Genomic DNA, 72089 nt, shown 5'->3' on the forward strand with positions numbered 1-72089 from the left:
AAGTTCCTAAACCAGTTAATGTCCAACCTTCAACAAACAATATCAGGAAACCCCTCAGAAATCGAAAAACTCATGCTTCCTGACTTTGTATACTTAAATGAGGCTGAAGACAACATAGGTGATGAAGATGACCCTATTTAATTTAATCAAGCAATCTCTAGTGCTTGATCAGTTTTATGGCACACAACAATGGAAGAAGAATTAGAGTCCATGAAAAAGAATAGTGTATGGACTCATGTACCAAGAAGCACATAAGTAACAAAGGTGGTGGGGTTTAAGTGGGTGTACAAAACAAAGAGGGATGCACAAGGTCAATTTGATAAGCATAAGGTAAGACTAGTTGCCAAGGGCTTTAGTTAGAGATAGGGTATTAGAGCACTTCCAGTGTTGCTAGGCTCCCCTAGGCTAGAGGCAACCAATCCTCTAAAATGAACAATAATTGCCTCTAGTAAACAGTAAATGCCCAAGTGCATCTCCACCCCTAAACTGAATAGGCAAGACAATTCGTAATAAAATATTAGTATTTTTATTTTATAAAATAATAAAAAATAATTTTATTTTCATTATAAAACAATTTATTGTATTTTTAATTAACTTTTTTTTATTATAATTTATTGTATTTTTAATTAATTTGTATTAGTATTTTATAATTTTTATTAATGGCTGACATCATCATGATGTCAGCCTTGTGTCATATCCCTTTGGTTCTGGGTTTGTGGATTTATGCCTGGTGGAGAACCTGAGCTTGCCTGGAGCCCAAGCTATTTGAATGGGCTAGAGCCAATTGCTAGGGCATTGGGTCATTTAATAGCCAATCCCCAAGGGAATTGGGGCACGCTGGACGTGCTCTTAACTACAATGAGACTTTATCTTCAGTCTCAACAAAAGACTAAATAAGAATCATCTTGGCTCTCATAGCTCATTTTGACCATGAACTTCACCAAATGGATGTCAAACTGCATTTCTCAATGGTGAATTGGAGGAAGATATTTACATACAGTAGCCACCAGGATTTGTTGAAAGGGGGAAAGAAATTATGCTCTGCAAATTAAACAAATCCATTTATGGATTAAAATAAGTCTTAAGGAAATGGAATAAGAAGTTCGATCAAGTGATGACATCTTTTGGCTTTCAGGAAAACAAGATGAATGAATGCATCTACCTAAATGTCAGTGGTTCCAAATTCATATTCTTAGTATTGTATGTGGATGATATACTGTTCTTGGCATACAACTAAGAAAATGTTAGCTGAGAATTTTGACATGAAGGATTTGGGGGAAGCTAAGTTTATTCTTGGCATTGAGATCATAAGGGACCGCAACAAGAGAGCACTTGGACTCTCTCAAAGACAATCCATTGACAGGATTGCCAAGAACTTCAATATGGAGAAGTGTTCCCGTGGGGAAATGGCCTATTGAAAAAGGAGATAAGATAAGCATTGAACAAAGTCCAAAGAATGACTTGGAAAAGGAAAGCATGAAAGACAAACCCTATGCACCCCTAGTAGGTAATCTCATGTATGCTCAAGTTTGTACAAGGCTTGATTTGGCATTTGCAGTGAGTGTGCTAGGAAGGTTTCAATCAAATCCTGGCACAGGTTTTAAGATTTGAAGAGAACAAGGGATTTTATGTTGACATACAATCATGTAGACAGTCTTGCAATTGTATGTTATACTGACTCAGACTTGCCAGGTTGTATAGATGACAAGAGATCAACCAATGGATATATATTCATACTAGCTGGAGTTGCTATTTCTTGGAAGAGTTCGAACAAAAATTTTCATTACATCCTCAACTATGGAAGCCGAGTTCATTGGTTGCTACTCAGCCACCAAGCAAGCTGGATGGATTAAAAACGTAATGAAGGGCTTGATAGTTGTAGACAACATGAAAGACCACTGAATGTGTACTGTGACAACAAGGCTGAAATGTTCTTTTCTAAGAACAACAAGGGGTCACCGGCATGTAGACTTATGGATATCAAGTATTTGAAAGTAAGAGATGAGGTGAGGAAAAGGACAATCGATATCCAGCACATAAGTAAAAAATTGATGGTAGCTGATCCGACTAGAAAAGCTTTACCAGTGGGTGTCTTTAAGAGACATGTTTTCAGAAAGGGAATAAGGGAGACTTTTGATTTAGTTAATGGGTGGGAGTAAGCACTTGTTTATCTTCTTGAAATTGAAAGTTTAAAGTGTTGCTTTATCAGTCAAGTTGGATTGTTATAAATTGATTCGTGCATTGATCTATATTTTCATATATATAAATATGTGAAGCTACATTGACAAAAATCTAGTACTGATGTATAATCAGTTTGTTTTAGGGAACTGACATTTCGATTATCAGTTCTAGTCATCATGGCTTTGTTAGTAACATAGTATTTTGAGATCGATGTGTATGTAATCATGGAGTAAAGGTATAGCTCAGACTGTGCTTTGTTTTCCATGGTTCTGCAATTATTTCAAAGTGACAAGTTGCTGGAAGGGATAGTTGCCATGAATTCTTATTGTTTTGGGGTTCTCATTGACATTAAGTGGGAGAATGTAAACTCTTATATGAATGGCAATGAGGTTTTGTGAGTTTACTTGGAAATTCAAGTAACTTGGTACTCAAGTTATTTGATTTATAAGGGATCTCGGTGCGGCGGTGCCTAGTCAAATAAGGATTGTGGAGTTTTAATTATATGCAACTAATAAGGACCCTTATAAAGTAAATACAAAGATTTAGAATTATGAAGGGACTCTAATTGATTTGATAGAGTTTGAGTTTATATCCATTCCAATAATAGGCTGGAATTGATTGAAACCCTAACTATATAAATAAGGAGAAGTCCCTGCTTCCATACTACGGTATTCTCATATATACTACTACCCTATTTTGATAGTACAGATCATCAAGAGTATTGGAAGTAGAAGACTACTTCAGTTTGTGTTCAAGAATGGTCGTGCCTGCAGTTAGCCTTCTTGTTATTCATGCAAGCGTGCTTAGACGTAAAAATCTTGTAGCATCATTATATGTAGCCCTAGGTTCAAGTTGATAGATTATGTGGAACTCTTACATCCTATAGGTTTGGCATACGGATTTTTCCTCAGAGGTTAGTTTCTATTCTGTCTTTTGTTAAAAGTACTGTTACTCATTTCCTTTGATGCTCAAAAAGTAAAATTTGAATGTTTCGACCCTTCCAAACTTTTTGGCACGAATTTTGCTTTATCCGCAGTCGACACAACAAGAATTTTAGAATGCTCTGCCATGTTCTTCCGGAAAGAGGTTTGTTGCCTCTCTTTCTCCATCATCTCCACTTTCAAAGCCATGTTAATAGCCTCTTGAAAACTCCACAGATTCTGTAGCCCAATCTTTTCTTGAATGGAGGGTTGCAGTCCATTCACATACATCGCAACCTTCTGATTTTCTTTCTCCGTCGGATGATTTTGCTCAACTAGTCGCATGAAATCATTCGTATAATCTGTCACGCTTCTATAGCCTTGGACACAGCTGATGTACATACGGTACAAAAGTTGTTTCATAATCCGTAGGTAAACGATAGTACATATGGTACACATCAAGAGCTACTTCATTTTTCTCCACGTGTGAATTTGATTATTTCCTTGCCTCTGTCAGGTGTTTATGTAATATCCCAACAAACAACGATAGTTGCTTTGAGACAGAAGGCAACCATCTTCACCATCTTTGTCTCGAGGACCTACATGACGTCGAAGAATCTCTCTACCTCCACTGACCAATCCAGGAAGTCTACGATTGTCGGTCGCTGCAAAAGTTGGAATGTCTGCCTTAATCCAAAAATCATCAAAGTTGTTGCAGTTTTGATGATTTGGATTGTTAAACTGGGGCGGAACGCCCTGATTATTGCCTCATGCAGATCTTCGGTTATTTGGACCGAGGGCTTGGAGCAACATCTTGCAAAGATCTTTGAATTGCGCAGTGAAATTTGCAATCTGTTCAGTTTGAGCATCCAGGTCCGCTCGAGTGATAGGGGTAGATTCACAATCACGATCACCCATGGATAGATAGGACAATCAACGATGCCAAAACGGGAGAAACCCACTCTGGTACCAATTGACATTAGCATGAAGCGATCAAAAGGTTTCCAATGTAATCCCTTGTGGAACGAAGTTTGGAATCTAACAGAAATTTGAGAGAAATCTCAAAGGTTGTATTTGATAATTCTTGAATGATTGCCATTGATACATCTAGATGACTTAAATAAAGACTATAAACGTTTGGAACAACTTAACTGACTTCTAAGAATTAAAACAACATTAAATAAACATTAATCAGATGACATACGAAGAGTCCGAATTTTATTATGAAACTTTAAACATTGTTTTGAAGGCTGAAACAACCCCGGATGGCCAAAATCTATCGTATGTCACATCAAAGTGGTGTGTTGAACTTGTGGCGTCGTTCTAATTCTGAAAAGGTATAACAGGCCCAAATCACAGCTCAGATGCGAAATCAACAAATTCTCACTGGTCTTTTTGTCTTCATACGATCTATTTCCCCTTCAATCTATTCTGTTATTTGTTCTACATCATAAGATAGACTGTTTTCTAGCAAAACCTACACAGTCGCAAAATGTAGACATTCTTTTTCTATTTTTGTTTTTAATCTACACATTCTTTTTCTATTTTTTTGTCTTCTGACAAATAGAGATGTGGCGGGACCCTTTTTTGTTGTTGCATCCTGCTGTTTTCTCTTAACTTGGTGCTGCTTTCGATCAGGTGCTGCTCTTTGAAGATATGCTAGACTACTCGTTATGTTTATCCATTAGTAAGCACAACTTGGCTTTAATTTAATTCTTCTTTTCCATGCCCTATAATAATTTGTTCAGTACTGGTTGGCACATAAAAAGTAATTAATTGGGTTTGATAAACTCCAATTGGAACTTAAACCTTGCAGTCTTGGAGAGACACAATGATATGATCTAGATCGTGGTGTTTGTTTGGATATAAGTAGTTAAATGTTTGATTATCTCCTAATACGCACATAGTTTTAAAAGCAATCAAACAAGGAAAAATTATGTCCATGAGTTCTACCTTAATGCTAGTGTGGTCCAGTAGAGATTAAGTACTAACAGAATCTAAAGTTTTAATTTTTCTTGTGGTACATACCATTAAGTGGTTTGAAAAATCAACAATTAAATTTTGCATATATGAATTTAATGAATTTTGATAACGATTAAATTAAATTTGCAGAAAACCCGTATACAATCCCTTAAATTTAAATGCCATCATAATATCTTACTATCTTATAATAGTATTTTCCGACGAAAGCAATATTTGGATTGAGAGTTCAAAGACTGGATATTAGATACAATGACATATACTCTCAACAACTTTTTTAAGTCTTGTGACCTTTGCGGATATATACTTTCATGTGTTTGAAAGAAAAAGTCATATTTTATTTTGTTTAATGTGAATATAGTGTTCACATCAAAATTCAAATAACTTTGATGAAAGCTTATGGCTCAGAAAAATTTGTATCTTGGTGCTGCATTTAAGTGGGGCAGCATGCATACATATGGTGTGATATTTTGTAACCCCAATTCATCTTGCACGCGTGTGTGTGTATATGTTGTGTGTGTGTGTATATATATATATAATATTGTGTGTGTGTATATATATATATATATATTTATATAATTAAACCAAGTGATCATAGTATATTAGGTTATGTTGGAAATTGAAATAGAAAGGAACGAAGTTACCCGAAAAAATTTAGAAGCCTTGAGTGGTGAATGATTCTTGGGATGAGTCGCGGACTAAATCGCTTTCTTTAAGACGTTTGGTGGCTCTGCCCAAAGTGTGCAAGCAGTTCACAAACACCACGTCGTCCCCAGGATAAAATAGCCCAGAACCTTTTTCTGATAAGATTCTTCCTTGCACACCGGAAGAAACTTCGAACTTACACCTTTCCAATATGTTGCTTTTAAATCAATATATGTAAAACTTTTTTCCTTTCATATATTTTCTACCATTCATCTGACTAATATATATATATATATGTAGAAATAGACGTTGGAGGATGTGAAACCGTAAGAAATCAAGGGAGTTTATGGGGGTGTAAAACGGGCAATCAAAGGAGTTATTACTGGTGCAATGCTGAAGGAAATCAAAACAGACAAAAAATAAAAACCACAACAGGACAATCAAAACGCGGAAATAAAAACAAAACGGTTTGATTGCATAACTCCTTAATTCAAAATCAATTAACTTTTAATATTGATAATAAAGCAAAACGTTATGTATATAATATTGGTAGTAAAACATAAATATATTTAAACAAAAACATATTTACTCCAACAATCCCCCACTTGTTTTTGTTTAAAACTATATATCAAGCAACATATCATAAAGTTATGCATAAGTAAAGGTGTTTCTTAACTTGCTCCTGTACGTAGTGTTAGTGATTCAGATTATACTAGAGTAACTTAGAGTTTTGAACTCTATCTCTGACAACACCATGCACATAACTTTATTAAGGTGAAGTTTAAAAAGCCAGGACATTACGATCATGTGCTTGTATCCCAGTATAGTGAACGCTCTAGAAACTTGATCAAGATTTCATAGGAAGCGGCTTCACTTCCACATTCACATAGGTAAGACTATCAAGGTTATTCTTGTAGCTAGATATCCCACTCAACATAGAGTATAGACCTTACTAAGAGAAAAAAAAAATCTCAACCTAAAAACGCTTCAGGATGTCATGCTTCTTTAGGGATAGACATGGAATAATATTTCAAATTAAAATTAGCAAGACTTCACTCATATCATATGTGACTTGTTATTACCCTTTGAACCTATTTCTTGGGATCTCCAGTCTATAGGTTGGGTTGCTATCACAAATAACTCAATTTTCTACGGGCTTTAGTCCCATCCCTTTCAAGGTTTTCCAAACCTTTTCTCGTGCTAGTCCTTTCATCAAGGGATCAGCCAAGTTTTCTTCAGACCGTATATGATCCACTCTTACAACTCCATAAGAGATTACGTTGTGCTATCAAAATGGATCAAAACTGCTGGAATCGGTTTCTCCCATAAAGGGGTATCTAACAGTAGGTTCATAAATTTTAGAAGAATTAGAACCCCCACTATTTCGAAGATTAAAGGAAATTTATTCTTATAAAAATCAACATCAAGTGACTTAATTATGACATTTTAATAGGATCAACATTCAATTTAAACATTCCATCAGTAGCATATCCCTTTCCCACAAAAACCCCATTTTTAGTAAGAGTATACATATCTGCTCCAATGGTTTAAGTGAATCCAGCCTTGTTGAGAAGAAACCCCAAGACCAAATTCTTCCTTATCGCTAGAGTGTGCATCACATCTTTCAATATCACGGTTTTTCCAGAGGTGAACCTCAACTCCACCTCTCCAGTACTAGTAACATCAGTTGAGTGCGAATCACCCAACAACACCTTCCCTCCCTCAGTCACATAATAGGTTTTGAAATGGAAACGATCATAGCAAACATGGCGAAAAGTGCCAGTGTCCACCCACCACCCTTCGGATCCATCAACTAGGTTGATTTCTAATATCATTGCAATCAATTGCTCTTCAACAAGATTTGCCTGAGAAGTAGAGTTTTCGTTATAATGCATGGCAGATTGAATACGTCTTAAAATTGTTGGAAACTGAAATAGAAAGGAACAAAGTTACCCGAAAAAATTTAGAAGCCTTGAGTGGTGAATGATTATTGAGATGAGTCGCGGACTAAGTCGCTCTCTTTAAGACGTTTTGTGGCTCTGCCCAAAGTGTGCAAGCAGTTCACAAACACCAAATCATCCCCAGGTAAAACAGCCCAGAACCTTCTTCTAATAAGATTCTTCCTTGCACACCGGAAGAACCTTCGAACTTACACTTTCCGATATGTTGCTTTTAAATCAATATATGTAAAACTTTTTTCCCTTCATATATTTTCTACCATTCACCTGACTAATATATAAAGAAATAGACGTTGGAGGATGTGAAACCATAAGAAATCAAGGGAGTTTATAGGGGTGTAAAACGGGCAATCAAAGGAGTTAATAGTGGTGCAATGTTGTAGGAAATCAAAACAGACAAAAGATACAAACCACAGCAGGACAATCAAAACGTAATTCAAATCGGAAATAAAAACAAAACAGTTTGATTGCATAACTCCTTAATTCAAAATCAATTGACTTTTAATATTGATAATAAAGCAAAACGTTATATATATAATATTGGTAGTAAAACATAAATATATTTAAATAAAAACATATTTACTCCTACAGGTTATATATCATTATATTTTATAATTGTTTACATCAAAGTGTATATCACTTATTTTAAATTAAAGTCATTTTCTTTCTAAAGAACTTAATTTCTTCTAGTTCATTGTTATAATCAAACTGGCACTACTACAATATTACCTTTAGGTGTCAGATGATGGTAGTGGTTTAATAAGCCATTATGTCAGATGAAAGATATCTGACACATCATTCAGTTAGTGTCGCATAACAATGAAATCATGTCGGATGCAACCACCATAAAATTATTATAACCGCTAGTATTTTTGAATTCTTTTTTTAAAAAATATTTTTGACAGATTTTGGCGGTTTTTAAGTTAATGATGGTGGTTATAACCAACAGAAATTGACTATTTTATTATTTTAGTTTTTGGCTATTATTATTTTAGTATTTTTCTGTTATAACCGACATAAATTGACTATTTTATTATTTTTACGCCAAAAATTTTTCAATTTGTTGTTCATTCAAATTTCTTCTTCTTGCTCATCTATATTTTACTCATTTACGTCTCTTCATTAAAAGAATGTTGTCTGATAGAGATTGTTTGCCTGAATCTTGTTAAAGGCAAAAAAAGTTCTAAATGACTTGTCTCTGTTAATACTAGGACTGCGCAATCCTGGGAAAGAGATTAATGTGTACATGCGTCCATTGATTGACAAGTTGAATGAGTTGTGGGAGGTGGGCACTCCCACTTATGATGCGTATTCCAACCAAAATTTTACGATGAAGGATGTTGTCTTATGGGAAGTGATTTTCCAGTTCATGGAATGTTATTAGAATGGAGTACACATGGATATAAAACCTGTCCACATTGCATGCATGATAAAGAATCTATTTACTTACCGGCGAGTCGTAAGATTTGCTATTTGGGGCATCGACACTTTCTTGCTGATGATCATGGGTTTCAAGGGCAAACCACATCTTTTAATGGTTGGCGAGAGCATCATAGTGCACCAAGGTAGTGGACTGGTTTACAATGTCTTGAAGAGCTTTCTACGTTGAGATTTACTTTTGGAAAACCGAAGAAAGATGCTTCGGTTGGGCAACGCAGAAAACGAACTGAGAGCAGTACAAGTAGTAAGAGTCAGTGGAAGATGAAATCTATTTTTTATGAACTACCTCACTGGAGGTATCTATTGATTAGACACAATCTTGATGTTATGCATACAAGGGTTGGCGTGGAAGAGACTCCATTTCACAAAGTATTACTGTTGCATAACAAGTTCACTAATTTTGTCAATGACAACGATGACCAAACAGAAGTTGAAATGGAATAGTTTTATTATTTACTTTACACTTTTTAATTATTAATTAGACTATATTTCAATTTGTGTGGTGACTTTTATTTAAAATATTTTAGTTTGTGTGGTAAAATTTAAAATGTTATATTGGTTAAAAAAAAAAATACATGGTTTAAATATTTTTTTTTTCCACTCATGGCCTTGTCGGATATAACCAACACGAACAGAGCAAAATTCTAGACTGGAAATTTCCTGCGACTTTGATTCAAAAAAATTAATGGCGCATAAAATCCGATGGAGGAAAATTTTGTGGTGGTTTTTGGTTAATTTTGTCGATTATAACCGACATTAACCTGACATGCATATTAAAAAGGCTGGCGGTTTTTATTCTGGTTGTCGGTTATAACGACAACATTTATTACCCTAAGTTAAAATATTTCAATTTCCCATTTTTACTTCAGTCGTTCCTCTTCTCCTTCCCATTTTCACTTCCAGCCATTCTTCTTCTCCCTCCCATTTGTACTTCTTCCTTTCTCAGCTATTTTTACTCCTCCTTCCTTTCTTAGCCATTTTTATTCCTCCTTCCTTTCTCAGCCATTTCTATGGAGGAACAAAATGAAGGCCATGAATTCCAAGAACAAACTAAAAACAGTACGTTTTAAAGTAATTATATTGTGAGCTTTTTCTTTGTTGTTTTTGAAATACATAACAAATGTTTGTTTTTCATTAATAAGGAGCAACTCACCGTAGAACTCGCGGAGCTGCTATTCTGAAGTGGAAAGAGAGAATTTTGTTCACTTGATTTGACAGGGAAATTTGTTAGTGCAAATGTTGTTGAATTTTCAAAATTAATAGCCTCTGAGGTTAAGGATCCAAGAAATCTTCCATTGAAGAGGGATTGGCGCTTGATTCTGGAAAATGATAAGGAAGTTTTGTGGGAAAGAATTAAAGTATATATTTTCGTTTTTAACTTCTATATTTCAAGTCTATATTTCGGATTTGTACTAACATGTATGTTTTTATGAATATAGGGGAATATTATTTTTCTTAATGAAGACTATGATAGAATGCCACTGATTCGTAACATGACTCTCCACATTGTTGATCATTCATACAAGGAATACCGGAATGATTTAAAAGTAGATTATTATACCAAAAGACAAGAGCATGAGCACTCAAAACCTCCCCCTGGTGTCGATGTTGGTCAGTGGGCCAAGATGGTAGCTTATTGGGAAAATCCTAGAACAAAGGTAAAAAATTAATGATTTTATATTTCGTATTGAAAGATGTTTGTCTTATAAGGTTTTTTTTTTTTTTTTTTTACTTTTTAGGAGGTGGCAGAGAAAAACAAAGTTAATTGGGAGTTAAAAACTATGAACCATACAACTGGTTCAAAACTTTTGCTCGGGTGCACAAGGAATATGTATTTGTTGCTAATTTGTAATATATGTAGTGTTTTCATTTTTTTTGATTTTCAATCTCGTTAATATGTATTTTTTGTTCTCTTTTAACATATTTAAAGAAGAACAAGCATGGAAAGGAGCCAAATCCCATCTCTTTTTTTCAAGCTACCCTTACCTGGAAAGATGCTTTTGGATTGATGAATCGTCACAACAAAGAGGGGCAAATGATTTATAAATCTATTCAGATTACGACTACTTTATGTGTCTAGTTATGTATTATGGCAGATTCAGAAGACAGTATTGTAGGTTAATTTATATTTAATGTCTACTTTATGTGGTATGGCAGATTCTGACGACATTATTGTAAGTTAATTTATATTTGAATGCATATTATGTTTGTTATGAGCTTTGTTTATTTTATTCACTCATTAAGTATTTATTGTCACATATATCCAACACAGGTTCTATCGGTTTTAGAGCCTTAACCGACAGAAAATTTATTTTCTTATGTTGGCAATTCTATCGCTTATTATATTCGCCACTGCATCCATTTTCTATCGGATTTTGCTTAATATCCGATAGTAATACACGTTTCTTGTCGGTTATTATAGCGACACTAATAAATAGTTTCGTAGTAGTGTGGTACCAAGTTTTTACTAAATAATTATCGTATCTTACGAATATACTTTTTGTTTACTTTCGTCATAACTAGAAAAGAAATGATTTGTGCATGCCTGTTGTAAACAACATGTTTAGTTTTTACCTTTAAAATGATAAAAATCACATAAGAATCAAGAGATATAAATAACTAGGTATGCAAAAAAAAAAAAAAAACATTTAAAAAATTATGTATGTTCCACTGTAAGCTAATTATACATACCTACATTTAGTGTATATTCACGCACCAGTTTATTGTAAGAAAACAAAATAGAGAAAATAAAATACCATAGTAAAGTAGGATATTAGATACCATAAAACAATTTATTTTTATTCATTCACCAAAAGAGTTTGACTCTCGCTTTATAAGAAAACAATTGTTAGGTTCACTCTCCATGTCGTATCAGTACTTTCTTTAATTTACTGAATCCTATTCCTAAACAGGCAGAAAAAATATCGTGTATATCTGTATTTATGGTAATATACTACGTAGTATATTGGCATACCATTATGACGTTATCATTCCAAGCTAGTGAAAATGATTTTAGTTGTTTGAGGCCACCTTTAAAAGAATGGCTTGTATTTGGCCTGTATTTAATTCGATCATTTCCACCATACCCTCACACTCAACATGAAGATCCTTACCAGCATTTTGCTTATTTTTGCTCTTGCATTCGTCGTAATCTGCATGTCAATACTAGAACCCCAGAATTTCTACAGCACCGAATACAACGTTCGAGTCGTCAATGGCTTCACAAACAACTCGTCCTTGCCGTTGGTGATTTGGTGTGCATCACAGAACAGTGATCTTGGTGGACGGGCGCTTCAGGAGCATGACGATTTTAGCTGGAGCCTGAGGACCAGTCTTTGGGGCACTACTGACCTTTTCAAATGTACCATGAAATGGGACCGAATAAGGAGGAGTTTTGAGGCGTTTAAGGCTTCGAGGGATATTCAGAGGTGCGGTCCTTTGAGGAAGTGTTCTTGGTTGGTCAGAGAAGATGGGTTTTATTTCAGCAATGATGAAGTAAATTGGAAAAGAGATTTTTCATGGTTGTAAGGTATAATTAGTATTTCAGAGCAGTAATTTTTATAATTTGCAAATTGCATGGATCTAGTACTTCAATATAATTTAAAGGGTATGTGTTTCGGGGGTTTCTTTTTTCTCCTTTTCTATTCGATATTTTCATGTTGCTTTGCTAAGATACAGATGAAAACCACGTTTGCTTTTTGGAAGTTTGGTGCCCCAGAATGCCAAAATCAGTAATCTTGGGTCTTTTGTGGAAAATAATTGCAGAGTTTTTTCCCCCAATATACAACTTTTTTTATCCACTGATTTTTCTTTTATTTTTTTAATTCAAATACTAGAAATAAACAAATGCACACACGAGAAAAAAGATGTGTATGAGAAAATCACTTCACTACTAGAAATTTTGACTTCACCGATAAAATTAATTTGTCGGCAAAAGTCAAAATTTGTCGCCAAAGTGTCTTTCCCAACAAAAAAGTTTGTCAACAATTTTGTTCGCTAAAAGCATGTCGCCTCAAGAATTTTCCCAACAAAATTTGGTATTTCGTCAGCTAAGATTCAACTTCACGACAAAATCCTTTTTGTCAGCATTTCCATCTTTTGACAAATATTTTTGTCGGTACAAGCTTTTTTAGCCGACAAATAATACGTTTCAATCTACAAAATGTGTTTGTTGCTATGGCTATTTCGTCGGCACAGTCTTCTCTCTCCCGACAAATTGGTTTCGTCAAGAATACATTTAATTTATAAAAATAAAAATAAAATGCTTTAATGCTCAGCTATTACATATGCATATCAAAATACAATACACAAAATTGTTAAGAAGTTATGTTTTATTGAATGATAAATGTTGAATGTACAAAAGCATATCTACAGTGCTTATACAAAAGCATCATAGGTGAAATCATAAAAACAAAATTGAAGGAATGTTACAAATGAACCAACCAACATATATCAAAAATCACTCTGCCTGAAATGTTCATACAAAAGCTCCGATTGCCTTGGTTCTCTCGTCCAAACTCTCATGTAACTCAAACTTGAACTTCTTGTATCAAACCAGCTTGAGTCTGTTGAGGTAGTCATAGTATTCATAAATTTTGGTGTCTATGTCAAAGTTCACCTGAAAAGAATTGTCTCCAAAGATAAATTTCAACACACATGGCAATTGAAAACAATTCAGACCATTCTAAACAACAACAACAAATTGTCTCCAAATCCAATCTTACACATTAACTAGCATGCAATTAAAAACAGACCATCATAATTGATTTAAAAATACCTAATCTAAAGAGTTCATAGATTCTGATTTTTCAAATTCAGAGTAAGATAGTCTTATTCATTATGTATTCCTAATAGCAAGTGTACCGTAAAATTGATTATAAATAAATATTTCTACTCACAGGGATATCTGTAATAAGGTATTTTTTCTGTATCAAACTTGAATTTCACTTGCATCTTGGATGAGAAAGCATGTACCAGATGCATACATTCTTAAAGGCCAAGACAACAGCTCATCCAAACCTTGAAATCAACATTTCAAACCACTTGCCATTTGAGAAGTTCTCTTTAGTCCCTGAATAAGATGTAAATCACAATGAATAAAAGGAGGTACAAAAAGTTACACAATAATTTTTTTTTTCTTCTTAGTACAACGATATATTTTACCCTAAGGGGAGGGAGAGGCTAAACCACACAATGGGCAACCTAATTTGACATTGAATTTTCCATACACAAGATTCGACATGAGACCTCTCACTTACAAGTGAAGAGGACTACCACACACTAGGCTTGCACTTATTTGAGCTTAATAAAGCCATGCATAAGCCAACCAATGAACTTGCAACACCAAAACCCCCCAAATAGTACCAGAATTTTTGAATGTGCAAGGAATATACAAAAAAATAAATTGAAGCCATAGTCAGCCCCATCTCTCCAAAAAAAATCAAAACCCAGGCCACAATCAAAATCCCTAAAACCTGACCCCTAAATCTAATTTGAACAAATAGTATAGCATCAATTGAGGGAAAAAAACAATCAATAGGTGAATGCACAACACGCCTCAACCTCATACTCCAAACATACCTTCAATTCCATACCCAATCAAAATGTAAAATATATCATTCAATTTACACCCAATACAAAAAGAAGAAGAAGAAAAAAATAAATAAAAAAAAAAAAAAACAAACAAACAAACCATTCAATTCAATATCCAATTCTAGGTCAAAAATCAAAACAGGACCAAAAACAAAACTCCACTAATAGTGTAGTTATCCAAATCTCCATCACAAACCTTCTATTATCAAATTCGACGAGAAATTTTGGGCCACGCACTGCAACAACAAGGTGCACAATGATAAATATGAGAAAGGGAAAGAGATGAGCAACAAAGATGAGAGTGAGAGATGAGAAAGACCAATTGAAAGCCACCTACCTTTCAAAGGAAAGAGAGCGCAGATTCGAGTCCATGAGTGAAGGCGGTGAGAGGGATATGAGAAACCAGAGAGAGAGAGAAGCATGATCGATTAAGAGAGAAGGAGCAGCATGAAAGTTAAAGAGAGTTATCGCAATTTATTTCCTTAATTAATTAGGCTTAGGAATTTAAAAAGTCCTAATCGTAAAAAATTTAGAGCTAATTTGGATGTACTTTTAAAATGACTGAAAACACTTTTGATGAAAATGTTTTTAGAACCAAGTTTTAGTAAAGATGCAAGTAAATGTTGAAAAAACACTTAAATGCCTCCTGGAAGAAGCACATAACTGATACTTTTTGCAGAAAGCACTTTAAGTGCTTTTGGAATCTAAAAACATTTTCTCTAAAAGCGTTTTCAATCAATTTAAAAGCACATCCAAACGAGCCCTTAGTATTCAAATGTAAATTTTAAAAAGGAGGGAAAAATCCCACCAAATCCTGCCCAACAAAGCCAAGTTCTCGGCTAAGAACTTCACTATCGACAAAATATTTCGTAGGCAATAACACTATGTCGTCTGGAAGAGTTTGCCCCAAAATCTTAACCATGGTATGCACGTTTAGCTGAAAAAGCAAAGAATTTGTCGAGTGAAAGTTGTTGTGCCGACAAACTCTTACTTAGTCGGCTTAGAAATTGTCGGCAAAATAATATTTTCTAGTACTGCTTCCTTATATGTTAGCAAGGTAGCATTTGAAATATTTTATCCAACAAGATTCTCTTCGGATTTTCTTTGTGAGGATCATGAGAATCCGTAAATCATGTTCGTTCATCGTACATTGCGTGATCAGTTTTTGTCGGGTACTGTTTGTGCTTAATTTTAAATAAAAAATTTAAAATGATTTATGATCCACGATATACGATTCATGAATATCTGAAATCCTCACAAAAAGGATCCGACAAGGATCCGGATTCTTATTTTATGTTAGAAATGACTGTAGTGGAAATTTGGTTCGTTTATAAAAATATTAAAAAAAAAAAATAATTTCCTACAGTAATGCAATAAAACAGTACTTTTTTCCTGTAAGAAATTGCAATTGAAAATACCGCTTAATGGTTATGTTAGTTCGGATTTTTAGTTGCTCCAGTCTTCCTCTGTGGTATTTTATTTTCTGTCTGCAGTTAAACCGTACAAGCAACAAAATATCTTATGACCAATCTATTAGAAAGAAAAAGCCAACGGAAAACAAAAGACTATGTGCCAAAACAGATACTAATTAAGATCGCATAGGTTCAAAAGAGTACAATTTCATCTTTACATGCATGCCATTTATATTTGATTGTTTACATTAGTAGACAGGGGTGAAACTAGCATGGGATCATTGATTATCTTTGATCTTTTAACAACTTCAAAAACTTCATCTATATTTATTTGTGTATTATATTTGACCCTTATAAACAGTTAAGAACTAAACTACAACCTGCTCATCCTACTTCTTCTATTTTCTTCAATCATATTTGTCTTCCTTCTCTCTTCTTATGAGAGATTCTATTGTGCGATTCATGTGCTCGATGAGATACTTTAGTTAAAAAGTCTTGGTAGTCTTCAATATTAATCCACAGTATCCTGCATCACCCTCAGCAAGCCTCGACATAGATAATAATAGTTGTCAATATATGTTGGCATAAACTTTCGGCATATGTTGACAGGAATTGGCAGGTGTTTACTATGTGCTCGACGAAATAATTCAATAAAGCATTTTTGGATAATATTATATATGACCCTATTATTTGAAAATTCTGATTATGTCACTGTGTGCAAAGTACTGCAGCCCAGCAATATATTGTTGCATGCCACCAAATTAGTAATTAAACAACCCCAATTTTTTTTTCAAATTAGTAATGAACTCTGGGATACATTTTCAAGGGCCTTTTACCATGACATTTTCTTTTTCAACACCTCAATTTTCGGATTGCTTCTCTAGCTACGTAAAAAGTACTCATGCTCAGAAGTGCTCATGTTATATATTTTTATTAAATATCCAAATGTCTTTTCTTTTGGTGCTCGTCGAGAAAAGTTTTTTATAACCAAAAACACTTTTAAGTTTTTGAATCGAACACAATCAGAAGCCTTTCTCATCGCTGGAAATGTTAGCATACGCTTCTCCATTAGTTGATTTTCACTTCACGAGAACTCTCATACGCGTCATCATCACATTGCTATGTGTCGATTCAAAACCTTGTGTCTGGCTTAGTGGTACAAAAGCAAGTCTATCTCTTCCACCAAATTGCATGTATCACTTATCAGTGCACAAACAACATTTGGCATGTTCAATCCCAACTACGTACCTTTCAAAGATAGAGACAATTCATTTCTTGCACTATATATCAGGTTTTTCCTTTAATATCCGTATGCAAATTAAAAGTTTCTTTCCGACGTTTCTTTCTAATCGACTGTTCCCTTCACAGTGTATTTCCACTCCCATAACATAATTCGAGGTAATTATCTTTCTCTCAATCATGCATGCTTTGAATACAAGAAGCGATAAGTTCAGATGTCTAAATATTAAAAACCTTGAAATCGATTGAGTATCCATCTCAATAATACAACACCATAAAAAAAAAAACACCCTTTTTAGATCAAAGAATTTAATTTGTTGGGCAAATAAGATTTTGTCGCCTATTGTTTTGGTCGACGGATTTTTTTTTTTTTTTTGACAATATTAGTCGGGCAAATGTCGTCGAACACACGTTATCCAACAAATTTTAAAACTCTGTTGAGCAAATACTTTTTGCCCGACAAAATTACTGCTCACAATTACGTCGAGCCAAGTGCGTTGACCAACTTGGCTCAATGAATCCAACTTGCCCAACAACAATGTTTTGTTACTGAAACCCATTGTTGAATTGGAATAAAATCTTAAACGAAGAAAAAAGTACAATTTGTCCGATGAATTTTAAAGTTGTATTTTTAGAAATAAAATAATACTTTACCCAACGAAACAACCGTCAAGCAAGAAAAAAAAAAAGGACAAAATAATTCGACAAAATTTTCGTCGGCCAAACTTTTAATTTTTTTTCAATTCGTAATTTACTTGTGTTTAATTTAAATAAATTAATTAGCTTTAATTATATTAATCTCAAAATAAATTATAGTATTTAAAAAATATTTAATTATATTAAAGCTGAAATATTTGTACAAAAGAATATAAAATATCCTAAACTAACTACTCTTAGGGTGGTTGCTGGGATGGCAGCTGGAGCTCACTTAGAAGATCAGGGAGGCGAATGTCAGAGGCTATCGTTGCATGGGCCATATTTTGCATGTTTCCCTAAAACTCATCCTCCCCTGGCATGCAACTTCTTCCCGCTACGACCTAGTGATCAACCTCGATAACGACATTTATAAAAGTAAAATTACAATACAGAAACAATGATTACAAAAATTTACATTAATACTAATCAATCACAGTAATTTCTAAGGTTATATTAAATGACATTATTTCATAAAAATTGCAAAATATTTCTAAAAGTTCTAATATTCCTAAAAAAATAAATAATTCCAAAAACTCCTAGCTACAAACTTATAATAATTCTAAAAAAATTTCAAATATATCTAATATTTTCTAAAAATTTATAATATTTTTAAAATTTCCTAATAATTCTAAAAATCTTAAAGTAATACTTCATAGATAGAAAAAATTAGAAATACAACCAAGCCCATCCCACCCACCTAAGCCCACCCACCCCACACCCCACCCTCACTCAGCTCGCACCCAGCCCTTTTCCCTTCCTTAAAAGCCAACCTCTACCCCTTCCTAGCACCCAACCTCTTCCCTTCCTCAAAACCTAGCCCTTTCCCTTTCCCCAAAACCCCCAAATTCTTCGTCGTACGCACCCCCACCACCATCCACAAGCCCTTATCCTGCTGTCCCCTTACCCGAGCCCTTTCTCCCACCGCCTTCCCCCTGCCTAAATCCTAAACCTTGTTGTGATTTACGACTCAAAATTAGGATGATTGTAAATTAGGTTTGAGTTACCATTTCATTTTGGTGTCATATTTGAGTTTGGAATTGATTTCTTGGTTGGATTCCTTGCTTGGTGGAGAGTTTTTTATTTTATTTTATTTTTATTTTTATTTTTATTTTTGTTAATACCTATTTGATTAGGAATTGGATTTACTTCTAATTAGAATTCGGAATCTCATCGTAACCTAAGTCCTATGCATTATAAATAGGACCTTAAGGGTAGTTTATTTTGTGTGTCTCACCTTGGTTTAGAGAGTTTTTTCTCTTTTGGTTTTGGATGGGGATGACATTTTGGAGTCATGAATGTGGCAAATTTGTGGGAGTTCATTTGTGGCTTTGAGAGTTAGAGAGTAATTTGGGATAATTTTCTCTGCTCTTTTAAGGATCTCTGCTTGTTTGGTTAGGGTTTGTAATTTTTGGGATTTATATTGTTAGAGTTAAACTCTTTCAATCTCCGTTTGTTTTGTAAAATTCCTTGCCATGTTTCGCATGTGGACTTAAGTTTTACATCCAACCATGTAAATCTCTTGCTGTCCTTTGAGATTTTTGTTTTTAGCTTTCGCCTACGACATTGATATTTGGTACTTTTGTTAGAATTCACTTCGGCTTGCGCAAAAGTACAAAAAGTGGTATTAGAGCTCTAGGTTTTAGCTTGGGCTTTGCCTTCCAGTCATAATTAAGTTGCGCTTTGCTTTCCAGTCATGATGAAGTTTTCTGTGTTGTTGACAAAAAAATTTAATTGAAGAACGTGACAAGAGGAAAGATTTTGAGAGTTTGTATACCAAATCCTTGGTTGTCTTTGAGGCAACATTTGTTCAATCTACATTGTCATAAGGTGGAGTTTGATGTCCGAGACTTTGAGGAAGTGATTTTTGGTTCGTTTGTTCGAGCATTGCATAGATTTTTTGAGCCGTGGTGGATATCAATTTATGAAAGAATTTGGTGCATATTTTCATTTGTATTTTTGTATCCCATATTGAAGTTTGTATTTGATTTGGAATTTTGCTAATTTCTCACCGAGGTGGAGATTGTTGTGATTTCGACTCAAAATTAGGATGATCCAAAAATTAGGTTTGTGTTACCCATTTCGTCTGGGGTCCTATTTGAGTTTGGATTTGACTTCTTGGTTGGATTTCTTGCTTGGTGGAGAGTTTTTTATTAATTCCTATTTGGTTAGGATTTGGATTTGGATTTACTTCCAATTAAAATTGAGATTCTCATTGTAACCCAAGTCCTATGCATTATAAATAGGGCCCTAGGATTACTTCTTTTGTGTGCCTCACCATGTTTTAGAGAGTTCTTTCTCTTTTGGTTTTTGGTGGAGGTGACATTTTGGAGTCATGTGTGTCGTAAATTCATGGCTCATTTGTTTGGCAAATTTGTGAGAGTCCATTTGTGAATTTGTAGTTAGAGAAGACTTTGGGAGATTCTTGTCCGATATATTGGGTTCTCTGCTCGTTTGGTTTAGGGTTTGTAATTTGTGGGATTTAGGTTGTAAGTGTTAAACACACGTTTGTAATTACCATTTGTTTAGTGTAATTAATCACCGTGCTTCACCCATGAACGTAGGCTTTATGACAAACCATTTAAATCTCTTGTGTTCCTTTGAGATTGTTTATTTTTAGCTTTTGTCTACAATGTTTATATTTGGTAATTTTTTTTAAAAATTTGCTTCCACTTGCACATAGAAGTACTAACCCACCCCACCCCCTTCCTCGTACAAGTTCACAAATATTCACAACATTTCACATATAAATCAAAGAGTTTCGTAGTATAAAATTTATAAGATAAAAAAAATTAATTCGAAATTTTTATATATCGTACCTTTGTGAGAGCTTGAGAGTGAAACAAAGAGAGAAAGCAAGAGAGAGTGCAGAGAAGAGGATGTGAATTCTAGGTAACATGAACTCAAGTAAAGCTACTAGGCATACCTTTAATGGTGCTCCAATTCAATTGTTTGGAACAGTGAAACTGGCGATTCACATGGAACCCCTATAACTATTTGTTAGTCCTTCATGTTATATACTGCCAAACCCCACACAATGGGTTGGAACTGGTTTCACAAGATGAAGGCAGTCTCATCGTCATACCATTAACTGCTCTGATGTTATGTGTCCAAAGCCCTTTCTTTTACCAAAGACCAGATACTTGAAGATGGAGAAACTTATCCTCGCCTTGGTGAGGGCGGCTAGAAAGCTTCGACCTTACTTTTAGTCATTTTGAATAATCAACATGACAAAATTTTCATTTCGATCAATCTTGCACAACCCATATCTATCTCCCAAATTCACCAAGTGGGCCATTTAACTGGGACAACATGAAATCATTTATCGGCCCAAGACTTCAATCTAAGTCCAGGCACTGGCAGACTTTGTGGCATAATTTACTCTAGCTAGTCAAGATGCCCAATATTTCACTAATCTGCAGTAGACTCTCGAAGATCCTTATCTCTTGAAATTTTACGTGGAAAGATCATCAAATTTAAACGAAGCAAGGGTAGGAATGGTCTTGATGATGCTAAAAAGATCCATACTTAAGTAGGCCTTGAAGCTCAGATTTCTAGCAAGCAACACCAGGGCAGAGTATGAGGAACTACTCGTCGAACTTAGGACAACATTATAGCTCCAGGTGAAAGGAACTTTTGATCCACTGTAACTCAACTTTAATTGTCAACCAAGTCAAGGTTGTCTATGATGCACATAATCCGGCCATAGGGTTCTACTTAGCCAAGGCCAAGACATTACTTGAGGGATTTAAGAAGTATGAAGCTCAACAGGTTTCTCATAATGGGAATGGTTATGCAGACTCACTCATGAACATCACATCTACTGTGAACTACTCACTCCGATGAACAATCCCATTTAAGTACTTTTCCACTTTGAGCATCCACGAACTAGAACCAGAGTTGGTTGCTGATATCGATACAAGAGAAAACAGGATGGACGAGATCGTAGACTACATCTAAGATGAGAAGCTTCTTGAGGAAAGCCACTTGGCAAAAAAATTGGTCCACAAGGCTTCAAGATACATCATTGTGCGAGCAAGACTCTATTGACAGTCTTACTTGGGCCGAGGTTAGACCGATGTCATGTATGTAATTCTGTTGAAAGTATACAAACTGATTCTACTAAAAACTATACAAATTGGTTAGACTATAAAGCATACAAAATAGATTACATATATTTGAACCTTATTCTACAAAAATAATCGATGATGGGTTGGTCAGATGGCATGTATGTAGTTTTGTTGAAAGTATAAAAACTGAATTTACTCAAACTATACAAATTGTCTCTACTAAAAAGTATACAAAATTGATTCTACATATATTTGAAACTGATTGTGCAAAGATAGTTGAAGAGAGGTTGGATTGATGACATGTACGTAGTTTTGTTAAAAGTATACAAACTGATTCTACTAAAAACTATTCAAATTGGTTCAACTAAAATGTATATTTAGACATCAAAATTTCGGTGAAATGAATGTTCACCAACACATTAAATTTTTACATGTCAAGGTTTACGTGTTATGCACCATGTGTCTCTCAAATTGTTCACCGTTCACATGACAGGTGACTCATAAAAAATCGAACGAGCCATCAAGGGGGACACTTGTCAACACTTGGCAGAAATGAACTATTTGATTTTAATTTAATTTAACAATTTAATTAATTTAAATTTAAATCAATGAAAATTCCAAACTAGGGAAGATTGATTTATTGATTTATTTACTTTTATTTCATTAAATAAAATATTAATTAGTGGAGTCAAATCACGAACCTAGCTTGTACACATCTTCTGGTGTTATTTGAAACTAATTTTCCAAAAATAGTCGAGAAGAGGTTGGACTGATACTAATAATAAAATATACAAACTGATTATACATATAATTTCAAAAGTAATTCTGCAAAAATGATTTAGGAGGGGTTGAGCTAATGACACGCATTATTTTTATTAAGTTGTGTGGATTAGGCCTTGTTAACAACTAAAGCTATTTGGGGTATAACTGGTATTGTAAAATTGTGATTTCATGTTTTTTGGGGGGCTTTAGTTGTTTTTATGTTTTGTTTCTCCTTGAAATGTTAAAAAAGTAGTGGAGTTCCTTAAAATATATTGTGTTGTAGGCCCAATTAACCGAACTGTTCTAGGGGAATAGAGAGGGGGAGGTTGGCGGCAATAAGAAAGAAAAGAGAGATATTTAATTGTGAGGTATGTGTTGTATCACTCTTTTGTGCCCTTATTTATAGCAGTAGGTAGACTGCAACACTCCCCCATGAGTGTGTAAATACTCAAACAAAACATCACATCAGCTTTTCAGCAGATAAGGTAGAGTAGTTGATAAGTCGTCAGTACAATAGGAGAATGTGGGTCTCAAATTTAAAGAAAGTATGCATTGGTAGTAAAACTCACAAAACCTCGCTATGGTAAAACCTAAGGCAAGTGAAAACCCATAGACTAAGGAGAAAAGTGAAAAGTATGCTTAATGTCTAAAACAAACGTCACACAAGACAAAACTAGTGAACTCAATGAAGTATAATCATCCCAGGATGGGTCCCTCATCAAATAAGAGAACTACAAGCAATTCAATTCATATAATTTACACTTACCGATTCCTTAGACGAGCTTCTGAAAAGTAGACTTGGGCGATGACTTGGTAAAGAGATAGGCCAGGTTTGCTTGACTTCAATGTTCTGATGTAATTGTTACTAGTGAGAATAAAAGAACTTAAGTGTTATATTCTTAGTGTTGTTTCCCTTGATGTATCCCTTCTTTAACTACTCGGTACATGCTGCATTGTCTTCAAAGATCATTGTAGGAAGGTTAACGACGGTAGTAAAACCACTAGTGCTTCGAATATGTTCCATGACTGCTCTCAACCAATATCACTCATACGATGCTTCATGCAAAGCAAGACTTTTAGCATGGTTCAAAGAAGTCGCAACTAGCATTTGCTTAGTAGACCTCCAAGATATAGCCGTGTTTCCAACTGTAAAGACATAACCCATTTGAGGATGTGCCCTATGTGGGTCAGACAGATAACCAGCGTTTGCGTAACCAACGAGGTGGGAATTAACCCGTGGACCGAAGAGGCCAGCCGCTCCTCTCTAGGATTCATGGGTGTAGAACAAGCCTAAATCTGTCGTAACCTTGAGGTAGTGAAAAAGGTCTTTAACACCATTTCTAATGTCTGTGTGTAGGCACATTGTTATATTTAGCCAAAATATTAACAACAAAAGAGATGTTGAATTTAGTACATTGAGCCAAGTGCAATAAAGCACCAATTGCACTTAGGTATGGAACTTCAGGTTCCAAAATCTCTTCCTCATCCTCCTTGGGACAGAAGGGATCTCATTTAGAATCTAGAGTCCGAACTACCATAGGAGTACTCGAAGGCTTTGCTTTATCCTCAGTAAAACATGCAACACCTTTTGGGTGTAGTTTGATTGATTTACTAGGATCCCATCTGAACAAAGCTCAACTTGGATTGCTTGTTTCCAGTTTGACCAATTCGTTCTACATTGACATTCATCAACAGAACATGGTCAATGTCATCACTAAGCATGATGTCAGTAGCTATTGTGTATGCAAATGCGTCATCAACGATTATCTCATTTTGATTCCAAACCTCATCCAATACTACGTGGTGGACCGAAATCTTGTGATTCTCGGGAGCCTGATATGTCTTATCTAAGACATCACTGTAATCTAAAATAACCTCATACGTTGGAACAGATGAGTAAGCAATGGTCAAATTAAGACTATGTTCACTACTTTGTACAGTTTTTCTATTCCGGGGTTGTGAATCCATTGAACTAGGGGTTTGGCACGCTTCAGTGTAGGATCAAATGATTGGCTAATCGCCAATATACTAGACCATATGGAAGGTGCAGCTGCCCTACGCTAGGGGACGGTTCTGCCTTCCCAGGCGGTATTACAGCGTACTTTAGGTACGCTGATCCTTGCAGGTGCGTTTGCAGCAGGTATATGTGATCTCATCACCTTGGTTAGATCTGTAAAAGCATTCGGCATGCTTTGAGCAATGCTCTAGAGTTCTAGTATACGACGTACTTCAGTTTCAAACTGGGCAGTGTAGGGATCTAAATGAGACATAGTGGGAGCATACCATGACAATTCGTGACGTTCTACAGAAATGTTAGCGTTCTTATCTCCCCCTAACGACAGGAAGACTGTCTCATCAAATTGACAATCCGCAAAACATGCAGTAAAGAGATCTCTTGTCAAGAGCTCTAAGTAGCGAATAATAACTGACATAGATTCCCATTATTCTCTGATGACCCATTTTGATACATAGTGGTGGTAGCATTGACACATGGACTACGCACCTAAACACACATGAATGCGAGACGTCAGGCTCGTATCTAGTATCCAACTATAACGTGAGGTTAGGTAGCAGTAGGCCTCAGGTAGACCAGCACAGATACGTGTAATATTTCATAGCCCCATGCACATACCAGCAGTTTGGACCGCATAACCAAAATTTGAGTTATCAATTGAATGCACTTTATGAAAGCTTCTGTAAGCCATTTTGGACGTGAATATGGGGTACATGATGTTTAACTTCAATCTTAATGGACATGCAATAATCGTCAAAAGTCTGTGACGTAAACTTTCCAGCATTATCCAGTTGAATTGATTTGATTGGATAATCAAGGTGTTGAGCCCTAAGCTTAACTATTTATGCTAAGAGTTTCGCAGATGCAGCATTGCATGTGGACAATAAGTAAACATGTGACCAACGCATTGATGCATCAACCAACACCATAAAGTATCTAAATGGTCCGGATGTTGGTTGGATAGGTCCACAAATATCCCCTTGAATCCTTTAAAGAAACTTAGGAAGGTTGTGAATAATCTTTGTAATTGAGGGTTAAGTATTCAACTTCGCCAAAGAACAAGCTTTGCATGGCGGGAATCTAACTTAGGGAGGTTAAAGATGTCCATATGATGATTTTGAGGATACAGCGCATCATATCACGTCCGAGATGTCTCATACGATCATGCCAAAGCAGAAAAATGCTCTGGAACCCAGGCTTAAGGCCTACCACATGGTGGGTCTCTATGCTTCGAATGGTTGTGATGTACAACCCACGCGGGAAACGTTCCAATTCTTATGAATATGCCTCTGGCCATACTCATAAGAAGTGATACATAGAAATTCAGAACCATTTTTTTCAATGGTTTCAACATAATATTGATTATCTTGAATATCTCTAAAACTCAGCAACGTTCTTCCGGAATGTCGAGAATAGATGGCCTTTTTCATAATTAAAACAATACCATTAGTCAAAATTATACAGGAATTTCTGTATCCTTCAATCAGGTTGGATGAGCCTGAGAGGGTTGTTAGAGATGCATTCTTAGGTACAAAGTTAGTAAAATAGGGTCGCTCACACAAGATGATATGCCTGGTAGCACTATCAGCCAGACAACTAACTTCCCCACTAGTCATACCTAGAAATAAATTAATTGAATCGGTCATATGCATAAATATAATTCCATTCATTCAATTAATTTAACGTGAAATAGTATCCAAAAATAATTATCCATAATTCAAAACAAACCAAAACCAAACAAATTATTCCAAAGACTTAGAAAAATTGTCCAAAAATTAAACCATAAACCTAAAAAATAAGGGGACGGGGTTCGGCCACTAAGGGTACCCTAAAAAACATGTCTAGAAGAATAAAACTTATTCGTCCATATAAGTTGATGCCTCCTGAAAATATGATATCTCCATGGATGTAGTAGCATCTTTGAGATGTTATACATTGGCAAAGTCAGACTCACGACAGGAATGATACTTGACAATGGCCTCGAGGGTAGCTTTGCATATGTGTGACGAATGATCATTTGATCCACAGTAGTAGCACATGTCCATTTTGGTGGAAGTCAGTTGAACAGTAGTTTTTCCCTTGTTCTTAAAGTTTGGGGCCTTAGGGGCAAGGGGTTGCAGCTTCTGGGTCAAATTTTCTCCCTTGAATAAGCTTTGACTTTGTTGACCTTGGGTCCGTGAGTAGGCTTGCCGCCAATTACCACCACCACGACGATGCTTTCTTCATTTGTGGCTACTAGAATTAATTGTATATGCTTCAGGCGGAGCTTTTGAGCTAGTGGGTCGAGCTTAATGATTTCTCATCAAAAGCTGGTTCTGCTTTTCAGCGAGAAGTAAAACAAAGATGAAATCCGAAAATTTGATGAACTTCTGTACCCTATGCTGTTGCTGCAAGATAATATTAGTGGCATTGAAGGTCGAGTAGGTATTCTCCAGGAGATTCTTGTCTGTTAAGTCCATTTTATAGAACTTAAGCAGTGATCGAATTCTACAAACTTTAGAGTTATATTCATTCACGGAATTAAAGTCTTGGAAGCGTTAATGCTGCCAGTCGTGTCTTACTTCAGGCAAGTAAATGTCTTTCTAGTGATCGAAACAATCGGCCAGAGCAAGCTAAAAGGTGCGTGGGTACTCCTGAGTAAGGTACTCGGTCTGTAGTGCATCAAGGATGTGTCTTTAAATGAAGATCAGTGCAGTAGCTTTCTCAGCTTCATCGACGGGTTGTCATCGGTAAGTTCCTCAATGTTGGCTCTAATACCCTTTGCAATAAGATGAAGCTTTACGTCTTGCACCCACTTTAAGTAGTTTCTTCCATATACTTCCAGACTGGTGAAATAAAGCTTGTTCAAGTTTGACATGTCCCTAAAACGGAAGGTACAATAAAAATGTGATCAGTCATATGATAAGCCACAAACATACATCGTAGCACATTTGAATTCTATAGACATGTATTTGTTTAATTTAAATATGAAAGCTACAGGTTTCATGTGGTAAGTTTTGAATGAAAACTTTAGGTTTCAAAGGCACTAAATATGAAGCTACAAGTTCAATTTAGTTTTATGAACGATTAGTTCATAAAGGAGAGGTTCCTACAAGAACACAGAATGCAATATGTTGTGTAGTTGATTTGAGTTGCTTTGGGAACTCAAGTGTGAGAGCTTCGGGACTACAAAAGGATGTTAACGGTTCAAAGTAGAAAAATAAATTATTGAATCGTTAATGTCCAAAAGTGATCTTCAGGTCAATAATTTTGGATTAATTATCAGATTAATAGGCTACTGGTCACTTTTAATTAATTTAATGAATTGGGACCAAACGGGGTTAATAGTAGAAGCAAAAATAATGATAAACCAATCATATCAGCTTCGGTTAGCGATAAACCAAGTGTTAATTAAATTAGATTAAATTAGCGTAAATCAAAGTGCCCCAAGTAAAATATCTAGGTATGATTTATAACGCGGAGATGCCAAAAATTGGCGTTGGGTAGAAAGAGTAACGCGGCCCACCCTATTGGGTTGGCTGCGGTGCAGGTCTAAGCCTGCAGCAAGGCTGCAGGCTGTTGGGCCTCTGGGAGAGCTCCGGTTGCAGCCCAGTAATGGTTGCAGGCTATTAGGCTGGTCCTGGGGTGAGCCTAGCAACAAGGGCTGGTGGTTTGGGCCAAAAAACAAGCACATGAACAAGCCCAGCCCAAGGCTGGCTTGCGGGTTGGTGCAGGGAAGAACATTTGAGGTTGGCTTTTTGGTTTTGGGCTGGGGCAGGTCAAGCCCAACAGCACAAAGACTACTAGTGAGTTGGGCCGAGGCATAGGTGAAGCCCAGCAAGCCACAAGCTTGCTGCAGGCAGGCTTAGGCACGGAACAAAAGACCCAACAGCTCTTGGTTCCGATGTTGGGCCAGGGACGGGTAGGACAAGTCCAAGAAAGCTTCAAGTTTTCTCGGGTTGGGTTAAGCTGCAAGCCTTTAAGTTCCCTACCAGGCTGAAAGCTTGGGTTATCATGCGTGAGTAACAGAGCTCAAAGGGCTGCTGTTGTGTGGTCCAATGAGTCAAACGACATCGTTTCCATGTGTGCTCCACGAGGCTGGGCTGTAGGCCAGCTACTGTGGTCAACGCTGGTGCTAGCTGCAATGGTCTACAGTTATGCCAAAAGCAGCGAGCCGTAACCATGTCGCATATTTCCAAAAGAATTTTCTTTTTTTTCCGACTTCTCTAGGGTTTGAAAAACCCTAAATTGCTTCTAATATGCTTTGACCTACAAATTCCACATAGCAAAATAATAATTTCATAATGCATGAAACGTGTGTGTGTGCATGTGTGTGTGTGTCTATATATATATATATATATATATATATATATATATATATATATATATCATAAGGAAAATATAAATATAGTGGTTCATGCATCACGGAGATTGTTTTTATGCTTCGTGGACGTTTCAAATATCTTACTTTATTTTAAGCGTATCTATTTGGCAGAAAACAAATAAAAGCCTTTGAATTTTGTAGAAAGCCTCCTCCTACGATCCTTCAGTTCCTTAGCTTCTGGTAAGAGTCTGCTAATAACGTATTGTAGACCTAATTAACTAAACTATTCTAGAGGAATATAGAGGGGGAGGTCGGTGGCAATAAGAGAGAAAAGAGAGATTTAATTGTGAGGTGTGTGTTGTACCATCCCATTGTGCCTTTATTTATAGTAGTAGGATAAGTTAAATATTTACCCTAATAGGATTACAACTCTAATAGGATAATATCTATTAAAGAGAATATTTCAATATATCCCTAGATACACTAGGATTTACGCAATCACAATCCTATTTTAAATATGGATGCAGCATTTGTATATTTTTGTCTCTACATATAAGGCTCCCACACGAACTACCCATTAATAGTGAAAGGAAATTTTCCAGTGGATAATCGAGTAAACCATTTTTAATTTCTAGTAAACTTTTCAATTTGGTTGCCTCGATTATTACTATATACATTATTCGAATTCTACAACCAAACTGTCTGGACTCTTGGTTGGCATGGAATACACATGGAAAACTTATCTCCTATTTCTTCTCATGGAAAACATATCCTGAATATATGTATAGAAGGATTTCTTGGAGAATTGGGAAATTAATTTTTTAGAAACAACTAGGAAATGATTTACTCAAATCCTATAAATGAAGGTCATTCTAACGTAGAAAATTAACCCCTCTCGAGTCTTCAGCCTTCAGTCTTGAATACCTCCAAAAATGAGTCCATCCTTTAATGCTACATGTGCTCTTCCGCTGATGCTGATGCTTCTAGTTGTTCATGTAACAACACTTGCCGAGGCGGGTTACTTCAAGAAGATAACTGTTCAAATCAACAATACTTTGGAAAACAACTAGGACGTACAGTTCACTGTAAATCCAAGAACGATGATCTAGGCTTTCACACACTCCTTCCTAAGAACACATATGAATTTAGTTTTAAACGAAACGCTTTTGGGAATGGCACGCTATTCTTTTGCAGCTTTACGTGGCCGGAGGAACCCCAACTTCACTATTTGGACATCTACGACCAAAAAAGGGATGACTGTAGCAAGTGTTTCTGGGAGGTTTTCAAATTTGGCGCTTGTTTGTCTGATAACTGCAAAAGGTGGAACAATTCATGAGTCAGTTGCAGAGACTTTCTAGCTACAACCCTCAATAAGCTTTTTATTACTGTACTCATCGATTATGATACCATGTGATTTTAGTTCAAATAATGAATAATCTCTTCGATCTATTGCTTGATGGTCTCTTTTGTACTTTTTTTTTTAATTTACAAGGATGATAACAGTCCAATTTAATAATCATTTTAATTTTGGTTTTTGGGTTTTGATTTTAGTATTTTAGTTTTTACATTTGGAGCCTATGCCTTTAGTTGGATTGATCGTTTAATCCTTTATTAAATTGATGGCATTATGAGATAATTGGGGATTTTTCTATTAGGGAATTAGTTCTTTCTAATCGCTCTAAGTGAGAAGGAAGTAGCCTACACTTGTAGCTGATGACTAAATTATCGAGTCTTAGTTCTTTCTACCGTCTCATGCAAATAAGAGAGGAAGGCTACAAATGTAGTCCAATGACCAAGCCTTATATGAAGTTTTTCAAATTTTCTCCATTTTTTGTGTTTTGACTTTCAATTTTTTATCCTTTGTGTGGTGCGGACCCACAACTAATTTCTATTTAAAAATAAATAAATATCCCTTTTCTTAAGCCCTTTATATTTATATTTTCCTTATAGGGGTGGGGAGGGAGGGAGAGACAGAGAGCATACAGGTTTTTTTTTTTGTTTTTGTTTATTTATTTATTTTTTTTTTTTATTAAGATAAGAGACATTCGTTGATGACAGAGGTGAGGGAAGCAAAAATAGCAATTTTTTTTTTTTTGTGAGAAATTACTTTAATGTTCATGATTTTTATTTGTTTTTATGTTTACTCTCAATTATGCATGGAATGTATAATAGTATTTTCCTTAGGTTTTGGTTGATAAAGAGTGTTTGATTATAATAGGTAGTATAGATAACATCCTTTATACTTACTTGACACACCCTGACTCGAATATCCACGTGGAAACTAAAATCAAGGTATGCTGGGGGGACACTCAAAGGGTGACAAAGTCATAAAATGAAGATGATGTGTAAAAATACAAATAAATTAAAACTTAAAATTAAGAAAAAAAGAGTGCGGAGTGTGGGGATCAGCCCTTAATACAATGTAGGGAATGTTAGAGCATAGATAAGAAGTGCAACAGAATTTAAGAGTATTCCCATTCTAGATGGGATGAATATTAATACAAAATAATCAAAATAACTTCCTACATTGTCAAAAGTGGATGTCAATAAATGCCAGTTATCCTCTTCACCACCAGCGAAAAGCCCCTAAGTCTCGACGGGGCACAAAACAGAAAACGTGAGCATGCAAGAATAAGAGTTTTCTAAAAACTTTTTTTTTCTTTTTGAAATATCATAACCCATCGCTAAGTTCCAAAATTATACTATATATTAAGTATGAAAATCAAGGCTTCAAAGAAAACCATAATAATCCAAGGATACGACGTACACGGCAAATATGTTATGCTCAGAAAAAAAAATGCAAGCACACGAGTCCATGCAGAAAACTAGCGCTAAGTGCATCACATACAAGTCCTAGTAGCCTAATGCAAACTAGTACAGGTTGATACTAACAATTGATCCAAAGTGATATAACGGTATATGTGAACATACACGTGAAGCTATACTAAAATTTATTTTCTACAATTTACTTCCTTCTCTCTCCTTCTCTCCCCAATCTTTCTCTACAGCCACTTAACCAAAACCCTCAAGATCTCGCCACACCATCCTCTCCAACACCCCCCCCCACCACCACCGTCTCTCCTCCCTCCTCTCCTCCCCCATCCTCCTCTCACACCCTCCACCACCTCAACTCCATCCCCTTCCCCACAAGATTCTTCTCATCGTCAACCACCTCCTCTCCTGCCTCCACCACCTCACACTCCAATTATTGAGGGTGCAAAATTATCAAATTGCCTATCACCTTGAATTGCATGTCACTTGTTCATTGTATGTTATAATTACGTTCCGTTAGCGCTCACATATTTGTATCGACGAGTACTATTCAAATAGCAAAAGAAAGGAGACAAATTTTCAAATTAACTCAAAATGTCCATGTAGAATTTCCATTTAGCCTTTCAGATACATTTTTCATAATTATACAACTTCAGAGAATAAAATACAGTAATCACATTTAAAAGTGCATGTAGTATACTTACATAACACAACTTTAGGGAATAAAATACAGTAATCACATTTAAAAGCGCATGTAGCATACTTACATTACACAACTTCGGGGAACACATGTAGTGATACAATTATTAAATAGATTAGGAATAAAAAAAAATAAAATACAATCACATTTAAAAGCTCATACAGCATCGTACTGCTAACTTCCAACGATTTAGTTGACCCAAAAAAAAAAAACACTCAATAGATTTTCAATATATAGACTGCAGAAGTTGAAAACAACTTCAACTACCCTCGTAAGAATTAGAAAAGTAGTCCTTAATATCATTCTAGTGCAAAAAAATATTTACAACATTGTTGATATATTGGTGTGAACACGCCATCATGCTACTAACTATACAGCATCACGTTGTTTTAGTTTGATAGTTATAACATTGTTGATATATTGGTGTGAATACAATGGTTGTGGCTTACTATTTTATGAAAATCAAACTCATGAGATCCATCTATTACACTTAAAAATTGGACTTTCCCTTATTTAAACTCAATTTTTTTGGCTTAATGTGTGAGTTCGATACTAACTTACAAGAGTTAAACTATGTGAAAGGCCTAATAAAATACTACTTTATGGATGCATATATGAGCTTAGCCAAGTTGAATTTAATATTGAACTCTTCTTATACACCCAAGTTCGAATCCCTCGTTCATAACTTAAATAAATTTGGGTCTTGTTATTATACTCAATGCTTTCTGTGGCATGGCTCATGAGTCATCGTTGCATACAACAATGGTGCTATAATCTATGTTCTTCCGCCGTTGCTGCTGCTGCTAATTGTTCGTATTTAAGGACTATATATAGTTGATGCGTCTAATTCACCCGCCCAAAAACTAAAACACTTAGGAAGACAACGTGAAACATAGTCAATTGTAAGTCTAAGAACGACCATCTCCTTGTACATAACTTGCAGTTAAAATTTGAAAACTCGGCGCTTTTTTCTCTCTTTCTATATTGAGGAATAATTTTCCATTCGCACAAAGCATCCTCGAACAACTCCAAAGTTAGTGTACACTGAAAAAGAAAAAGAAAAAGGCTAACCCCAATCACACAACTGGCATTCTTATTACTCGGTGGATTAGGATTTTAAAATAAACATAATCACATTTAAAAAGCACAAAGTGTCATAATGCTAACTATACACTAATTTTCACTATTTTGTATGGACTGCAGAAGTTGCAACTTCAGTTTACCCTCTTACAAATTAAAAACGAAAATTCTAGCAATCATCTTTCTAGTGAAAAAGATGTCCAAGATATTGTTTGGGCCCAAAATAATATTTTTGGGCCAAGCGTAGGTTCGGCCCAAAGCTTTTCCGAATATACTATGGGCTGCCTGGTGGTCCTGGGTTGTTCAATAAAGGTGGTCGAGTCCTATTGCAAGAAGGAGCAGTTTGGATGAGCAGATGGGTCGAAGAAGTCCCAAGACGATAAGGGGTCCTAGTGCAATATGGATTCTCGACCGGCAATGAATACGGCTTGAAAAGGGGGTGAGTTCAAAGTCCTAATAAGAGTAGGATTGCTCGAGATAAAGTTAGAACAGAATAAGAAGTCCTAATCCGAATGTGGTTTCAACTTGATCTGAAGGAAGATTTGTAGCTATAAATAGAAAGCAGAGTGCATCATTCAAGCCTCTCCAATTCAACACACAACTGCCCTGCGCAAACCTCTCAAACATCTTGAGATTTTTTTTTCTTTTTCCGCCAACACATTTTCAGTTTGAATAAACAGCACTGTTACCGTAGAATCAGTTGACCGAGGAGCACCTTCAATTTGGATAAACATCACTGTGTCGAGGCTGACCGGTTACCTATCCAAGTCTCGGTCAAGAAGGGTTTCCCAATCCTTATTGACAGAGGTCATCTTATTAGCCTTATTGGCAAAGTAAGGTGTTACAAGTTACTACATTCGGCACATCGAACGCCAAGTGGTTTTATGATTGGATACTCACGAGTGAATTTCAGAGTTTGGCATTCTGACGGCCGAACCACATTTACCATCAAAACATACATCTCTTTTGGGTACTTATGTCCATATAGTTTGGTGTCGATTCGACGTGCTTATACTCTTACGAATATAATCACGACGACCAAATCTAGCGTCGACGATTCGTGAACTTCGTAGAACTAGCAGTCTTATCTTCAGGCTCGAGAACCCAAAGGCCAAGACTTGTTCCTTCCTCGACCGCAATCGCAAGATCAAAAAGTCAGCATCAATGCAACATCAACAATTTTTACTCCTCGGCCGACGAGTTGGCACGCCTCGCATTAACCGAATGACGTAGTTAGCTCATTAGTTACTCTACCTGCGCGCCACGTGGGCTTTGTAATTTTTAGGGTCAACATTTTAGCACGCCCAGTGGGACCCAGTGCTAAACCTTCGGAGTTCATGACCATTGAGACACGGTCTGTAAAAAAGAAAACAGTCATGGGAAAGTCAACGATCGACCTGCCAGTATAGGGCCCTAGACAAGATTTGTCACAGGTACAAAATCCCCTCATTACTGTGCCACCAGAGGTTGCAAGTGCGACACACCAAGAAAAGGAAATTTGTCTCGGCAGCCAACCTCCCAACGCAAAAATTCCTAACAAAACTACAGGCATTTTCATCAAAGGAATAGTGGAGGATTACGACGAAGATGGTGGGGAAGGTTCTAATCCCCCGACTAGATTGTTTCTTCGAAGACAACTTGATGAGCAATCTCGGTAGATCGAATTGTTGATTGGCTAGAAAATGAACAATTTGCTCGAAACAATACAAAGCAATAGTGATACGCAGACTAGATTGCTTGAACTATTGGTCAGTAAAGCCTTTGAAGATGGCCACATCAGCCAACCTCGACAACTTCCATTTAAGAATGTTCCACTACAAGCCGAGACAGGATTCGCTCGGCTCTAACCATTTGACTTGGAAAAAAAAGGGGGATCAAGCAGTAAATCAGACGGACCCGACCAGGGAGTGGAAACAACATTCGTCAATATGACCGAGGTCCAAAGGATGATAGACTAGACCTTAAAAAAGGGGCCGAAGTTCCCAAAGTTCATCCATCCATACCCGGCTTATGTAGAGAAGTTTCAATATCCTAAAGGCTTCAAAATCCCAGATTTTAGCCTTTTTGTGGGAGAATCGTCCTTATCCTTATCTTCGTTGGAGCATATAGCTCGATTTACTGCGCAGTGTCGAGATGTTAATAGCAACTTCCATAAATTATGACTATTCAACTTCTCACTAACAGGTTCGACATTTGCTTGGTACATCAATCTCTTACCTAACTTTGTCTAAAGTTGGGAGGAACTGGTCAAAAAATTCCATGAGCAATTCTACCAACCAAGGATGGACATGTTAGTTTCATCATTGGCTAGGATGGCTCAAGCATCAGACGAGTTGCCAATGGAATACTTAACAAGGTTCAAGTCGGCCAAAAATTGGTGTCGAGTACCTCTCCCTGAAGTCGAATTCGTCAGAATCGCTCCAAACGGCTTGAAGTAGAATACAAAAAAAAAATTCATAGGGTCAAATATCCGAGATATGTACGAACTGGCTCAACACGTCGAGCAGTATGATTACTTGCTCCGAGAGGAAAAGGTCTCAAAATCCCCATCCCGGGGAACGATATATAAGAATCTCATGGTTAGCCACGCATTGGTCGAAAGCGAGGATTCCCAATACGCCAGTATGAATGTAGCTGAGATAATAATAGAAAAACCATACGTTTGCAAGGCATTAGCTCAAATCAATTCCAAGGATGCCAAAACCCGCTCGGCCGCTAAAGAGACGATTAAAACATCGAAAGTTACACTTTCGATATCACCAAGGCCGATACAATTTTCAACCAATTATTGTTAGCAAAGATCATAAGGCTTCGGCCAGGACATAACATTCCTAAGGCCGAAGAGTTGAAAGACAAAACATATTGCAAGTACCATAATTCAAACAAGCATAGCACCAACAACTGCGTCGTGTTCTGTGATGCAATTCAAAGTTGGATTGATAAAGGTAAGTTAAAATTTCCTGAGAAACAGATGGTTGTTGACATTAATCCTTTTCCCTCAACGACAATTAGCATGACAGACACTCATCTACCTAAAAACAAAGGAAAAGGGAAAGCCGAGTTCGTCCCAGTGCAACATGTCTTTGAGCAGAACTCCCAGCCTTGACTCAAGATTGATTTATTCTCCAATGAACCACCCACAGAGTTTTCAGGGCTGGCCATAGTTGAATCCATGTCAGGTTCCAGTTCCGAAGAAGCTGAAGGACCAATGGTTTTGTGCGGCCGTTGTAAGATGCTCGTCATCCTGACCGAACCTAAAGAGAGAACACCTCAGGCTCCAACTTCATAGCGACCGACCACGGCCACAGCGACACCTCCAAAGGAACTCGATGTCAACCAAAGCCCGAAAGAGTTCAAAAGACTCGGTCATCAAGTAGGACCAAATAGTCTAACCTTAGTCAAACAGCGTCTTACCTTTGATGCGTCATTTTATAATGAGGACTAGTATTCACATAACTCCAGCGGTTCGAGTTCATCGATGAGTCAAAAAACCTTCAAGCCGCCTTAGGCACGCGACCATCGCTGATATAGTTACAATTCTCTCACTGGCATGTATACAGCGTTATCCAAATCTCAGAAACGGCGCTGCCAACGGATAAACTGCATGGCCTGACAACAAGAAGCGCAATCCAATTCGACTACCAGGTGGCAACCAAAAGATATAGCGGGCAGCGGCGATGACCGACCAACTCCAACCATTATGGCCAAACTACTTCAAGAGAAAACAACAGCCGATCGTGATTTTGAAACCACCATTGCAGAGTCCAAAAAACGCATCAAACTCACTCTTCGCTTGGGGAGATGAAAGCTCGTCTTGAGCATTTCAGACAAGAAGCCGAAGACAAGCTTTCCCCCTTACCTCCGCATGAGCCATTAATAAAAGTTCGGCGGAATCTCCACCCTCCATTCCTTGGTGAATCCTTGGAGTACATGCGCAAATTTCACAAAATGCACTCCGCCAATGATTTGTACGGCTTGCCCAAGGTATGCCAAGAAGCTCTCGACTTGGCGTTAACTTGTCCCGATGCTAAACAGATTATCCAGAAAACCACCAATCCAGCAATAAAAGTTAGGTTCCAGCATATACGTGAGGCTCGAGTCCTCGGTTTTGAGGTCGACCCATACATAGACATAAACACTGCTGAACTTCCTTTTTCCCTTGAAAACCTTCAGCATCTGCGATCTCATTTCAAAGTCTTCTCGGCCATATCTCTATTCAACCTCATGATCGATGAGAAGGATCGTGTGGTGCATTTGGATGCGTACTTAGAAACAAGGAACGCCCGAATCGCCTATGAAGAACGACCCCGTAAAACATCAACCCTCAGCACCGAACATGCTCGAAGATGACCACCAAAATAAAGCAGGTCCAGATGCTATACAGCAAGGGCAAGCAGCCAACGAGGCCGAAGAGAACCATGACAAGAATGCTCAAAAGCATGATATCGTACTTGGTCACCCAAAGGAAGACGACCAAGACTCGATGGGCCCTTCAGTCCTCGAAAACATGGAAATCAGCATGGTCCATGTTTTACCTGTTGAATTTCGACCAACTATACACCAACCAAATTTCTTGGACGGGGACGTGGTTGCCGAAGAAGCAACACAAGTCGATTTTATCACCACCGAAGAAAATGGGCAAGCGAGTAAAGACAACAAACTTAAAGCATCCCTGGCCGAATTATTTTCCCGCTCCTCTTCTACTAAACTTCAACATCTAAAGCCGTTGTACGTTACGGCTCATGTTTATCGATTGCAGGGCCACAGTCAATATCATGCCAGTATCCATCATGAGGGCATTACGCCACTCCAACGACGATCTCATACCGTCAAGAATAACCATGAGCAGCTTTATCGGCGACAAGTCCCAAACCAAAGAGGTGCTCCTATTGGAAGTAAGCATTGCAGGTCGCAACCACATAATCGCATTTTTTATAATTAACTCAAAGACCAAGTATAATGCATTGCTTGGCCGACTAGATCCATCAAATGAGCTGCATTCCTTCGTCACTATACCAAGTTCTCATCTTTTGGGACGGCAAATCGGTTATGGTCTACCCAGCTGATAATCAATTATTCGAGACCAACATAATTCAGGCCCACTATTATGACGATCACGTCGGCTACATCACCCTACAGGGTTTCAACGAGGATGGACGGCCAACTTAAATCTCAGTTCAGAAAGCCATCAAGGTAGGCGTCGAGATTGTATGCCAGGATTCAACGAGACTTGGCTTGGCAGACAAGAAAGGTGTCGGGCCGCAGTTTCATCCACCATAGAATGATTGTTGGCTCATTGGTATACTATTTCTAAGCATCCACATTCGGGCATAAACTTAATCGAATTTTTGGCTGAGGGAGATAACAGCCCAGTGTTATCATTAGGCAAAGTTCAGGCCGCGCTAACCGTACTCAACGATAATCGACCCTCGGTCAAGGATCCGTTAAAAGAAATAAAGGTTGGAACGACCGAGGACCCTCGGCCGTTATTTATTAGTGCGTTGTTACCTCACTCAATAAAGATCGAACTCTGTAAATTGCTAAACGAGTTTAAAGATTGTTTTGCTTGGAGTTACCATGAGATGCCGAGCCTCGATCGAAACCTCGTTGAACATGAATTACGTATCAAAGCTGGTTGTAAGCCTTTCCGACTACCCTCACGCAGATTCTCGATCAAATTATAACTCGGCATAAAAGGCGAGCTAATTCGACTTCTAAAAGCTGGGTTTATTCAGACCGCTCGATACGTTGAATGGCTAGCCAATATCGTTCCGGTGCTAAAGAAAAATGGCGCCCTATGCATCTATATCGATTTTCATAATTTGAATCTGGCCACTCCTAAGGATGAATACCTGATGCTGATCTCAGATTTGTTAATTGATGTTGTAGCCAATCATGAAATGTTGACCTTCATGGACAGCCATGCTGGCTACAACCAGATCTTTATAGTCGAAGCTGACGTGCACAAAATTGCTTTCTGTTGTTCGGGGGCACTCGGCACATACGAATGGGTTGTCATGCCATTCGGCCTCAAAAATGTTGGTGCCACATACCAACGAGCTATGAATACGATATTCCATGATTTGATCAGTATAATCATATAAGTATACATCAACGATATGGTAGTAAAATCGAAGAGCCGCCGAATGCATTTGGATGATCTTCGGAAAGCATTCCTTTGTATGCGCCAGCATAATCTCCAAATAAACCCAGCCAAGTGCGCCTTTGATGTATCGGCTGGTAACTTCTTGGGCTTTCTCATGCACCATCGTGGCATCAAAGTAGAAAAGAATAAAGCTCGCGCAATCATTAGCGCTTCACCTCCGACAACCAAAAAGCAACTCCAGTCATTACTGAGGAAGATAAATTTTCTTCGTCATTTCATCGCTAATTCGGCGGGTAAAATGAAAGCATTCTCTACACTCTTGAAACTTAATAACTCAGATAAATTCGAGTGGCGAACAGAACATCAGGCGGCTTTCACGCAAATCAAGGTTTCCCTTACAACACCACCAATACTCTTACCTGCCTCGACGCGGTAGGCTCTCAAACTATACATATTGCCGGCTGATAAATCCATCAAGTGCTCTTTGTGCAAGATAACGATGCTGGGCGTGAGCAAGTTATTTTTTATCTTAGCCATAATTTAAATTTGCCTGAGATCAATTATTCACCCATCAAGAAACTTTGCTTAGCTTTGTTCTTCGCCTCGTCCAAACTTCGACATTACATGCTCTCATCAGTTACACAGGTCACTGCCTAGATAGATGTTATTCGTTATATGCTTACTCGGCCTATAGTGAAAGGCCGAATTGGGAAATGGACAATGGCATTATCAGAGTTCAATTTGCAATACGTACACCAAAAAGCTGTCAAAGGTCAAGCCCTAGCCCATTTTTTGGCCCAACACCCCTCTCCTTATAGTTTTAGGGGCAACGAGGTCGACATCAGTTTAGTCAAAAGTGCTAAGTTGTTCATATGCGACATCCTATCTTTTAGCGCAAGTCTCCGTTGACTAGCGAGACGACGACGATCGTTTTGAGGCCGCAAGGCTCGTTCCAATTATTATCTCCTAACCATTACCGTTGGCATCTTTTTCTCAAGTTAGACTTCAGCTGTACGAATAATCAGGCCGAATATAAAGCTCTTATCATCAGCCTTCACATCCTTCATGACTTAAGAGCAGCCCATGTCCTTGTCCTTAGTGACTCTGAACTGGTGATTAACCAACTAAACGGCATTTTTCGTAGCATGAGTTTACTTTGGCGCCCTATCACAAAGTTTCCACTTATTTGGCCGAGTCGTTTGAGGGAATTACATTTGAGCACATTTCCGATGTTCGAAACGCTGACGCCGACGAACTCGCCCAAATAGCCTCCGTAGCACAACTCTAGGGGGCGAGCTAGGCCGGGCAAAAGAAATAGGACAGCGATCTTACCCAACCTTGGTTAATCAGCAAGTTCTCCAGCGCAATCATGTAATATGCACACGAGTAATATCTGTACCATCATTGCTAGAATGAGGAAACCCCGTAGAAATATGTGTTGTGGAGACGTTGCCAAATGATTGGAGAAGGGCGATTGTACGATATCTCGATAGTCCCCAGCGATAAACATAATCACAGGACAAAAGTCCACGCCACAAACTACGTGTTATACTAGAATGAGTTGTATCGAAAGGGTGAAGATGGTTTATTGTTATTGTGCCTCAGCCCACAGGAAACAACCCAAGCAATCGTCGAAATACACGAAGGGATTTGCTGAGCTCACCAATCCGGACGTAAAATGAGTTGGTTCTTCGCCGACACGGCTACTTATGCCGGAGTATATTGAAGGATTGCATTGAATATGCACGAGGGTGCACACAATATCAGATTCACGGACTTATACAGAAAGCCCCGGCCGAATTACTTCACTCAGCTACCAAACCATGGCCATTCAGAGGATGGGCAATTGACGTGATCGGCAAAATCACGCCGTCTTCTGGAGCAGCAAAACACGCGTGGATATAAGTGGCAACCGATTACTTCACCAAGTAGATCGAAGCAAAATCATACGCTGAGTTGACAACCAAAGATAACCAATTTTGTTTAAGAAAATATTATGACTAGATTCGACGTGCCAGAAACGATCATAACTGACAACGGCACAATCTTTACAGCCGACAGGTTTAAGGAGTACACGGCAAATCTAAATATTTGACTCGTGCAATCTACGTCATATTATCCACAGGCGAATGAGCAGGCCGAAGCAAGTAATAAGGTTTTGATCAGCATTCTTGAAATAATGGTAAGAGAAAGACCTGGCATGTGGCATCTGAAGTTGAATGAAGCATTATGGGCTTATCGAACTTTACCCCGATCAGCCACCTGAACAACTCTATACGCTTTAACTTATGGACATGATGCTATGTTACCAGTCGAGCTGAGTATAAATTAATTACGAGTGATTAAACAAATAGTTTGTTCAGTGCCGAATACAGTCAGGCCGTGAGACAGGAGTTGGAAGACTTAGAAGAAATTCGACTTAACGCTTATAACTTGTTAATGGTACAGAAAAAGATTGCCGAGCGAGCTTATAATCGGCGTGTTAAACCAAAAACGTTCGGGGAAGGAGAGTTAGTATGGCAAACTGTGCTACCAGTTGGAATTAAAAACCCTAGGTTGGAAAAATGGTCGCCGAATTGGGAAGGGTCGTTCGTCGTACATAAAATCCTAGGCAAGGGGGCATACCATTTCCAAGATCGAACCAGTTTAACTCACAAACTACCAATCAATAGGAAATTTTTAAAGAAATATTATCCAATCACATAGGAGATGCAGGAATAAAAGTTTATTTAATTAATAAGTTCGCAAAACGAGTATACAAATACAGATGGTCGGTTGTGTTTACGGCTAAATATTCTTAGGGTGATGAGGGAATGAGAGATTCAAGAACGGCTTTCAACTCCAACCACCTCACCTCACCCATTGTGACCTCAGCTTACCGATTCTTCTTATCCATCTTCAGCTGCTCGACTTGCCACACACTAGCCATATATTCAGTCAGGCAGGATTTGCCGCCCGACTCAAAATCTTTTGCAAGCTCGGAAGCAACGGTTGACCTTTGGTTTTGAAGTTCGGCAATTTGACAATCAAGGTCGGCCAGTGTTTCTTTCTTCTGCTTCAATATCTCGACCTTCGGACGTAGAGCTTCTTGAAGGACCGTTGCAGTTTTCAAGTCACTTTCAGCCCGAAGAGTTTTCTCAAAGATACTGAAATATTCTCGAGTTCGTTCTAAAGTAGAAGATGCTCGAGTGATGGCTTCATTGCTCAATTGACCATTAGCTGCAAGATCGTTCAGACATACCCCTATAGAATCGAGACCCTGGCATTCAAGAGTTTATGACGCTGAAAGAGACAGCAGCTCTTGCAACTTGACAAGGGCATCTGATTCGGCCGTTGACACGGATGGTCTGGTTGTGGTCGTCGAAGAGCTAGCCGCTCCCGAAGTAATCGCGATAAGAGCATCAAACTCAAGTTCCCATGAAGGCTACACATGAAAAGATTTTAGGCACATGGAAAATCTTAAAACAAAAAGAACTGACCGAAGAATTGTTTTAGAGAATTCGGCCATGTCCCCTGGTTCATTGCTCAAACCAAGAGAGCTTAATGGCCGAACCCAGTGCTTTAGACTGCTTCTCAATTCACGGGACCAATGCAGGTTATCTACGTTTGACGACCACAAAGGTGGCCAGGAAATGTAGATAAGACTTTTCGGCACATGGAATTTTCATTGAAATGAGAAAGTAAGCACCTGACATTTAATATTTTTCTGGTTTAGAATTCTAAGACAGAAGATCGACTAAAGGAAAAGAACAGGATGGTACTTACGAAGGCTAAAGTGGCTTCCCAGAGGGGGGATACCAAGGTCCTGATCCTGTGGGTGAACGGGCGTTTCCACCGTCACTTTAAGCTCGACGAGTAGCCTCTTCCCACGGTTTGCTCTAGAAGGGTCGACTAGCTCGGCCGCCTCAACCATAGGAGGGGGATTTACAGTAAAGGATTTGGTTGGTCGAGGCCGGCTCTTCAACGAGACCTTGTCGCTTTCGTCGTCCTAAAATAAAAAGCTGTCAATACTTGTGAATTTGATAAGACAAAGGAAGTTACCAACAACATAATCATACCTCTTCCAAAATGATTGTTGGTTGTTTGTTGAGAGTTGTCTCGGTGAGTGGGGCCACCTCTTCCAAAACAGGCGCAATGGTCTGCTCCGAAGCTACAGGTGGAGCAGCAGCTGGTCCAGCCACAACCCCAGAGACTGGTTGGGCCGCTTGGTAAGTTGGTGTTGGCTGTTTTTCCGTCAAGGCCTAGACAACCGAAACGGGAAGAAAGACACTAGGATCAGTCGCTCCCGTGGTCTGGCTGGAGATAACAAGAATCTCTCGTTCCCTTTTTTTCACCAATTTCTTGATGCGTTTTGGGGGTCGAGGAGCTTCACCTGCCGTCTCGATGTCCTGGCAGGGCTATTTGCTCGACAAGGCATGTACGGCTTTAATTTTCTTGGAAGAAGAGATCGACTTCTTCTTGACCACGACCACGACAATCACGTCTGTCTTTTTCAGCACTTGACCACCTAAGGAAACCAAAGCAAGTCAACAAAGTTGAGTTAAGGTATTTGAATAACGAATGTGGGATAGACGAATACCTTGAGCTGCCTCTGTGAGTGCCGGGGCGGAAGTCTTCTTCGGGCGATCGGCGAATATTTTCTTGATAACATTTTCGACGAGCGCGTCAAAAAATTCTTGAGTATACACGACCCACCAGTCAACAAAGGTGGCAATATTGAGAGCCTCAGGGACATTCGGCCGAAGGAGGAATTTCTTGTACCTTTCTTGAAATTCTTGTTCGGCCTCCCTACATTCTCTTTCCAAATAACCAGAAAGATAGCCTCGGCTCAGGAGAAAACAAAAGGTTAGTAAAGGTAGTGGGCAGCCTTGAAGATAACCAAGTTGCCGCGCGGTGAAATGGGGTTGGTAGATTTCTCAGCTAGCACGTTTGGCATCACAGCCCCCAGTTCTTTCGGATGACAACATCTTTGACTTCATCCCATGCCGAGGACGAGAGTCTGATAGAAGGAGGGTACTCTTGATGATGGTAGATCAAAAACTCATCATCAGAGAGGTCTTCTAGGCGAAGAAATATTTAAAGACTTCTTCGGTCGAATGAAGAGGAGCGGGTCTAGAGTTCAATTGAAGACCCAATACTTCGGTGGGTACGAAGTTCGGGATTTCTGGCCTGAGGGTGGCGAAACAAACCTGCAGCCAAAATTGAAGAACCTAGAGTGGGCTAGTTTGGTGTAGGTCAATCTTGTTTACCGTCGCCTCGTCCAAACAACGAGTAATATGGGCAAGGATAGCTGAGCTAAGGGCCAGGACGTGACCACTGGCTAATGCTTCAGCAACCGGCATGTTCTCGACTAAACACTTATTGATTTGGTTCAACAAATGAATTTGTTGTACCAATAGAAAATGAAGGCTACATGTTCCCCCTTCCTGAGGTTTTCTTCGCCTTGGCCAGCGAAATGTTGAATAAGGGTGTTGTAGTTGAAGAAGTTCTTGTGCAATTTATGAACTTCTTCTTTTAAGGGCTATTGGTTCGTCGAAGAGCATCTTGAGGTCGAGGCTAGATGGACATCCAGATAGAGCCGTCGATCGGAAACCCGAATGAGATGTCCCGAGAATGGCTGAGATGTCAAAAATGTTGGGAATAATGGGGCCGAGCGGAAGGACCATAGTATTGGTGGCTGAGCACCAAAAGCTTAAAACTGCCATAAAAAGCTCTTTATCCATAACAGTCTCGATGGTCGATAGCCTAATGGCGTTGCAGATACCAAGAACCTTCCATTCTTTACTAAAAACTTCTTCATCATTTCAACCCACGCTACCCAAGTCGTAATGGTTGAAGGCCAAGCCCCTTGAGGTTTAGTCGATTTCCACTTCGACCAGTCAAAACCTTGACACAGGGGTGCTAGGCAGTGATCCTTGAGGAGGTTGGTAATGGATGCCTGAACGTTGTCTTTGAAAAGTGATCCCAAGATCTTATGGGAGACACTTGAGTCACCTTCAAAACGAAAGTTTTTTATGGCATTCCGGTTAATGAAGTCCCGGCACTTGCCACATTTGTCGGAAAGCTTGGAAATGAAGGTGTTGAAAGCCATTGTGGAGAGCTTGGAAGGATTTCTGGGATGAGAGCTTGAGACTTTCTGGGATTCTTAAAGCAGAAATGGCGAGAGGGGTTTCAAGGTTTCTGAAGGCATAAAGTGCAAACGAAGGAAACTCAGGTATTTATAGGCATTTCGAGAAGAAGGTCAAACGTTTGATCTTCAAAAGCGTTTGATTTTCAAATTTTAGGGCAAAATCGACCAGGAAATCCCTAATCATTATGGGTATCTTGGGAATCTCGGGGAAATGATCAAGGTTTTCGTGGTTTGAGAACACACGATTGCGTGTTACGATGAATTTAATACATTAATGTGGAAGAGACATTTCGGCTGACGCATGTTTTCAAGGGTCATGATTACGGGCTGCTAGGTTAACCAAGGATTGACACGCGGCAAGACGTGCAGGGAAATTCAGATCGTGTGTCATAAATGCGCTTGACAGTTGGGATGTGTGAGACTTTTCATTATCCCGTAGTTATCTTCTAGGGTTCGCTTCTTCAAGGTCGAAAATCGTCTAGGGGATTCTAGGCAGAAGACCTCAGAAGTAAGGGGGCAATGTTTAGGCCCAAAATAATATTTTTGGGCAAAGCGTAGGTTCGGCCCAAAGTTTTTCCAAATATATTATGGGATGCCTGGTGGTCCCAGGTTGTTCAGTAAAGGTGGTCAAGTCGTATTGCAAGAAGGAGTAGTCTGGATGAGCAGATGGGTCGAAGAAGTCCCAACACGATAAGATAAGAGGTCCTAGTGCAATATGGATTCTCAGCTGGCAATGAATACGGCCTGAAAAAAAGGGTGAGTTCAAAGTCCTAATAAGAGTAGGATTGATCGAGATAAAGTTGGAACAGAATAAGAAGTCATAATCCGAATGTGGTTTCAACTTGATCTTAAGGAAGATTTGTTGCTATAAATAAAAAGCAGAGTGCATCATTCAAGTCTCCCCAATTCAACACACAACTGCCCTGCGCAAAACTCTCAAGCATCTTGAGATTTTTTATTTTCTTTTTCTACCAACACATCTTCAGTTTGGATAAGCAGCAGTGTGAAGACAACCAGCGAACATCTTCAGTTTGGATAAATAGCACTGTTGCCGTAGAATCAGTCGACCGAGGAGCACCTTCAGTTTGGATAAACAACACCACGTCGAGGCTGACTGGTTACCTATCCAAGTCTCGATCGAGAAGGGTTTCCGAATCCTTATTGACAGAGGTCATCTTCTTAGCCTTCTCGGTGAAGTAAGGTGTTACAAGTTACTACATTCGGCACATCGAACACCGAGTGGTTTTATGATTGGATACTCACGAATGAGTTTCAGAGTTCGGCATTCTGATGGCCGAACCACATTTACCATCAAGACATACATCTCCTTTGAGTACTTGTGTCCATATAGTCTGGTGTCGATTCGACGTGCTTATACTTTAACGAATATAATCACGGTGACCGAATCCAAGGCCGACAATTCGTGAACTTCGCAGAACTAGCAGCCCTGCCTTCAGGCTCAAGAACCCAAATGCCGAGACTTGTTCCTTCCTCAACCGTAATCGCAAGATCAAGAAGTCAACATCAACAAATTTTACTCCTCGGCCGAGCTCGGCCGACGAGTTGGCACGCCCCGCATCAACTTAAGGACGTAGTTAGCTCATTAGTTACTCGTCCTGCACGCCACATAGGCTTTGTAATTTTTAGGGTCAACAAATATTACCATTTCCTTGTTGCAAATAATATGTGCAAGAATTGGAGCCCCCAAAAAATCGTCAGAGTAACTAAAATCTAGGGATGTGTCGTATACTTTCACCGAGTATCATCTGTCAAAGGAAGATCTACATCGTCTTTCAGAAGATCCGTAGCATCTTTCGAAGGAAGATTGAAAGTTGGAGACGGAAGAAAGTCCCCATCTTGCTCATTAGACTCAAAAAGTATCAACACAACTTCTCGAGTTGTTGGACAGTCAAATGGGGGCATACTTGTGCAAAGTCAAAGCAATTTTTAATACAATAAGCATGTGATCAACAAGAAGTCTGTCTTGAAGATTTAACCGACTATCGAGTATCCCAGATGTTAATGAATGGTTTTGAACATAGTGTCTCACCCAGGTGACCAAGTGGCCTCCTTGATCTAGTGATTGGACTGGAGTTCTTCCAGTTAGCAACTCTAATAGAACAACCCCGTAGCTATGGATGTCACATTTTTCTGCAACCCTCATGGTGTATGCATACTCTGCCATGAAGAAGAGTAACATTATAAACCATTCAATAAACAATTGGGTGCAGAAATGGAAAACAAGAACGAACTAAGCGGCTACAGAGCGAGAGAAGGGTGAGTAAACAAAAGAAAATTCAACACGTTCGCATAAAACAAAAAGTCAGCCAGCCATGAGGAAAATATCATGTTTGCCAGTACATGGAAAAATCATTTAAACAAACATGTTCCCATTTCTACTATTTCCTTTCGTTCTCAAAATTAAATACATCGGAAACATCCTTATTCAAGGCAAAATTAAGGGTTAAGAAAGTGGTTTCCATTGAATGAATAATTTAAGACTTAATGCTCCAGTTTTTATTTTCCCTCTTGTCACATCTCTTCGATAACTAAGTAGTGGTTGCCACATTAGATATCAACTAGAAATATGCCCAATGCGGGACTTGAATGCACCAACCTTAACTACATGAATAAGACACATTTAACCTAAAAAACATTCAACATAATCATGAATGAACAAACAAGATACATCTAGGAAATTATAAAAAGCATTGTTAACTCCAGGAAATTATAAAAATCCATCCAATCAAGAGACAATATAATAGCTGTGGGAAGGTGAGTATGCAACCAAGAATCTAAGATATACTTGACTTGCAATTCCATTATAATTTCACACAAAAAAATAAGATCAAATTTTGATTGAAACATCAAGCAAAACAATCTCACAGATTGGACCAACTAAATAAAGAATATATCGATATGATTTTCAACCTAACTATAAAAAAAAGCTTTAAACAGCGCAATCAACATTATTTGAACACAACAACAAAAAAAAAAAAAACTGATTGCATGTTATAAATTCCACAGGTAATTTGATTTTGCAATCTTAAACACCCAACACCTCTCTCTCTCAGATAGCCCCCTAAACGAAGTGCCTCGTAGCATCAAATTGGCCTGCAACACCCCCGAGCGAGATTGAGACTACTTTTCATATTTTTATTTTAAAGTACCAGTAAGGAAACAATAGTATATTCCAAAATTAGCAGTTTACAGAGAAATATAAATAGAGTATGAGCCACAATCAACAACCAGTAAGACTGAACCACGGGAAATGAACAAACGAAAACCATAAATGACAACCAAAAGAGCCATCTTTTCAAACACAAACATGATAAACAGAAAAAACTGAAACAGCATAAGCTGACGCATACCAAAAGCTTGTCTACTTGTGGTATGAAGCCCTATGTGAAGCCAGCTGGGAATTTGTAGGCACATGAACATAATCCGTTGACTCCAAATCACTATCAGAATAACTTGTATGCAGTGAGCTCAATCTGTTGGCAGCCTCAAAGTTCACCAAACTGTCTGAACTTCTCTTATGCGGTGAATCATTAGAACTGCATGTCATTAACGCATGCCATCTACAGGCAAATGTCGCTATACCTTGGGCTCTACTCGAAATTTTAGTAGCTGCGTGCAAGGAAAGAATAATGCCAACAACCTGAACAATTGTGGAGACCTGAAAATTTGGACAAGAAAGAGGAAGGAAATTTAACGCATTAAATTTTAGTCTGCAATCAATGATGATTAGAGAGTTTTCAAAGAGGTCCCGTGTTAAAAGGGGAATCCATTATGGTTTTGAATCTAAGCCTGTAAGAGTGAGAAGTTAATCAGCGGAGAAGTAGGCACACAAAAAGCATTGTACTTACTGCAAAATCGCCAATATACATTATCCAATTAACCTAATTGTATTAAAAACCTAGCAAATCTGCATTAAATTAAGCATATTTTGCAGTAAAGTATCCATCTTTTCACAGTAAAGCAATAAAAATATCATGAGCAAGTAAATCTGGACCACTACGATCAAAATTCCAGCAATCAATAACCATAATTATAAATTTTGACAAACTTATAGTTGCTACAGCGTTTGACAATGATCATATAAATGCAGAAGCTTGGCTGAAGGAGAGTTATCGAAGAAATCCAGAAATCCTTCCATGGCAAACTTAGTTGTACAACCATGGCGTGTGTGTTGTATGCTAGATGCCCCCTCACTTTTAACAACACACGATAGCTTACGCAAATGCAAAGAGACTTCAACATGTTTCATTTAATATAAGTTTACATTTTGTAGCAAATGCATATGGCGAAATAGTCTATAAGTAATCATACTGGCAACCAAACAGAACAGTTCAAAAACTTAAATGGAAATATAAATTGCAGAAAAAAAACCTTGAATTTCCAAACCCACAAAATAAAAAATTCAACCAGATTAAATGTAAGAAGAAATGCCAAGAACTGAGAGCTGCAGACCATCAAAATGCTCATGATCTTGGTCGTGCTGATGAAATCCAAATCTGTACTTTCATGTCCTCCTCGGTCAATTCCTTGAGGAGCTTCGATATCGCCAACAACGTCTCCTCTTTGTCGTCGTGGCCATGGTGGTGCCAACTGCAATCCATGAACCATCCATTTCTGCAGTAAATTGTCCTCAACTTAGAACCAGTATAATTTAGCCAACCATATTCAAGTACCACAAAATATAATTTTATCATAGTAAGCTTTTCGATTCACTCCAAATGAAGATATTATATGTTCACATATGTATATTCACAACCATAAGAAAGAAGAAAACAACTCTTGGAACAGAGCAAAAATGAAGCACAAACGGATTCCCACAAACCAAACTCTGAGAACAAACAAAAACAAAACCAAATTATATAGCAGCATGCAAGTCACGAAGGAAGAAAGAAAAAAGAATACTCATTTGCAAATCCAAAATTAGAAAAAAGCACATGAACAAAACTGGGAAACTCACCACAAAACATTGGTTGCCAGAGCCCTTTTTTTTTTTTTTTTTTTCAACGAAATTGGAAATTCAGAAAAAGCTATGTAACATACAAATACAACCTCTATCTTGAAAATTCAACAGAGAAAAGAGAGTCCTGAAACCAAACCCATCCATTAGGAAGGCACAGCTAGCCTGGCCTAATTAAAAGTTCAACAAAAACAGAACCAAAGACTTACCCATCAATGCATAAGTAAAGGATTTACATCAAAACAGAAATGGTGAATCAAAAAAAGCAAGACCGCAAGTCACAATTCTAGAAGAGGAAAACAGAATGTTCACAACTCAAGCAACGGTATCAGTATTGTTCTACTAAATTACACGTTATATGATGAGCATTATTTTGATTGAGATATCTCACATCTCAAAAAATTCAGAAATTCCAACGAAGGTAACGACCACATTATATAAAGAAGAAAGCTAGACCTAGTTGAACATGCATAATTCGTGAAAAATCACAGGTTCCATAAGGAAGATTTTGAAATATGCATCTCAGAACAGATACCATCATTCATTGTTCAGCTCAATTATCCTGCTTCACAAACAATGTTGCCGACTGAACTTATGCTTCTCCCTTATGGCAGATTTGAATAATATAAACTAGGAAAACCACATATTAAAAATCAATAGCCAAGTACTAAACATACCATCTAATTCACGGATTCCATCCTCTGCATCTCTACTGTACAATCAATCTTTGGGTGATGTGAGATGATAGGATAAGAGTTTGGATTTCATTGACATTCAATTAAGCTGACATCAAGAGCTAGCGTACAATCAAAAGGATGAACTTCAAGCAACAGATTGTTAGCTGGGTAGAAAAAAAATGAAACATGCACAAATTATATTTAACTTTTCCATCACCTAAATTGTAATTAAAACAAATACACATCTTAATACAGAAGGATTTTCAAATGCCACAATGTTTAACAACTACCGTTCTATCAATTCCTAATCTTATAAATCATTTTGTGACAGCTAGGAAAGTTTACTAAATAACAGAGAAAAAAGAATAAAAATAATCAATCTTTGGGTTTGAAATAGAATCAGAGTTGAGCTTATGTACCAATATGAAAGTTTTGAGGAACAACGGAAAGATAGCTGAGGTCCTGGTGGTAGCGGTGGCTGAAACTTGGAAGGGACCTGGTTTAATCTTATTTGCAGTGAAGCTGGTGAACAACATAAGAGGTGGAGGAAACTGGCAATCCCAGTTGTCAAAATGAGCAATTTCATAAATGCATTGTGCTGCACAGAAAATAAAGAAGAGATTGCACAATAAATACGTGAAAATCAGTAAAATCGTAAATTAAAACACAAAAGAAAACCTCAAAATAAAACAACCCTAATTACCATTGAAGTTATTGAAAAAGCACCAAAATTACAGAAGAATAAACTGTGAGAACCCACATTAAACAAACAAAAGAAAAGATCCCACATTCCGAATTCATAAATATAAATTATCACTATTATGGTCGATTAAATGACATTACTACACATACTATGACCGACCGCGAGCTCTCTCTCACAAAGCCATCAATCTTTTTGTGCAAAATTAATACCATAATCAAGTCAACCCCATTTCCTTAATTCAAGCATCAAATTTAATACAAAACTACAATAATTTCCAGAATTTGACCCCCAAACATAAAGAGAATAGTACTGTTAGATGTTGAGAAGAACAAATAAGGGAAAATGGAAAATGGGTTTTACCTGAGGACTTGAGGAGCTGGGTTTGTGGTTTCTGAGGTAGTGTTCGTGGTTTCTAAGAGAGAGAAGTCATTAATTAAAAGCCCTTAACAAAATATATATTGAGAAGAAATAATTTTTTTTTCATAAGAAACAATCGAACAGAACTGAGAAGGTGAAAGCAAACATACGCAATTGCAATCCAATGATTTAGCTTGGAAAAACATTTCACAGCAACAAAAAAGTGAAATTAAAAACCCTATTGAATCAAATGAAGAATTTTCCAGAGTGCAAATAGTTAGTATTATCACCAAGAAGAAGCTTGATACCTTAAAATGCAAAAGTATGTGCCTATAATGCAATCCGACAAACATGTAATAGCAGCCATCAGAGAATTGAAAATTTACTAATAAAATGAACCAAAGACCAATTTTGAATAATAAGGAATGATGACGTTTTAACATTGACATAGTGTGTATGTCTGTGAGAGAGATGGAAATAGAGTTAGAGTTCGACAAATGCAAAAATCAACCTTAAGATTCACTCTGGTTCAAATGGTGCAAGCATAATTGAGGAGAATCAGACGGCAGAGGTCGAAAGTCCGAAGAATTAACACTGCATTCCTGAAACACAAGGGATTAAAAATTTTGGATTATCATCAATGAAATGCACTAATACAGAACTTAAATTCTGATATTCAATAATCCACTTACCAGAGAAGGACCATGAGAATGACTTTATTCTTCTGTAAACAGGATGTTGATAAGGGTTATGCTTGCCTAGAATAACTGGACTGATAAAGTGAAAATTTTGAGGCTTTAAGGTCTGAGCTAAAAGTTGAAGCTTCTACTTTCCAACTCGGGAAGAAATAACTGTGAAAATGCACAAAATAAAAAGCTTGATTTCCAAACCATTAAAAGGAAATTAAGAAATTAATTTATATATTTAATTTGGGTGAGGGATTTGAACAGAAAACCCATTTGTTCCATCCTCCAGATTCATGCTTTTTTTTCAAACCATTAAAGAACAAAAAGAAAAGGTGCGGAATTTACTCAAACCCACAAAATTAAAATTAATTACACCATAATCAGGCTAAAGATTCAAAATTCACAATGTAAAAACCCAAATTAAACATAAAATTCAAAATTAACGACGCAACAACCCGAACCTAGATATGAACATTTCAGCGAAACCTAAACCCTAGACAAGCACAAATGTCCAATTCTTCATAGAAAAAAATTTACAAAAATTTAAAGAATGACAACCCCAGCAAAACAAAATCCAAACATATCCAAAATTAGCAAGAGAAACACAAACCCAAACGTAAATCAGCCTCTCACACTAAGCAAACACGGTAGCAGCCATGCACGCCCATGACCCTTTCATCTTAGGAGGCCATGACTGGCGATGGAATAACCAAAAATACCAAAGAAAGCGCAGATTCCAAACAAACCCAAATTGAAATGAACCCTAGAAATTGAAATTCCGAATTGAAAATTCAAATTCGGGGAACTCTGACATTTTACCTAAATAGCAACTTAGGAGTTGCTGCTGCACCATTAATTCACAACTAAGCCGTAGCATAACCATTCCTCATCAATCTTTGAATTTTAATTAAAACACAAAAAATATTAGAAAATGGTTAAAGATAAGTTATATAACCGCAGGCATATCCATTCCCCAGCAATCTTTCAATTTTAATTAAAACACAAAAAATAAAAAATGGTTAATGATAAGTTACACACCTGACCCAGAAAGCGTTTGCAAACTCCCACAACAAAACCCTATAAACGTTTCCTTCAACCAAAACTGAAATCAAACAAAAGATCCACACACACAAATCAGCAAAAAATGAAGAAAGCATTTAGCAAGAATCGAATTTTACAACAATCAATTAAAAAGATTTCTCAACATTTGTCCTAATAATATTAGGTTTTATATATATATGTGTGTGTGTGTGTGTGTGTGTATCTATATGTATGTGGCAATAAGATTACACAATACAGCAGTTTTGTGTAGATCCAAATACATTACGTGTTTCTTTCATTCATCTTTTCAGACTTTTCGTTAATGGCAATTTGCATTAATTGTTTGAGCTCTACTGTACCGTTCTTTGATCGTTATCCTTATATCAATTGCTTTCTGGTGTTCATGTAAGTAAACTCGCATCGAGATTGTAATGTTATTGCTCCGGAAGGATGAAAAGCAAACAAATCACTAGCATATCATATACATTGCAAATCTAGAATACAAACTATAGAAACAAAGCCAAATTGTTCAGTATCTCCACCAAAAAATTGATAGACTATACATAAATTACACCAAGACACACACAGAGATGCATAGAATTCTACAATTTTGCCCCAAATTAGACCAAAAGGAAGAGAAACAGGGGACAACCCACATACCTCCCACTACGAATGAGTCAACCGTATGATTCCAGACCGAAATCCTGATCTCATCAGAGCTCAAAACCCGAAACTTTGGGAAACTGCCGAGAGCAACCGCGTGGTGATGGAGAACCGAAGGAACTTTTGGGGAAATGGAAGAGTAAGAGTGAAGAAGTAGGAGAGGAAGAGGAGGAGGGAGAAGAGGAGGGTCAGGTAGAGGAGAGGGGAGGTGGAATCGAAGACCAGTAATTCCAAAACCTGCATTCTCATCAGAAAAAAAAAAAAAAAAAGTTAAGTGGAAACTATCAATGCTAGGATTGAGGACACTTGAAAGATTCAGGGAACTCAAATCAAGACCTTTGACCACTGGATCGTAATTGGAAGAGCAATTTACTCCCATCCATCTGCAAGGTGTCTGATCGGAGGAGTTCCAATTTCCCAAAGAATCAAATCCATCTTGCATACTTTTCTTCAACTCTAAAAGGTAGAGCCCTTCATTATTCAACCCATCTGGAGTAGAAGCAAGTAGATTTAAGGCAAGTAACTGCAAACTGCACTTCCAAAGCCCTCCTTACCTCAAATGTTTTTGACATTATAGTAACACTGAGACAAGCACAATCACATAATTAAACACCTGCCCATCTAAGCTTATCAGATGCGATGCGATGCAATACAAATTAACTAATCATTTACATCAAGTAATACATAACCAGATTTCTAATCACAAAAGAATTTGATAATTCATAATCTAGTTTAAACAAGGCAAGTTTCATTGTTTCACAGCACAAAATCCAAGCATATCAAGTGCTTAATGAATTAAACCATCCATTTGAAAGAACAAACTTAGATATTTTGATAACTCAAAATCCAAATATAAAACAGAAAGAGACTAAAAATTGAATTTAGACACCTAAAAGCTAAAAGGGTAGGAAACTATGAATAATATAGTCATTTGAAGCAACCCAATAACACAAAACTAATGAATTTAGCAAATTACCAACTCAAACTGAATGATCAGATTTAACCAGATAACAGTAAAACAAATCAGTAGTAAAAAAGGAACCAAAACTGAAAAGTAATAACCAAAATTAAGCATATTAGAGCTAGGAACATACCTCTTAAAGTCTAGGAACACTTATGAAAAAATGAGTGACAATGTAAGCAGCAAGTCCAGCAGAAGTGGGAGCATTAACTTCCTGGAGTGACAAACTAAAAACCATGGGAATTATGAACCAAAAGACAAAAGTGATAGAAACCCAGTTCGCCTTTTAGAACAAATGGTGGGGATCTACGGTCTACAAGCCAAGATTTGCGCAGAAATATCTCAGAGCTCACACCTTTATTGCGGCCTTTTGAATCAAGAAAGAAACTCCATAGATTGCAGAAATATATCTTTGGGAATATTCTATTCTAGGAGAGAGAAGGCAAGGCAAGTGCTGGAGTTGAGTTCGAGCTTGTGGGGGTGTTGGGTGTCGTGAATGGAATGATGGGTGTTAAAAGAGAAGGGGCCAGAGCTCTGAAGCTTGAATGAATTGTGAACTTTTGGGGCAACCCAAACGAGTTTGAATCTTTTATTTTATTTTAATCTTTTTAGAAAATAAAACTCTGATTTTTTAGTTAAAATGGTTCTTCAGATTTACATAACACATAACTTTGATCCTTAAGATTTAAAATCAATAAAAGTGATCCCTGAGATTGTCCACTATCCATTATTTTGATCATTCCGTTAAAAAAGCAAAACACATAATTTTGGTTTATGAGATTTTCATAACACATAACTTTGGTCCCTGAGATTGTCCACCATCCATCATTTTGGTATTTCCGTTAAAAAGCTCAGGGACCACTTAACGGAGTTTTTAAAATGGAATGACCAAAATAATGGATGGTGGACAATCTCAATACCACTTCTATTGATTTTAAATCTCAGAGACCAAAGTTATGTGTTATGAAAATCTCATGAATCATTTTGGCTAAAAAGTCTAAAACTCTAGAACAAACAATATTCTTTTTGCATCGTATTTATCTGTATTAAGATGATTATTTATTGAGCAATCATCCTTTAACTAATTGTTTTATGTTTATGAATCTCACTTATTGTACGTTATATTTGATTGAAACTTATGGATACTTATGAAAGACGCTAAAGAATAAAGAAAGATAACAATATTGGTGATAGTTACTTTTAAGGTAAAGGAGTTTGGATACAATATTATGCGACAATAGGTGCATTGGGAGATTAATAAGGTAGACTAAGATGCAAGGCCGGTCATGAATTTTCATATGTTTGGCATGAAATTTCAAATAGTGTCCTTTGTAGATTTGATTAATAGACATTCTTTTGATAAACTAATTAATTTTATAACAATGATGAAATATCAGGATTAGAAAAACAATATATGTCGACTAAAAAAGGATTACAGCTGAAGAGGAGGAAACCTATGTGATCTAGAGAGCATATCTAAATACATAAAGGATGCCAACGTTAAAAGTCAAAATAAAATAGATTGGAGAGCTATAGATTGAGAGGTGAATACCTTCTAACATTCAAAACACCCTGGAGTTATACAAAAAGATATAAGTGTTTGTGCATATTACACTTAGCTAAAATATTGAATTCACGGGCTGGAAGTCACACACCGAATTCTTGTGCAAACAATTAAACTCCATGCTCTCTCACTCAACGAATTTCCATCCCCCAAAAAACCTTACCCATAGTCACCATAGCCGCCGACCCCTTGCTATGGCTTGGGGCCCGTGGCAACCCATCCATATCTTCTCCTAGCTTTTCTTTCCTTCCTTTCTTCCCTCACCCTTCTCCTCCCATCTGCTTCGCCGCCCCTTTTTTCCCACCTCTCAATTTTTTTCTACACTTTTTCTCTTCTCCTTCCCCATTTTTCCCTCCCACCATTTTTGGCTGTCTCATGGGTTTGCGCCTCTTACCCAGATCCAGATTATGCCTTCTCAAGGTCTCTTCCTTGATTAGGGGATTGATTCGTGATTTGGGTTTGGATTGGGGTTGTTGGTGGGTCGGAGACATTTCCATCAAACTGATTCAATTTAGTGATACTCTCAAATTTTGATGTGGATGTGCCGATTTTTGGCTAAGATATATTGCAGTGCTACCTTCTGTGTTCAGATTTGTTGCAGCGCCGCCTTGGAATCTTATGGTTGCACAACCTTAGCTGAGCACATCTAGGGGTTGCACCACCTGGGCCGCTCTAGTTTGACTGTTGCACCGCTTAAGTACTTCAGATTTAGAGACTCCAACACCTGCGTTTTCAACGTTTGCAGCTCCGGTTTGACCTATGGTTGTTGCATACCCATTTTGTGCAGAGTCATAACTGGTAGTCTTTGCCTGAGTAACTTATCCCTCCATCATTTTGTGCCATGTTGTGGTCTTTCTTCTCGGAGTTTTCAATATAATTTAGTTTAATTTAATTTGGTTCAATTTAGTTTGGTCTAGTCAAGTTCTATTGTTTCGCTTAGCGAGTGTTGTGGCCACACTGCAACGTTGGTTGTATTTGGTTTTCTCTTTGAGTGATGAGTTATGTGGTCTTGTCTATTAATGATGACTTTATGTGGTCTTGCTCCCGCGATGACTTTATGTGGTCTTGCTATTTGTTGGTGACTGTTTGTAATCGCCAGTACAAATATGTTATATCTATCGTTTTATGACAAGTTTGTATGGGTGGCGTGTGAAGTTCTCGTACATGTGGTAGTTGTCTAGGGGTTTACTATTATTGTCTTGTTTGTGCAAATTCACCTCTATATCATTTTCTTGGTCACTGGAGTATTGCACCCAATTAGGCACCTTTGTATTGTTTGGGATTATGAATGAAATATCAAATATCGTTGCTTGTCAAGAAAAAAAAGTTGAATTCATGGGTTTATTTGTTCTTATGTTATTGTTTGTAATGAACGACTAAGATTAGAACTAGCTCATAGACTATATTAATGACAACTGTTATAGCAGTCGTGTGTCTTGAGTTGTACACATGCCTACAACATTTAGGGGCAGCACAGTTACAAAAATCAAGATGACAAGGTTTTGAGTTTGGATGTTAATTTGATGATTCATGAAAGAAAACAATTCGTGTTGAATCACTAATGAAATGAAGAAATAAAGTTTAAATTTAAATTTTTTAGAAAGGAGACGCTATTTATTTACTAGTTAAAAAGGGGAAGATTGTTCATTTGCTAGATTTTTTCGTTTTTAATATATATATATATATATAGAAAAATATAATTGGGAAATCAGATTACGTATTAGTTAATAATTGTGTGTGTTAAATTGTTAGTTATTAAGAGAAGGGAGATCGAACCCATATCAAGGCGCATAAATAGGATTGCTTTCCGCCACTGTGGTAAACGCCAACTCCCTTTTTCTTTTTTTTTAGTTTGTTTAGTGCTATTTTGAAATAAAAACTTAAGCACGTGATAGGAAACCATGAATCTTGTTTCTTATTATAGAAGACATGACAAAAGCATGGACGAGTCATACTATTTTCATTTAGAAAATTGATGTTCACACACAATCAGGGGCGAAACCAGACAATCGATTTTCACCATTTTAATATAATTAATACAAGAAAATGGGTTGGAGAGAACATATGCTATCCAAGAACATACCTCCCTCCACTCCAATTTACACACCCATTTTTACCATTTGCACATCACTTATTTATTCCTGACATCTAAATAGAGAAGTGTTATTAGCATTCCAAAAATCTCATTCTGCACTCCTCACAAGTGTATTTTTCCTTCCAAATATAGAAGGTTTGAAGTATAGAATGAAGTTTTTGAAGTGCTAATAGCAATTCTCTTTAAATAAATAAAAAATAATCGAAAAAAAAAAAAAACAAGTAGTGCATAGGAAAGCAGAAACAGAATATTCAAAAATCATTTCCCTTAAAAATTTAAACTTCATTAGACCAACTCCAATGGTGGGCTAAAAGCCAAATTATCCCCCAAAATTTCCCTCCAAACCCACTTCAACCAAAGGGGAAATTTTGGGCTAAATGCTAAATGTTAAACTAATGTTAAATTCCCCCCAAAATTTAGCCCAGAAATCGAAGTGGACTCCACCCAATATTTATCGGAATTTAAATTTTTTTAGGTTAAAATGTTCATAAAAGTAATTTATAATAGTCTACATATTTATTTTTTTTTTAAATTAATTTAACAAAAAAATAGCCTAAATTCATTCTTTAATAATCATGGGCTAAAATTTTAGGTTAGAACGGTTGGAGTAGAAAAGTTGTTTCTGGACTAAAAGCTAAATTTTTCGGGCTAAAAAATTTGGCTTTTAGCCCAACCATTGGAGATGGTCTTAGCATTATAATCCAAGGTAGGCAAAGACAAGTACAATGGCAACAGTGGTCCACAAATCTCAAGGACATGGACCTTAGAAAAGCGGAATAGGGTGAGATGGCTCCCTTAGCTTGCCCAACCACCAGGCAAGAGCTTTACGTCCATATCATGAGCTGCCAGTCCGTTTTTGTAGGCTATACATGATTCCGACGACTAATCACAGATATGTTGAAAGGTGAATCCGACTCCGAGGTCCCGCATGAAAATTCAACAACCTAACAATTCACTAAGAAAATAAAATAAGTTGATAACTATTGGAGCACAAGGCAAAGTGTAAGGTTCTTCTTTCTATGCTGCCCATTTTTCTCTTTGACTTGGAATGTTGTGGGTTGCCTCATCTCCACTCTCCTGACTCCACTAAACATCCTCCATCAATTCATGTAGGTAAAAATCGACTGATTTCGTTTAATCATATTTTACTATTTAGTATTACAATTTAATGATATCTTTTTTTATTTGTAAAGGAGATGTTTTATATTCAATTATTGTTCATGACAAGCCCATTATGACTGAGCTCAAATCTCTCACTCTATTAGTGTGAATATATATCATTGTATTAAAAATATATATCTTAATGCATTGTGTAATCTCAAAACAAACAACAAAAAAGCCTGATCCCATAGAGTGGGGTATGTGGTTCAAATTCGCATTTGACAAAAATCAAACTTAAAACTTTTCGTTTATAAGTGAATAGGAATACCATTAGATCATAAGACCATAGTAAGTGTAATCTCACTTAAAATTTTGTTGCTAGATTAAGGTTAGGCAGGCCGACAGGTGTAGCAGTCCCTTAAACTGGTGGAGGAGTATTTCACTGAGAGATGCCCAACCGCAGCAAATCGGTATTTGGGGAGTGCGACTTAAACCTGAACTTGGGCATGCAAGAGCTAGTCGTTGAGAAACACGGAATCGGAAAGAAAAGTACTATGACCTAGTTGAGGTTCAGCAGAACACTCTTGCTTGCTCGTTTGCCCTATGTGGTAGCTAGGGGCTGACGACCATGTCCCACAAATGGATGGTTTTGCTATTTTGGGACACAACTACAACCAATCTTGTATTTAGCTCAATCATTTTCCCGTGTAATATACTAATAGTTTCTTGGTTAAACCTTAACAAGTTTGGTCATAGGATATGTCCAGAATGATCGTTATAATGTTCTTTTATGTTTTCTTGTAAAATGATAATAAACATGCCATGATATATATATATATATATATGTATGTATATATATCATGTTAGTACATATTCATTTACTTTAAATACATATAATACTTATTACGTGGCATGTTAGCATGTGCTGCACGAGGAGCACTATTGAAAAATGAGGATGGTGACACACAAGACTTTGCCTAGTTATCTTTTCGGAAAATTACAATTTATGGTATTACTTCCATTAATGAAGTTAACAAGATTTTAAAACTCACTTTAACTATGAATAAGATCTACTCGATTTTTCATGGTAATATATGGTAGTGCATTTTATGAGCCGTGGCTTTAATTTTATAAGAAACATAGACATAAGAAATTAATAATGTCCCCAAAAGTTTTAGGGCCCATAAACTTTTTTTATTTAGTCTTTTTTTATTTAAACAAACGATATTATATTAAGACTTCTCATTATACAGTAGTACTAAATAAGTAATCTTCTTATGAGTTTTTCATTTCAAATGGCCACAAGCCTTAGATATTATTATGTCAGCGATGGCTCTGGTATATGTGCTTAAGACCAACTCCAATGGTGAGCTAAAAGTCAAATTGACACATCCTGACCCGGAATGTCCACTAAGACCCCAAATCGAGCTGTGTTGGTCGACACCTGAAAGATGACAAAGCCATAAAATGTGATAGTGTATAAAAAGTGAATAAATTTGAATCTAAAAGTGTCTAAATACCAGAGTGCGCTACGAGTGGGAGCGAACCTATTTCACACGCGATGTCAGAGCACAAGTAAGGTACAGTAGTGTGGGTAAGAATCATACCCTTAAATGTAGCCACCAATACTAAGATTAGCCATATATCCTTGTTGTTACGAACTCAACTGTTAAAACCTGAAGGGGTACAAAACAGAATGTGTGAGTAAGCAGTAAAACCAAGCTTCCCAAAACTATTACCTTTCTAACAGTAATAACCCCTCACTGTAAATCCCTTAGGGGGTGTTTGTTTGCCCTCACTAAGTTGGATTGGACTGGACTGGACTAGCTATTAGTCCAATACTGTGTTTGTTCCATGCTGGGACTAACATTAATAAGACTAAAGGGGACTAGCATGGATAAAACCCTTCACTAAGAGGTCTTAGCGAGACCCCCCAATAACCATGGGACTAGCTAAGACTATCCTCTCTTTCTCGTCCTCGTCATGCTCAACGACCACTCCCTACAGACTCCTCGTCATCTCCGATCACCTAGATCAATCATTAACTTTCCGACTCTCTTTCAGATCTATTTCACAACCAACTTTCATATAAAATATACCAAATTGAAGCTGGGAGTGACAAGATTACGATTTTACCTGAATCAAAGCTAAAATGTGGTCGAATGTGGCCGGAAAATGGCCTGGAAGTCTCGGCTTGTTTGGGCTTCTTCAAATCCATGACAGATTCGAGCATTCAAAGCTAAGATCTTGGTCCAGGGATGGTGATGAATTTTTTGGCGGTGCTAACTTCATCCAATTTAATGAGGGTTGGCCGGAAAACGTATCGAGAAACCTGCAACTCGTCGGGAAAATTGAAGCCGTGAGGTTCCGTTCGAACAACGCATAGCTAGAAAGGGGGGAGGACAGAGAAATAGAGACTTGAATCAATAAGGAGTTTGACCAGGAATGAGAAAGAAACATGAATTGAGAGGTCTAAGAGGAAAAAAAGAGGGAGAGGGTGGGACGATGAGAGAAGAGGAAAAGAGTGGGACGGAAATGGTAGGAAAAGATGGAGAAAAAGATAATATTAGAATTTGTTATTATCCAGCTTCTTAGTCCAATACTGCACCAAACGCTTCACTAAGTTAATCCAATTTAGTCTAGTCTAAGCCAGTCCAGCTTAGTCCTTGAAGCTAATCCAGTCCGAGATAGTCCGGCGCAACAAACACCCCCTTATCGTTTTCTATAGAACAGTACTACACACACACACACACACACATATATTTATATATATATTATTGATACCAAATTATCACATCCCAGCCCGGGGCGGATCACTTCCCCGGGCCCGCTCCACCACCGTAGCACGATATTGTCCACTTTGGGCTTACCATTCCCTCACGGTTTTGTTTTTGGGAACTCACGAGCAACTTCCCAGTGGTTCACCTATCATGGGATTGCTTTAGCCCCCTTCTCGCTTAACTTCGGAGTTCCAACGGAACCCAAAGCCAGTGAGCTCCCAAAAGGCCTCGTGCTAGGTAAAAATGGGAATATACATTTAAGGATCACTCCCCTGGGCGATGTGGGTTGTTACAATCCACCCCTTTAGGGTCCCGACGTCCTCGTCGGCACACACGCGGCCAGGGTTAGGCTCTGATACCAAATTATCACATCCCAGCCTGGGGCGGATCACTTCCTCGGGCCCGCTACACCACCGTAGCACGATATTGTCCACTTTGGGCTTACCATTCCCTCACAGTTTTGTTTTTGAGAACTCACGAGCAACTTCCTAGTGGTTTACCTATCATGGGATTGCTTTAGCCCCCTTCTCGCTTAACTTCGGAGTTCCAATGGAACCTGAAGCTAGTGAGCTCCCAAAAGGCCTCGTGCTAGGTAAAAATGGGAATATACATTTAAGGATCACTCCCCTGGGCGATGTGGGTTGTTACAATCCACCCCCTTTAGGGGCCCGACGTCCTCGTCGGCACACACACGGCCAGGGTTAGGCTCTGATACCAAATTATCACATCTCCGCTACGGGGCGGATCACTTCCCGGGCCCGCTCCACCACCGTAGCACGATATTGTCCACTTTGGGCTTACTATTCCCTCACGGTTTTGTTTTTGGGAACTCACGAGCAACTTCCCAGTGGGTCACCCATCATGGGATTGCTCTAGCCCCCTTCTCGCTTAACTTCGGAGTTCCAACGGAACCCGAAGCCAGTGAGCTCCCAAAAGGCCTCGTGCTAGGTAGGGATGAGAATATACATTTAAGGATCACTCCCATGGGCGATATGGGATGTTACACAAATTACCCCCAAAAATTCCCCCCCAAACCCAATCCAACCTAAGGGGAAAATTTGGGTTAAATGTTAAATGCTAAACCAAGGCCAAATTTCCCCCAAATTTAGCCAAGAAATCGGAGTGGGCTCCACCAAACCAAGTGAAAAGGGGCGTTTGTGCGCCAAACGCAGCCCACCCACTCGCCCAACTCGCATGACGCGCGACGCCTCAGACAACGAGGGTCCCTCCCACGTGGGCCTGTCGGCCACGTTCCATAGCACCTCCAACGGCTACTTTCACCCAACGGTCACGATCTACAGGCCGTTGGTTAATCCAATGGCCTAGATTCAATTTTTTTTTTGTTTTTATATTTATATACTATTGAATCCAACAACTGAGATCGAATATAATCAAATCTAACGGTAAAAGAAAAGATCTAACAACCTAAATTTAAATCCAACAGCTAAAATAATTAAAAAAAAATTATTTAACTCAAAATTCACCCAAGGTTGAAAGATTGGTTGAAAAATTAATTTAAAAAAAATAACCAAAGTTTATTCTTTAATAATTCCGGGCTAAAATTTTAGGCCAGAACGGTTGAAGGAAAAAAGCTGTTTTTAGGTTAAAAGCTAAATTTTCCAGGCTATTATTTGATTTTTAACCCAACTATTGGAGATGGTCCAATATAACCAATGATATGCCTTCCTTTAAAGTTTTATGTTGATAATATTTTTCAATTTCCCCAATTGAAAAACTTTCTCAACAGTAAACATGGTGCAGTCAACATGATTTTTAACATGGCCACATGAAAAAAAGAACCATTTAATGTGAACGTAAGCTATTAAGATCGTGTATTTGAATGATTCGAAGCATGTTTTTGGGTTTCAGTGCCATCTCTAAATTTGATTAGCAAGAAAAGAAAACCTTCTTTTTATTTTAATTAGTTGTTTAATTAGCATTGACTCCACCGTCAATTTTTCTTTGAATTTCGGTTGGCCAAATGGCATGCACATACTGTATTGCCCTTCGTAGCCCTCGTGGTGGTTTTTATTTTATTTTATTTTCCATGTTTTACGTTTCCCTTATTAGAGTTGGGAACAATAATCGATTGACGAAAAGTTATATTATATGGAGCATGATTAAGAAAATAGTTTACAGCAGCTTAGATTATGTCATGAGTGATGTTTTCTGGCACCAATCACCAGTTAAATCACATAGTGCTGCTTATTTTAACTTGATTTTCTTTTTCTTTTTTTGGTAAAATATTATTTACTTGCTATTATGCTAAGTTTAAGGGCATTTTTGGACTAGTAGCTAGTAGTTGGTTTAATATATTTGTTTATATGATTAATATTTGGTTTAATGTTATTTAATTTTAATTTTATAAAATGAAACTTTTGAGTTTAAATAACGAAACATTCATTAATTAAAAAACTTAATCATGCTCAATTAGGTGAAATTTGTAATCACACTTGAAATTTAAAATTTGTGGAGTAATGATTATAACGTATACAGTATACTTTATGTCATAGAATCTCTTAGCATGTCATCGTCAAGATCCTGTAGCTCATAGATGTTTAGGCAAATTGGAAGGTTGTCATCTTGTTCAAATCAAATCCATTTTCTCCGTGAAAACTGTAGATTGATCAGCACTCTCTGTCAATTGGGCACAGTTTGTGGACAAGTAGTCGTATCACCATCACGTTAGAAAAAAGTGGTCACATACTTGATGGAACCTTCCCTTTTATTCCCTACCAAAAACATACTGTAACGGTTGGTGTAAATATTTTTTTTTTTTTTCGAACGATATATTTTGTTATATTAGCCACTGACGGAGTTTGAATCTACATTGTCATGCAAAGCCTTAACACCTTTCTTCCACAATGGTAAAGGGGCACTTGCGGTTGGTGTAAATTCTTAACTTCATCCCTTCAGTTTTCATATTGTGTCTTTGAAGCCACTAAGAATATACAATATATACTACGTGAAGATAACAAGTTAGAGCTCTGCATGAGAGAATTAGTTTATACTTTGGCTTAAAGAGACTGATAAATATATTGACCTAGGTTAGAGTTCTAATAGCATTTCTAATGCAAAGACTCAAATCTTATGCTTATATGTTTATATTTGATGAGTTTAAAAGAGAAAGTAAGTTTGAGTATTCTGGTTTTCTCCTCCAATGCAAAGACTTATATTCTTCGATCCATTTTCTTATATTTTGCCTTTTAAAATTTCAATCTTTACTTTGAAAAAGGATAGTAGTTGAGTTTCATGAAATTTGAGCATGTGCATTAGAGATGATTCGATCCAAACTCAAATCTTAAATACCTTGCTTTCTTACCATTGGGGTAATTAGTCATCAAACACCTTTATGGTTAAAAACAATAACATGTTAATGTTAAATTACGGGAATAACATATTGGGATTGTGAAAATGAGAGTGGTTTATGCACTTCTCTTTTCTCTATTTGCACTCAACTATCTTGTTGTAGCATGTAGAATCAACCAGTACTTTAAAAAATTGCCTAGGCGCAAGATCTCCCCCCCCCCCCTCTTTTTCAAAATACTTCATATATGAAACCAATGAAAACAATAAGGAAGAAGTAGCTTTAACTTTGAGAAGACATTCCGCACAAGCCTAGTAACTATGAACTGGCTATGTCATTCTTTGAATGTGTGCGTGCCAACTCGCAATCAAGCTTGATCGGACGAGTAAAATAGATGTGGTGGTGGTGTTTAATATCTCGTCTCGACCTTAGGTTCTAGAACCTTAAGACAATGTTTCTTAGTTTACTATGAAGTTCAAGATCTCATGTACCATGTTCAGTTGCCTTGACTGTATTTGTGAGAATATAGGTGGGCCGAATCAATATTAGGCTATGAGAGCAAAGGTACTCAAAGGAGATGAGTGTTTTGATAATGAATGAGGTTCAGGCCGTTTGAAAGAAGAACTACAAAATGCACCTAAGAGTAACCAATCATAGAATACTTCACTTCATTGGGAGACTAATAAAGTGACCTCTTTGGGCAAAAGAATTAAGAATTCTTTTCCTATCAAGATTTGGATAGATAACCAACCAACCTAGAAGCAGTTTTGTTTACTTATCCAAAAATAAGGTGCTCATATGTTGTTTGATTCTACAACATCAGTGTTGTTTACTTATCAAAACTGAAGATGTTGCTGGTTGTCAACACAATGCTGTTTACTTATCCAAACTGTAGATGTCTTGACATGAAGGTTAGAATAGTTAGTGTTTTTCTCATGGTATGATAAGGGTTTCCCATGGAACAAGGGTTTTTGCATAGATCGTTTGAGTTGTTTGTTGGATTGAAGGGGGTTTTTCATGTTGTTGAACATCTTCTATTTATAGGATGATCTTCGTGATAAACAAGTCTGCCGAGGTAGAGTTTTGATGAGACTATGTTTACTCGATATTTATCTAAATATTCTCTCTTTATATCTTTAATCCCTTCCTTAGCCAAAACTCATCTTTATCCACTCTCAGCCTCTTTGATTCAAACCAAGGTTCTAAACCTAGTCCCTTTATGCAATTAATTCATCCTTATCTAATCAAGAACAAATTATGATCCGAAGAACAATTTGCATCTAAACAGAGCTTATTCTGATCCTTGGCACACTAAGGACTTGACCGAGCCATATTTAAACTTAATCCTTTCATAGTCCCACTTCCATAAGGACTCAATCGAATCAATCATGTCTTGGGTTGAAAGCCCACTGGCTTGAAAGATCATTACTAGGGTGAAAATTATGACTTTTTAACTCAAGTTGGCCCATTATCGATCAAATTTTATTTTAAATCCAAACAAATCATAAAATCAAGTATCAACAAATTGGATAGAAGCAATGATAGGTGTGCAAAATGAAAAGAGAGAAGTATGGAACTCATTAACCTAGTTATTATAAATATGCATGATTACTTATTATAGTCAATATTGGCCTTTTTTCATTTAGAGAAACAACAAATGTTGTTGGCCTCTAAGGTTATTGAAGTAATAAATTATAGGTCCCCATGTATAATGTATGTTTTCTGAGACAAACTACATAGTCATTGTCAAGGACTGTATTTTAAGATTGGGCGGTGGAGCTGGACCCTCCAATCAGATAGAATGCATAATTTTAAAATTTCTAAAAATGCATGAGATAATATCCCATCCCTTTGCACAATGCCATTTGGAGTAAGTGCTACTACATCTTCACTTAAACCTAGAATACGAGGACAAGGATTCAAACTTGTACAAAAAGCAAGTGCATTGTCATACTGTTTAGGCCCAAAATAATATTTTGGGCCAAGCTTAGACTCATTCTCGACCCAGTAATATTCATCTAGAATCTTGTCATGGGATGTCCAGTCAAGGTTGGCCGAATCCTATTACGAAGAGAATTGGTTTAGATAAGGGTAAGGTAGTCGAACCCTAGTGCAACAAGAGTCTTAAAAGCTAAGGATGCTTAGAATTAGAGGATGAATCTAGGTTTGTTAAGGAGCTTGGTTCAAAGTCCTATAGGGTTAAGATTGGACGAAACCTGATTAGATTGGGTTGAGGAGTTCTAATCCAAGTAAATTTATAGTTCGACCATAAGGGGGTTTGCTGCTATAAATAGAGAAGGGAATGCTTTAGTTCAAGGCCTCTTCAAATCAACACACAAATTGCCCTATGCAAAACTTCTTAACAACCCTAAGATTTTTCCCTATCCCCCTTTCTTCTCGCCTAACACATCTTCAGTTTGGATAGATAGCACTAGAACCGTAGAATCAGTGGACCAATGAGCACCTTCAATTTAGATAGACAACACTGTTTCGAGACCGACTAGTTATTTATCCAAGTCTCGGTCAACAAGGATTTCCAAGTCCTTGTTAGTAGAGGTCATCTCATCAACCTTCTCGGCTAAGTAAGGTGTTATCAGGTTATTACATTCGGCACATTGAAAGGCGAATATGAAATTGAACTTCGTAGAACTAGCAGCCTTGTTTTCAGGCTTTCCCAAAGGTTGAGACATGTTCCTTCCTCTGCTGTAGTCGCAAAATCAAGAAGTTAGCAGCGCGCCCAACGCCACATCAACATATTTTACTCCTCAGCCGAACTCGGCCGGCGAGTTGGCACGCCACGCACACAACCGAATGATGTAGTTAGCTTATTAATTACTAAGCCTGTGCGCCACGTAGGCTTGATAGTTTTTAGCGTCAACACATACTCTAGCCTGGGCTTAGCCGAAGTCTTGCTTCACATATATCTCATAAGACCATCTCCAACTCTTAAGGATAAAACTTAAAAATTTAATCCAAAAAATTTTAAGTCATAACTCAGAAACTGTTTTTTTCCTCCAACCCTTATGGCTTAAAATTTTAGTTCGAGATTATTAAATAATGATATTTGCCTAATGTAATTAAATATAAAAAAAAAGGTTTAAACTGATCCGTTGGATTAACCAAGTTCATCTCCACCATCCATCCAAGAAAAGAGCCGTTGGAATAGTTTAATCACATTCAAAGGCAACGGGAGAGCAGCATAGTGGCTGACAAAGATGGGACCCACGTGAAACTTTGCTGCTGGTGGAGGCGTGCAGCGCGTTCGGTTTGCTGCGCCGGGTTCTTTTGCAGCGCGTGTACGCGCAGGGAGGGCCCAATGGCTTAAATTTTGAGAGGAATTTGGATCCCAAAATATTATTTTCTTCTCAAAATTTATTTTTAAGCCAATGATTGAAGATGATTTAGTGTGTTTTAAAACTTAAATTTCAAGCTTTATCACTATGGTTGGAGATGATCGAGAAACTTATACTTGCCTTTGAGATACAACATATTGTTATGTGCTTTTTTTTATTTTCCCTTATAAATCAATCACATATTATTATGTGTTTTAATTTTTTTCACATGTTAGTGCGTTGTTGGTTTGGGAACATTACCACTTTGACATCTACGGCAAGTTCTTCTAACTCCGAAGGACCCAACTTTCATTTCAGAGAGAAACACTGGTCACCTTGCAAAGTTGAACATAAATATAGCCACCTTGTAAAGCCTACAATTGAATATGCCTTTACAGAAATTATAATTAAAAGGTGTAGAATCCCTTTCTGAAAGTCTAATAAGATTCCCTCTAATACAATGTTAACAAGATAACATGGCTACAAGTCTCAAATTTAAGACACTAAAATGGCTTTTCATGGTGGGAACTTGCTTTAGTATAGTAATCAGCACTTAGCAGCAGCTGCACACATATATGCACCTAGCTAGGCAGTTTATTGAATTGCATCAACTTCGTAGAGGCGTTTATTCGAGTATTAATTAATTGTTAATTCAGGAAATATGCCGGTTTTCTCTAAACATTCTATGATAGTCATCGTCGTCGACACAATAACAATACCATAAAACAAAGTGATCACATACATAAATCTTCAGCCATGGGCGGTACCGTTCGCAAAATAATTAAGTCTCTGGAGACCATTTTAATTTGCAGTTTGATTTGCTTTTCAAGTTTCCAAATCCTCTGCTCCTAAATTCAATCGCATACAAAATCAGCAAACCGAAAACTAACATGTTTTCTAGTCTTTAATTAAGCATAACCAAAAACACTAGTTTCGAAATTCGACTAGCTTTACTTACCATTGGACTACCCTTTATCCACACGCTTCAACGCTGATCTCCAGCTCTTGCTTTTTCCTCAGTATATCCGATAGCTTCTGGTGCCTGTTTGATCGCAACCTTTTGGGGAAAGTTGGGCTACTTGCAGGGCAATCACCAGTCTCCATCTCTTGCTTTTTCCTCAGCACATTCGATAGCTTCATGTGCTTGTTTGAACACAACTTTTTCGAGAAAGTTTGGCTACTTGCAGGCAGCATTGTGTGACAAGCTTTTTGGATCTCTCGTACCTATGTCAACAAGCATTACACAGAGTTTTCAATCCAAGGGACCTGACCTCCATTGCTGGCACTTCCTCACTCTTATCTCGGCTACACCATCAATCCCTGTCTCAATATTTTGTATCTTCTTTTTCTTCCTTGGTGGTTTTGGCTGCAACTTGCTAGAGAAACTTGTTAAACTTGCAGGGCGGTATTCAGGTAAAAGCCTTCCGGACTTGTACCTCAACCCACAGTTGTCACACAGGGTGTTCGTTCCAAGGGGACCTGCGCGCCATCGCAGGGAGTTTCCAGTCCCACAATGCTGGCATTTTCTCCTTTGATCTCGGCCGTGTACCTTATATGACAATTGTTACACAGTGTATTCTTTCCGAGGGGACCTTCTCGCCATTTCTGCCATGGCTTGGTTTTTCCTACCCCACAACGCTGGCATTTCCTCCCAATAATGTCGGACTTGTAACTAACATAACAAGCATCACACAAGGCTTTCATTCCTTTGGGACCGTCTTCCCGCCATTGCAGGGTACTCTTTTTAGTCCCGCAATCCTGGCATTTTCTCCGAAGAATCTCAGACTCGTGCTTAAGCTTGATCGCACAAGCATTACACAAGTATCATTTCCAACTGGCCGCCATTG

The 72089-nt window shown here is 37.5% G+C and overlaps 1 protein-coding gene across 33 annotated transcripts; it reads right to left on the reverse strand.

Annotated features, from left to right (window-relative positions):
* Positions 1-47718: 47718 nt before the first annotated feature.
* Positions 47719-56588, reverse strand: LOC103955333. Of its 33 annotated transcripts, none has more exons than XM_048591985.1 (12): positions 56197-56569; positions 55439-55684; positions 55100-55339; positions 54437-54488; positions 54218-54292; positions 53405-53436; positions 52883-53306; positions 52716-52767; positions 52072-52250; positions 50390-50632; positions 49369-49676; positions 47719-48175 (listed from the first exon to the last, which is right to left on the reverse strand). In XM_048591985.1, the coding sequence occupies exons 7-11, from the start codon at positions 53159-53161 to the stop codon at positions 49380-49382; spliced, it is 1050 nt and encodes a 349-aa protein (XP_048447942.1). In that variant the 5' UTR covers positions 53162-53306; positions 53405-53436; positions 54218-54292; positions 54437-54488; positions 55100-55339; positions 55439-55684; positions 56197-56569; the 3' UTR covers positions 47719-48175; positions 49369-49379. The 33 variants fall into 33 exon arrangements, 19 of the variants coding, with proteins under 19 accessions (XP_048447942.1, XP_048447941.1, XP_048447940.1 ...); XM_048591984.1 differs by having other exon boundaries at positions 52883-53314; XM_048591983.1 differs by having other exon boundaries at positions 53405-53484.
* Positions 56589-72089: the final 15501 nt, after the last annotated feature.

Source organism: the organism of the source record quoted next, unplaced genomic scaffold (genome assembly GCF_019419815.1).
Source record: "Pyrus x bretschneideri cultivar Hongxiangsu unplaced genomic scaffold, Pyrus_bretschneideri_v1 Contig36, whole genome shotgun sequence".
Lineage (NCBI taxonomy): Eukaryota > Viridiplantae > Streptophyta > Magnoliopsida > Rosales > Rosaceae > Pyrus > Pyrus x bretschneideri.

Bases quoted from the DNA above. Each gene is read 5' to 3' on its own strand.
- LOC103955333 (XM_048591976.1), bottom strand. From the start codon at position 55,544: ATGCAAGATGGATTTGATTCTTTGGGAAATTGGAACTCCTCCGATCAG. The intron at 55,340-55,438 runs GTCTTGATTTGA...ATGAGAATGCAG, and splicing joins TTACGATCCAGTGGTCAAAG to GTTTTGGAATTACTGGTCTT. The intron at 49,677-50,389 runs GTTTTTTTTCTG...CCAAATTTTCAG, and splicing joins TGTGGGTTTGGAAATTCAAG to GTCTCCACAATTGTTCAGGT.